This window comes from Drosophila grimshawi, unplaced genomic scaffold (genome assembly GCF_018153295.1).
Source record: "Drosophila grimshawi isolate 15287-2541.00 unplaced genomic scaffold, ASM1815329v1 contig_311, whole genome shotgun sequence".
Lineage (NCBI taxonomy): Eukaryota > Metazoa > Arthropoda > Insecta > Diptera > Drosophilidae > Drosophila > Drosophila grimshawi.
This window is the reverse complement of record NW_025063098.1, coordinates 1141215-1208473: the sequence shown is the minus strand read 5'-3', so window position 1 is coordinate 1208473 and position 67259 is coordinate 1141215. Positions and strand designations below refer to the sequence as shown.

The window sequence follows — 67259 nt, the reverse complement described above, 5'->3', positions numbered from 1 at the left end:
TCTTTGTTACTTGTTAATTACTTGTCTAATTTGAGCAGTTCTAATATTTTGGCAAAATACAATCTTTTAATTATGCAATGGAACAATTGTTTATCAAATTCAGTAGTTACGTGTCCTATTATGCTCCACAAGCACTTAATAACATTGAACTTCAATATGTTTTCGCTTCCTTATGTTTTCGCTTCCTTAGAAGCAGTAAATAAGTTGTATTTTTAATTAATAACTAGCTGGACTTAGTTCTCACTAAAAGGAATAGATTGATTAGATTTGCATTCATTTCGTACTGCCCACAAAGCCAAATAGATGAAAGAGAAAATTAAAAAAAAAAGAAAGAAAAGAAAATAAATAAATAATGGTAAAGGTGCTGCGAGTGTGGGATACTCCTTGTATTGGTTAAACACACGAATTGTATTCGAATCCATTTAATATTGTGTCAGTGTCAGTTAGGCGAATAGGGGAAAGTGTTCGGCAAACATCGCCCAATGGAGTGAGGCGGGTGAGGGAGGGGATTTAGTAGTGTGAGCTTTGGTTTTGATCTGGGCAGACAGCCAAGGAACTTAATGTGCCCTAAGTGCTTAAACAGTGCAAATGTCTGGATGCCAAAGTGTCTATCCTTGTCTTGCACTTTGCACTCGTATGTGTGAGTGTTTGTGTGTATTTGTGTGTGTGTTTGTTTGTGTCTCTGTCGAAGTGCAAAGTAAAGTAGAAATTAAATTAACCGATTTGCTGCAGTTTAAATTCGTTCTTGGCTTGTAAATGTGTCAGTGAAAAAAATGAAAATGAAAATATGTAACGGCAATCATAAATGCTGTCGAAAGAGTATATGCATATTATATGTGCGCCGGCAATTGAGTAAAGAGAAACAGGGAGTGAAAGAGAGAGAAAGAGAGAGAGAGCGTACCCGTCCAACAGGAAGTTCGAAAATTCAAAAGAGCGCATTGGAAGCGAACGCACACATGTTGACTAAGCCTTGCACCACTGTGCTGGCAATCAAATAGCGAAAGCTTTCTTTAACTCTCCGCCTCGCTCTTTCTCTCTCTCTCGTTAGAAAGCGCCTTGGCTTTGGCCGCTCTTCGGGTGTTAGCTCGTCGGCTCCGCTTGGGTCGCTTGGTCCACTCGTTTGTTGTGGCTTACTTCGAGTGCCTTGTTTCAGTATATTTAGTGCAGTCGTTCCGTTCGGTCGTTCTAACGGTGTAATCGCATTGCTTTGGCCTAGTCTAAAGACAGTTCACAATCCATATTCTACACCCACACAGCCAGCCAGCTCATACACACTCTCAGTGTGTGTGAGTGTGTTTGTGTGTGTGTGTGTGTTTGTGTGCGTGCTTCAGCTTCAGGTGCGGCAACGAGTTAAAAGTAAAAGTTGCTCAATGTGCATAATAATAGTAAATAAATAATAAAGCTAAAACAGCAGTCAACACATAAGAGAGCACATGAAAGAAGAAGAAGAAGAAGAAAAATGGAGAGCAATTAAATATGCAACACTAAAGTGCCACAAGAAAGCATAGTGCGTAAACAGTGTTTGAAAACATCAAGATAATGTTTATTTTGTGCCCCGATAAAAGTGATCAACATGTTAACCGAATGTTCCCGAAATGCTTTAAAATGTTAAACAACAGTTTTTTTTTTCGTATTATTTAAAAACAGTGGCCAGTGCCAGATCTCATCACATCTCTCAGCCCATTTTTCGTTTCGGTCAGCGAAGGACAACCATGAAAAAAAAATTACCCAACTTTTGTTTTGATTTTGTTGTTTATCCTGAAGGCCGCCCCAAAATAACTTTTGCAATTTTTCGTTGCCAGGTGTTGGGCAATGTGCCATACAAAAAGAAATAAATAAATAACTCGCCTTAAAAATCAATTCAGCAAGAGTTTCAATTGATTGCAAAATCCTTGATAACTATTAGTTTTTGACGTCTATAAAATGAATTGGAAAATTATGCAAATGAATTCAAAATAAATGAATAGTTGGCCGTGTACTCTGACAACTAAATTGAATAGCTGAATAAATATTCTTTGCGAAGAAAAAAAAAACACAACAAAATATAACAAAAAAACTTACTTCAATTACACAGTGAATAAACAGATTTTCGAGTAACTTTCTGGTCAGTTTGTTGGGTCGCCAGGGACCCAAAAAGCTGTCACATAAATTAATGGCAAAAACAATGCCATCACAATTTGCATTTCCAATAAAATTGCTTGGGCGTTGGGACAGGTGGCCGACAGGGCCGGAAACTGGGTTCAGGGCTGCCACACATACCTGCCCAGGAGAAAAAAAGGGATAAAAATGTAATTTTAACGCCGAACTTTATGCTGTGGGTTCTTTTTCTCGCTTCGGTTGCTGGCCTTCAAATTTCCGTGAAATTTTAGTCCTTATCCTTTGGTTGGTTTTCATCTAATTTTAAAGCATTTTGGTTGCAGTACACACAAGTTTCAACTCAATAACAATTTAACGTCAACGGACAACGTTGTTTAACAATCGGAGTAGCAAGTGCAGTTAACCCGTGACAATAACAACAATAACAACCACGACAACAACATATAAAATATCACCAACAGCAACAACTACAAAAGGTATATATTAATTATATAAGCCAATTAGTCATCATATATTTTATATTTTATTGCTTGGATAATACACTTGAATTAACGCTCACCTCGCAGAAAAGAAAGTAGGGCGACCACAAAAAGGGGTCCACAATGGGTTAAGGTGGTGGTGGACGGGGGTGGAGGAGGTTTATTGTTCGGCTCCAGGCAATTGGCTTATAATTTTGGTTTGCTTAACTTTGTTTGCGGTTTATTTGATGATGACACACAGCGGTTGGTCAACTACCCCAGCGGACGGGGTTGTCCCTCTTTTCCTCACCCCACTTTTGGGATCAACAAAATTGAGGCAACTTCTGAGGCGTTTCTGAGTTTTATTATGCGGCAAGGATGAGAACAAAAAGCAGTTGCCCTTGGAGTGCCGTAGATAAAACCTTTGCCGTAATATGCAGATATCCTTCAGACTATATAGAAACAATATTGAATTGATTGCGATCGTAAAATGGAGATGCAAACTACACCATATGGAAACTATATAGAATTGATTGCGATCGATAAGATTATTTTCTATTCATTAAGTGGCTCACTCAATATCAAAAATGTTGACTTAAGTTTGTCAAAGTTGCGTTTTTTAAATGATTTTTTATATTAACATTGATTTGACAGAAGGATATAAATATACAGAAAGATTAAAAAAAAACCCCAAATAATGATTTTTTTTAAACAACATATTTTTCACCAACCAACAATCATTTTTTATAGTCAAGAAAACCCATCCAAATCCAAGTTTCATTAAGATAAAACACAAAGGCCATGATTAATTTAAATAATTACACTGCTAACGCAAAGGGTATTACTATGTCGGTGTGTCTATTTCTTAGTCTCATCGTATCGAGTAAAACATAATGAAAGGTGTTAATATTGGAAATTAATTGGATACCAGCATATTTCTATTGCGGAAGGGGAGGTTAATCTGTTCACTAAAGTATGCATAAGCTATTTGAGAGCGGGAGGAGTAATGAAATTGTATATAATTATTGAATTATACATGCGCACATGCATATCATTATTATAAATGAATGGGAAAATAATGAAATAAATATGCAAATACAAAGTAAGCAAAACAGCGTGTTAACATAATATAATATTTAATAAACTTAGTTCTTTCTTTGTAATTGAGTACGTATTAAGTACAAAAGGATGCAGAAGAATATCATCTTTATATAATTCCACTACAGTTAACAATAAATAAAATTTATAATAATAAAGCAATAGCCAAACTGATCTGTTAACTTAACTTCGAATGAATAAAAGAGTTTTAATTTTCATGAAAATCGTGCGAAAAATCAATTCGATTGCATTCAATATTGAGATCGGAATAGGTTAAAAAGTTTGCAGAATTTCACAGCACTGTGCTTCATATAAGAAAATGCCGTTGCTGTGTTGACTAACGTCACCAGAGGGAATAAGTGTTAGAAAATGCAGATCTGCAGCACATAAAGCTCTGTCAACCAAAAAAGCCCCTATATAAATAGAAGATACGACTTTCAGTTGTCATAGTATGCGTGTGGTTTGTGTTTAAGTTTCACAAAAAATCTGTATGCTTTTTTATGGTTGTACAGATGACGCCCAAAAAGAGGTCAGGCAATGCCCTTGTCTGCTCCAAAGACCTGAATACATAATTGCGCACAGTATTCAAGGTAAGAAAGCCAGACAAAGGTTTCACTTATTCCCCAACAAAGGGAGAGAGAGAGAGAAGAGAGTCCCTGAAAAACCAATTTAACATTGTCACTTTAACCTTCGGAATTGTGCACGAAAATGAAATAAAATGTGGAATTTTGTCATTTTGTAAATTTTCATTTTGGCTTTTATCTTTGTGTAACAGAGATATGAATGCATATTTGTATTTGATTTGGATTGTGTTATTTTTCAATATTCATAGAGTGTTGATATCTTTATTATTATTATTTTTTGTATGGTTAAATCGGCTTAACCCATTTTCTGCAGAATACTTACGTTATGTGTAGTTAGTTGCAAATGGATTTCACATTGATTATTCATTAACTTCGTTCTGTTTTATTTGTTTTTTGGGTAACTTGACGATATAGAAAATCATATTACACAAAAAACTTTGGGTTCGTTGCCTTCTACGAGGCCATTATGCAATTGTGCAACAAAAAGACCGGACACGTTAAGCAAACAAAAGGCAAATGGCATTAAAAAATAACATTGTATTGTTGCGTCCAATAAAATTATGAATTATGAATATGAAATGTATCGAATATGTATTGCAACAAAAGAAATGGAAATGGCATAAATGACAACCAACAACAACAGATGGCGAAACATAATTAAAGTTCATTTATAGTTGGCCAAATGCATGTATTGTTTTTAATCAAATATAATTACACGGCATGCATATTTCATTAATTAACTGCAAGGAGATATACCGTAATTTATATATATACACATATATATATATATATATATATATCTTTCATATGTGTAATTTTTTTGCCATAAGGGAAGCGGATACAGGATACGAAAAGTGTTGCACAGTGCCTCGGACATTTTGCGGTTATTGCGGGGAGTTGACGACAGCCAGTTTTACAGCCAGTTTTTAATGGAAATTATAATGAGGCGCTGTGCTTTAATTATGCATTGCCAGTGGGTGGGTGCACAGTGACGCCGAGCCACTTACAACTTAATGCCTCATCAACGTGACGAGCTTACGCTGCTTAACCCACTGTTGCCCACGCAATTTCAACCTTGACACTAATTATGGCTAACAAAAAATAGTTAGCACGCGTTCACTCACCTTGCCCTCCCACACCACGCCCACTTCCAGCTCCCAGTTCACCCATCATCATGCATACAAATGCCTTATTGTTGTGGCCTGACATGAGGCTCGGGCATTCTAGCGTTGCACTTCAGTTGCCCATGTGGCATGCAACAGCTGCATCTCTGCTTTTGACAAATGTATTCCCAATTTTTTTTAGTTTGTGGATTTGCTTTAAGTCGCAGTTGATTTTCATTTATTATTTTTTTTACTTTTATACCTTGAAGCAATAAAAAATGGGAAAAACTATAATAAAGTTGTGCGAAAGTATTTTAGTTGCAGAAAGAAACATGTTTGACCCCATAAGGTATATATATATATTCCTGTTCACCATCAAAAGCCGAGTCGATTTAGTTCAAGTTTATTTCATTTTATAGATACAAATCGTTTTCCGATAGCAATAAAAGACACATTAATAAAGACATAGTCCAATTGAAATATAATATTGCTCTGCATGTTACTGATCAACTGACAAAGTTGCATTGCATCAGTTAAGTTATTGATAACTCCAAGTCAAGCACTTTCCACTAGAGTATTCTAATTTATTTATTTTTGTTTGATAAAATCACTTTTGTGGCTTTATTTCAGTTGCTGCTCGGATGTTTATTGGATTAACAATATTTTTGCCACTGCTTAAAAAGTCTCATTTGACCAGAAGTATTCGCTATTTTATATTTATATTTATTTATTTATGTTATATTAATATAATATTTTACAGTTAGTGTCAAAGGTTTATTGGATTATTAATTATTATACAGAATGTTTTGGAATTTGTAGACAAGTTTTTAAGTTAATTAATTGGAAACCTGTTGCTTTTTTGTTGGCAAATTTAATAAAGAAAATAATTTGTTGTTTTGAACATATAATTAAGATTGATTGATTGGTGTTTTTACTGATTGATGTTTTTATCGACTGTCAAAAATATGATTCCTCTGTTTCTACTTTATTTTTGTATGTTTTTGGTACAGGATGTATTTATAGCGGAAACTTTCGAAGTTCGCACAATTTGGCAAACTCTACTGGCTGAATTTTAATCCAGTGTTTTTTAAGCATTTTTTTATTATAGATCTATTGCAAGCTTGGTTTTCATCACTCATAAAAACATAAAAATATGACGCTAATCCGATTAAATATCAACTTATTTATTTTTTTAAGCTCGACAGCATTTTTTTTGGCTCATCGTAAAGCAGCAACAAATTGTTGGATTACTTTTGTAGTGTACTCAAAATATTAGATTATATATAACAATATTAATGATTATCTTTAGCTAGTGTACATTTTTGTCGAATAATCTGAACATCAACGAAAAACTTTCAAAGTGCTTCAGAATGAAAAAGTTTTAATTATTTGGTTTACGTTGATGTTCATTTTGATGTTCCAACTAACAGTTAAATATACAGCTTAAAAAGTTTTATGTATTTCACTTGTTGTTATTAAAAACTAAAATAATTTAATAATTATGAAAAACTTTATTTTATGCAAAAGCACTCAATTAACAAAAAGTTTCAAAAAACTGGCGAATAACTGTTTCAAGCACAAATACAAAAATCTGTCGTATAAATATTTGATATGACTGATATACTTATTATATAGCTGAGAACGCTTTCAAAATTGGGCATTCCACACAAGCTGTAAATATAATTATATATTGTGAAACAGGCACTTAAAAGAAAATCCCATAGATTTCCATTACAACACATTTTTGCGTATCTAAAACAGAATTCCTCCTTGCTGTTCATCAGCTGTGATTATAATTTTTGGGGCAACATTTCGCTCAGATGGAAACATTTGGCATTTCTTGTATATACTTATATATATGAATATATATTCGTCAGTTACAGAAAGACATTCATAAGGCAAACAAACAGAGGAGGCGAGCGCGTGGCAGCTATAATATAAAATATCCACATATTTATGTATATATATATATATGTGTATTTAATGTATACACACCCACATGGCAACAGCACGTGCCGGCAGACTCACGCACCCACACAAATTTACATTTATTTAGACTTTGACATTTGAATTTTTAATGAAATTCCAAACATTTTGAACGCTCACATCTCACAAAACTGTCTTTTTATTATGCTTTCTATCGCTGCAGCTGCTGTCGACTGTCGACTGGCGGGACGGACAAGGAGGAGAAGAAGAGCAACCGAGCAGCTGAGCTGAGAACGAAGGACACTCACAATCAGTACTCAGTGCCGGCCGCTAATGAAGATGAAGTGATACCCAGTGATATCGTGTTAAAGTGGAATTAAATAGAATATAAATCGCTGGAAAAATGACTGCGATTTCTCAGCACCAGCCGAGCAGAACAAATGCAAAGTAGTTTGCCAGCAGGCAGGGACCAGGCAGGCCAACAAGGACTAGGACTAGGCACGAACAGCGTAGGCCAAGTAAAGAATTGAAACTGGTTGTAGCTGGCTGTCCAAGCAGCGAGCAGGTCCCAACCAAGCCGAGCAATTTGTAAGACGGCTCGGCAATTTCACGCATCGCGGCAAGATGGCAGGCGCTAATAAGGCGGCCAGCCACGCCCCTAACTTATATTGCCCAACAAATGTGCCCATCCTCAACTAGGTTCAAGTGCGCAGACAAGCCAAGGGCGGGCGCTTGACTCACTCACTGACTGACTGACTGACTGGCTGACTGACTGACTGAGTGAAATATTATGGCAACTTTTCAAATGGAAACGCGCCAGCGAACGAATTTAAAACAACGAGCAAAGCCGCGTCAACGGCAACGTTTTACGTACTCGGGTACAGACTCGCAGCCGCAGCTGGAGGAGGAAAAGGAGGCGGTGGTGGACCAAATAGCAGCCACGAATTGCACACGACTATGGCCAACGTGCGCCTCCACAGCACACAGCAGCAGTAGGCGCAGCAGCAGCAGCACCACCACCACCACCACCACCAGCAGCACCACCACCATCAGCACAATCGTTGACTGCAGCAGCTGCCAGCGTGCACTGATTATGCTCAGCATGTTAGTCGTTGTCATCGCTGTGATATCCGGCAATGGAGGTAAGCCAAATTAAACATGACCCACAACTAAAAGAAAATAGGCAATGTCGTCTCAAAAGTTTCTTAAAATTTGGAATGCTCTAGTCGAGAGAGCTCGACTGTAAGCTGTGAAATATCTTGAATATTAGTCTGTGCAATATTCAATATGAAAGCACATTTCTTATCCGATCTTAATGAAGTGCTCACAGCTGATCAATATTTTGTTTATTATATATTGATTGCTTATTCTTGACAGTTATCGAGAGCAGTTATCTCTCAGAACATGGCTGTCAATGCTGATCCAGAATATATATACTCTATATGGTCGGACATATTTATTTCAGCTTTTCACAAACTTCTGCACAATATTGCATATTTAATGGGAAATCATTTTTATAACTTTGTTTCTCCGAACTAAATTGAAAATATTTCATTATTATTTAGAATTAATAGCCTTGGTAAACCTGTGGATTTTTAGGCTCAAACTATCATTTATAAGTTGGTTTCTTACTTAACGATCACAAAATTCGAAAATTAAAACTTAAGCGTCAAAACTGGCATCTATTTCTTCTTATAAAAACTTGATTTGTTTAGCTATTCGATTTTTATATTTTTATGAAGACATCAGAAACATTGGAATCTTAAAAGCTTTTTTGAAATTATTGTAAATCTTAAAATATCATTGGAAATGGTTGGAAACATTCTCTTGGAACTTTAGAAAAATATTAAAAATCGAAATGAAAACTGACAAAGCTGATAAGGTGTATTTCTAGTAAGTATTTTTTCCAAGTGTGCTGTGCTTATTCTCATTTTCATTTTCCTTCTCATTCTCATCCATATTTTCATTTTCATTTTCATTCACATTCTCGTTGTCTTTTTCAGTGGCATCCTCATCAGTTTTGACAGGGCCAGCTTTTAATCAAATTTCGTGCTCCAGTTTCGCTTCGAGCCTTTCGCTAGCAAATTGCAATTGTTGCCAAAATTGATTTGACCAATTTCACTTATTGATTACGATTTTCGATATCATTCACTTCGTTGTCATGCCCAATGAGTCAGCATGAATGAAATCGGGCACTGCCAACTTGGCATTTTTCAACATTTCGTTCGTTCTCACATAATGCCTACTACTGCCGTCAGAGTTCGTCCTGAGTTTTTAGGTTAGGTAATTAATTTTGTGTGCCTGTAAAGTCTTGGGAAATCAATGTTTCAGCCAGCCCAGGCCAGGCCAAGCCAGGCCAAAACCTGGCCCGGCCCCAGTAGTTGTTGCTGGGCGTATATCAAATTCCCCAGCGATTCTCATGCCCTGATTGAGTGAGGATTTTAGCCAGTCCTGCATGACTAACTGCACTCGACTATGTCCCCCTCTCTCTCTCTCTCTCTCTCTCTCTCTCTGTGTGTGTGTGTGTGTGTGTGTGTGTGTGTGTGTAAGCGTGTAGTATGGCTTTCATTTTTCATATGCCGTGTGCTTGCTTAATGACAAGGCTGCCATTTGGGCCTTTGGCCACCTGAGCAAAGCAGATATCATCATTAGTCTTTAATGAACTGTGTAGTTAAAAAAAAAAAGCAAAATATTTGATTTGATGCTGTTTCGGAGCATCTGCTGAAATTCGATTATTTTAATTGCCATTTGTTAAGTGTTGCTGAGTAACAGTAAAAGTGACTTTATTTATGTCAAATACTTTTCCACTTTAGCCTTAGCTTGGGTGAAATATTTCTACATTTTTCTGCATATTCAATCGCGAAATGGAGACTGGTCGAAAAAGTTTTTGATGCCGCACAGAAAATGCCACAAGGAAATTGTCTGCAGATTTGTCAACTGGCAAAAGTCGGGGACCCCAATCAAAAACGAAAGTTGAAAGAACAAATATTCAAATAACACGACAGCATACGACTTCCCTCATTTAATTTAGCGCATACTTTGCACAATTTCATGTGCCAAACAAAAAGACAACAGCAATAAAAGATCCGCATCAGCACAAGCGCAATATACCTTTAAATATTTAAAGAATTTCCTTGATTTTTTTTCACTTGTTTTCTGTTTTTTGTGGGGCGGTGGGGGAGGGGAACAAACAACAAGTATTTCTAATTTTTAAGTGAATTTAAAAATTTAAAAGTTTTCGAGACGTAATTTTAGCCAAGACACAAACACACTGGCACAAATAAACCCACACGCGCACACAGAGCATATAGCACATACAGAGACCAAAAAGTTTTGACATTTCAAATGTTTCTGACTACAACAACAGCAACAAGAACAAAGTCATGTTAATAACATACGTACATAACTACAACAATCTAAACAACAGCAAAAAGAAGAAGAAGAAGAGCAAGAACAAAAACAGCAAGGAGCAGCTAAGAAAGAAGAAGCGGCAACAGGAATATGGCCTGCGGTCGGCTCTTGTTTAACGCTGACGCTGACGTTGACGTTGTCGCTGACGCTGACGTTGACGTTGACGCTAACGTCGAGAAGTCGAAACGACCCGGCATATGACTTTTGATTTCTGCAGGGCGCTTTTTAAGCAAGTACCGTTATATTGAAGCTCTTAATTTATGTGGTTGCTGCTGTTGTTTTTCATCTTGTTGTTGTTGTTGTTCTTGTTATTGTTGTCTGCTGTTGGCATTGGCCGCATTACCGTTGCGGCTACCGCATCCCAAGCAGTCAATTTATTTTAATTTCTATCCTGCGGCTCTTTATTTATCATCATGTTGTTTTGCTCCGACAGAGACAGCCTGCGCATATATCTATACACACATATTTATATATATATAAATATATATATACACACAGAAACGCACGGACAGTTGGCATTTTAGCGTTGCAGCCAACTTAGTAGCCACATTGTGTTTGCCTTGGCAATTGAACAGCGCACATGGATAGCCAACGCATACGCAAAATGCTGTTCTGGCTGTCAATACTGACTACTGCCAGGACATGCGATGTGGCTGGCCAAAACATGGCCAGGGGGCGATGGGGCAATGGCTAACAACAAGCAAGCATGCTAGATAAATTGTCTGTGTGTGCGATGAGTACAGTGAGAGAAAAATGGTGGCTTTATTAAGAAAATAAATGAAGCGAGAATTGAAAATGTATTTAATTAAAAAAGGATTTACATAAAGTGTCCACTGCACAAGCAGACCTATCGTAAGCAAGTAATTAAGTAATTAAAATTGGTACGAATGAGTTACATTATGAATGTTCCCAACATAAATGTTATAAATTAAGAAAAAGTTCGATTTACTACATTTTTTTTTAATCAAAAACTAACTTGTAATTTAAAACTGGAAGTCTTTTATATTAACTCAATATTTATTTTTGTATTTTATAAGTTCTTTTATCATATTTACGATATTTGTCAATATAAATATTATACAAAAGTCACCAGACTTATTTATTTGTATTGTTCAAATTTATATATGAAATAGATAACAAATTTGTATCTAAGCTTTTTAGCACAAACTATTTTCGCCTTGTCTTGGCTTAAGCTGAAAATCATCTAGAAATCATTATTCATTTGTGTGTTTTTTCTGAGATAGTTTAATCCTCACTTGAAGTATGTTTCGTACTACATTTTTAAGTTGACAAATACTAAATTCAAAGTTGAAATGAGCTTAAAATACTCGACTATAGAAATAGCATCTTTACAAAAACTAAGTTGAAATTGTTTTTTTTTTTTTTTTAGTTTTGTGTGAGAAATATTTTATTTTTCTGTCTGTGTGTGTAAGGGTATAAATGTGTGTGCGTGTGTGTGTGTGTGTGTGACTGACAATCTTGAGCCAACGTGCACAACATGTTTAATCTAATAAAGTCGCTGGCTGCCAACTATAAAATGGTCGCCAGCTCACAGCTCGCCCTTGCGCTATAAAAACTCTCTCTCTCTCTCTCTCTGCCTGGGCGTAATAAGCGTATCAAGTGCTCAACACACACACACACACACACACTTAAGATATAAAAATAAACACTCACGGACACATATGAGTGTGTATTTGTGTTTGTATCTCAAGCAGACGAATCGGCGTCATCCGCATCGTCCTTGCTGCTGGCTGCTGGCTGTTGGCTGCTAAGTGATGGGATAAATGGCGGTGGATAAAAATTGGTCGTAACTACGACAACAACAGCAAGGATCCAAGTGCCTTTTACTGTGCTATAGTTGTGGCAAAAACATGAAAATTTGATAAACGTAAAGCAAACAGCAAAAAAAAAACAAAAAAAACCACACACAAAAAATAATAAAACACAAAAAGCGCAAAACAAAAGTTTATGCCCCACATACGATACGCGAATACCCAACGAGTTTTTCTGTGTGTGTGTGTGTGTGTGTGTGTGTGTGTGTATGCGTAATTTGCTAATTACCTAAATGGCTGAAAGGTATTCGAGCCAAAACTAGTTCTGCGTTTGTGTGCGTTATCGATGGAAAGCAAACAATGTGCTGGGGCTCGGGTTTAAATACACAAAAGTTTAACATGTGCTCTTTTGGTCGGGGCTAAAAAGTTGAAAGCCAGTCCGGGTCTGTTATGGCCAAAATGTGAACTAATTGAACAATTATGGTAACGATATTGCATATGATGGCATCAATTTAAGTTCGTAACTTGATCTTGTTGGTGTGTGTAAAGTCATTTGCATATTGCATTTTCTAGCCATTATAAAGCAATCACTTCAAGTTATCCACTTAACCGAAATATATATACATATATATATATACATTGTTAGCATCTTTGACAATTTTGCGGGCTATGAAATGCAGTTTATTGTGATTTGGCCATTTGCCAGCTTGCTTTAGCCAAGTTAGATCTTAATGACTTTTCGACTTGGGGATTATCCAATTTTTTCACTTGCGCATAAAACCAGTTTCACTTTAATGTTGTGCACATATTTCTAGAAAGTGGCAAAACTCTCCAAGCTTCTTGAACGGAATTTTAGGCAATCTTCCAATTGTCAAAAGTCAAATTTTTCGCGTTATTGTTGTTCATATTATTTTCAGTCCAAATTAGTTTTTCGCTGGGTTTTTTTGTTTACTCTGATATATTGTGACTCCCGTCGGGATTCGACTTCAGCTGTGGAGTTTGAAAGTTAAATATATATATAAGATATTATTTGGTACCAGAATTCCATTTCCGCTCTATATACTAGAATATTGCATGGCAACTGAAATGATTTCTGCATTACGAGTGGTGAAATCAATACGGAAATGAAACCCAGAACAATTCCAAATACGAAACGGATGCAATTACAATAATGATATCCTCAAACACACACGCAATAAACGGCTGTGTGTGTGTGTGTGTGTCTGTGTGTATGTGTGCGAGAGCCATAAAAAAGGTTGGAGACAATTGCTTGGCATTTAAAATGTGTGGCATACTTTCCGGGGCAATTTAATTGCATACCGTAATGCGAATATTTGGCAAACACTCAAAATTTATGTTTTGTGTTTTATGTATTCATTGCAGTGCTTGCCGCTCAGCGGGACTCGTATAAATCAAAGGATGTGAGCAGCAGTAATAATGCCATACCAAATGAGGGCGATGCGGCTGCAGCTGCTGCTGTGAATGGTGTTCCCGGAACCGGAAGTATGAGCAGCAATACTAACATCAACGGAAACTACACAACTAGCCATGTAACAGCCACCGGCTCAATGACAACTGACATCAGCTCCAGCTCCAGCTCTAGCACTAGCTCTATTCCGAACTCTGGCTCCGGTTCGGGGGTACCAGCAACAACAACAACAACCACAATAAGTGGCATTGCCAGCGGCAGTCTGCACAAAGGCAACTCAATAGCCTCACTTGCAGCCGCATCCGGCATTAATCGCAACAGCATCGATCTGATTGACGACTCACGCAATAGTGGACCCTATTTCGATAGGAACGCTTCGAAAAATGTCACCGCGCTGCTCGGCAAAACGGCCTATTTGAATTGTCGGGTCAAGAATCTGGGCAACAAAACGGTAAGTTCGCAAAAAAAAACAAAAAAAAACAAAAAACAATAATTTAACTTGTCAAGCTTTACCCCTATAACCCAACCAAGGCAACAGTTTGTGCAATTGTTATGTCATTATGTGCCATCAAAATGTGATTTGTAATGTGTGTGTGTGTGTGTGTGTGTATAGCTGTGTGTGTGTGTGTTACAGTTTCATGTTTTTTAGCTAATTAGCACGTAAACTGCGCCCACATGGTGGCTTCGGCTAATTGTTCCGCTGCCAAAACAAAATGATTAATTATAGCGAAACAGGAAACCGATTTTACTTTATTCAACTTTTAGCGCTTCGACTTCGTCGTCGTGCTGTGCGGAAGGAAATGCCGCAAACATTTCACAACACACACACACTAGCTCTCTCTCTCTCTCTCTCTCTTTCTGAGCCTACACTTCGGGCCTAGGCTGCCAAACCTGGCAAACTATTCAAATCGACTGCTGGGACGACGCTTCCCACACAAGAGCAAAACAAACCAAGCCAAGCCAAGCCAACGAAAAAATAATACAAATATGCAAAAGCTTTCATTTTGTTATTTTGTTCAGTTTGGGTTTTTTCTTCTTTTTTTTTTTGGGTTTTAGTTTTGCAACCTGCGCCGTAGTCATTTGGTTTCCGTTACTTCCTGTGCGGCCCGTGCTTATTTTCCGATAATAATATGTTACATGTCTGCCTCACATTACTTTACCCCGCACCCCGCACCCTGCACCCGGCACCCACACTCCCATCTGTCTGTGATTAGGTGGTTAGATGGTTAGATGGCAAGTCCGTAGATGGCATAGACTCGTCTGACTCTGTTGTTTGAGTTGCGGTTTCGAAAACTAATTTGCGTGATTATTAAATTCGAGCGGCCTTTGCAAGTCTTTGTATGCTTGTGAGTGTTTGGGGGGGGCAATGGGTGGTGAAAAGTTTTCGGTTGCTGTCTTAGATAGCTTTCAACACATGCAGATGTGGGTTAGGTAAAGGTCGGTTCAGGTTTTTGGGTCAGCCTGGTCTGGCCACCCAAGCGAATGGTTGGCAACTTCATTAGATGCGTATTAGTTGGATAACTTAATCGATCATCAACAGACAAGCGACGAGTTAATTAACGCTCTTTGGATACTTTTCACCTGATTATTTATAGATTCGCACCTAGCTTCATAAAATTGGGTCAAATAATATTTTATTCCTTTCACCAGTTCAACATTTTTTCAACGGCCATAAATTTGTAATATTATCTATAAGCAGGCTAAACTTGGCATTATTCTTTTTTCTACATTTGAATACATGTTTATTGTACAATTTAATGAGGTGCATAAGAGATTTATGTTTATCCAGGCACACAATGACATCAATTTAATTTTAATTTATTTACTTATCTGATTATGTTTTTGTGATTCAGGGAAAATCATAATTACGCATGGGTAGGGAAGAGATCAGAATAGAACATTTTAAATCGAAAACATTATGTTCGATTGTTATTAGTTTAAATTTTAATAAAATAATAATAATAATATATTGAAATGATTTCATTCTATTTTAATTATCTCAAAGTCACACAGTTTTGTCGATAATTTACCAATTTCTCATAATTTTCCACACCGTTTTCCAAAGTTTCTTGAAACCATTAAGGCAAAAATCATTTGTTCGGATTGTCAGCCGAGAGTCTAATTAGCTTTCACCTTGTGGCAAGCCACAGCAGCAACCAGACCCCCAACCCAAGTCCCAACCCCAAAATCGTGAACTTTTCAACTCCATTTCCGGCCTCCCCCCACCGGCAAAGCAGCCTAATGAAGTAATACATCATTGCAGCCAAGATTTGGCAAGCGACTCGGGACAACTTAAGCCAGCCGACAGATAAAAAATCGGAGGTGTTAGCCGCCTTCTGTTTTATGTGCGCCGTCGAGTAATGATAAACAGCGAACGGATGTTTATGTTTTCTACATTATTAATGGCGTTTTTCATTAGACTCGCAGTCGGAGTCGACATTTTACGGGTGCGGCTACTGCTACTGCTACTGCTACTGCTCCTGCTCCTGTTTCTACCTCTCCTGATAACAGCATGCGAGCGGTAATGAGTTTTAAGGGGCGGGGCTTCTTTTCTTAGCCCCCCGACGCAAAACAAAGCGCTTCTGAATAATTCAAAGCCAAAATAAAGTGCACAGCTAAAGTTTAAGCGTGTAATCATTTTCGATGATATTCAGCAGTGCGACTGTGAGATGCCCTGTAAAAATAATCGCATATTATAAATGGTTTTCGAATATATCAATGACTGAGGACATTACTTTGATGTTGTAGCTTTGTTAACATCAAAACAAATCACTTAATAAGGCCTGCCAAATCGGTTCTTTGTTGAAATTTGGTTCATGTCAAATTGGCTTCATATCAAATGAAATTGGAGATATTTTTAACGATGTCTATTGCTGATGAAAGGCATATTATGCTGCTTTAAATACACCACAGCGAACCACCACTGGGTATAAAATAACAAGCGTCTAAACAAATTTTAAAGCATACTTTTCAGCGCACTGCAAATTGAGCCATAAAAACGTCAAAGATTTCTCGCTGATGTTCTTCGCCCAGCAGCCAAAAAATATTTCTATATATATATGCAATCGATACACAAATTTTACGATACTGTAAACACGCATAATACGCATAAACTTGGCGAACAGCGAGAGGTCGTCGAGTGATTTTGCTGGTTTTGGCTGAAAGGAGTCGAGTCGCGTCGAGTCGACTCGAGTCGAGTGGAGTGGAGTGGGTGATGGGAAAAACTGAAAGTAAATGTTGGTGATTGGTGGCAGCCACGCAAAGATTGGTGGCAAGCAGTGCTGAATTCAACATGAATTTTGCGTGTGTTCTAGAACTGCTCGAGCATTTGGTGTTAATTACATTAAACTTTATTCAGGCAAAACTTTAGCCTAACATTGCGTCTGTTTGCAGCACCTGGCGAAGAACATTGTCAGAGTCTGCGAGGCGCAACCATGGAGCCATTGAATTTCCGTGCAACTTCTGAGTTTCTTGTCCATTAACTTTGCCGTCACTCTTTGTTGTCAGGCAGCAGCGGCAGCATGTTGCTAAGCTGGTGTCATTGAAATTGAAAACGAAAACGAAAATGAAAATGAAAATGCACACAGCTGACGTATGACACGCGACACTGTTGGGATGGGTATGGGATGGGTATGGGATGGGGGTGGGTGTCGCTTGTCCGCACCCCTAAATCACAGTCACTTAAAAAATGTTGAGCTTAGACACGTTAACAGCAGGTGGTTGCCAAACAGGTGTGCATTAGCATGGGCGTGGCCCACCACCACCACCACCACCACCACCATCCTGTTGCCATCAATTTTGCCTCGAGGCAACAGCAAAGTTGCCGGCAGTCAAATTGATAAGGGTAGGCTGTGTTTTGTGCTCGACCCTTCTTCAGCGAGGGCGTCACATGTGTGCTTCAAAGTTTTTGATTTTCTTTAGCATAAAAGAATAACATATCAAGCATTTCACAATAAATTTGCATTTTCCAAAGACAACAAAAAAAAAACGAAAACAAACAAAAAAAAAAAGGGGGGAGAAGAGAAAGCAACCCCCTTGTTATAAAAGAAGGCCCTCTAAAGATTGCGTGTGAAATAGACTTTTTAAACTGTTTGCGCAATAAATTAAACTTAACACGCAAATTTTGTCTTGACAAATGAAATCTCTTCGTATGACTCAACTTTTGATTCGATTTTTTTCCTTTTTTTTTATATTTTTATCCAGATGTTGCTGCAGGTTTCGTGGGTGCGACATCGGGACATCCATTTGCTCACAGTCGGTCGTTATACGTACACCTCCGATCAGCGCTTTCGGGCCATACATCAACCGCAAACGGAAGACTGGATGCTACAAATCAAATATCCGCAACACCGCGATTCCGGCATCTATGAGTGCCAAGTGTCGACAACACCCCACATGAGTCACTACATTCACTTGACTGTTGTTGGTAAGTATTACGCTACACTACGCCCAAGTTAGAAGGGCACTTTTGTGGCACTCCAGAAGAAGTCAGAGTCGTCTTGGTTACCAATTCACATTGTACCAATAAATGCTTTACCAAAACTACAAGTTAGTATCGAGAGAGCTCGACTAGGAGATACCCAAAAACTTGACTTTTAAATACATAGAAAGCTTTATGTTCTTTGTGAAATTTTTTAGTGATCATAAATATGTCTGTATATAATAAAAGTGAATTGCGAGGCGATTTCTTTATGCTTGGGTCTTTCAATATTTTTAAAAACGGGTGCAGTTATCGATAAAATTAAACAAACTTGATCAGATTGTGGTATTCGAGAGAGCATTATATTTCAAATTTGCAGTTCTTATAGTCCTTCAAATGGGCTCGTTGATAGAGACGAACAGCTGAACATGGTTCAAAAAAATATCCTTAACGGGGCTTCCTTGTTTAAGACCTTAAGCTTCCTTATCCCTTCTCACATTTTGAACGGGTTCATTGCATAAAAAATAAGTGTGAGAACAATTTAATTTGAAAATGTGCTGAGAATTTAATTTAATTAGTTTAATGTAGAATAAAACTTTCAAATATAAACAATAAATAAATTAATTACCAACTTAAAAGGAATATATATATATGAATATATTTACAAAAATGCGGACATGTTAATTGGGCACGTGAATATTTCAAATACAAATATCAAAAGACTAATTTGATTAACAAATTGATTATTTAGATGGCAAATTATCAATAACATTTGATGTGTGGCAAAGCGTGGTAATTCAATTAAAAACATCTGCTAATCAAACAGATCACATAATAAGTTTGTAATAAATTTGAAATATGTTGTGGATGACATTCCGAATTCCTAAAGTGCGTTTATCGATAGGTCAAGTTTAATAATTGATGGGGCCAATCTTAAGTTATTGTTAAAGATAATTCAATTGACCTGAGCAGGTTTGAAATAGTTTGAAATTAAATGGTGTCTGTTTAGAGTTTGTCTGATAATCGACCTGTGCCAAATTAGGTATCCAGTTAAGCTTTGTTGCTGTTAAAGTTTCGATATAAATTAAGAAAAACAATTTTCTGACCTAATATTTCAATGACGCTGATAAAGTTTACATAAAATTAATGTTTGAGTAAACTTTTTGCACTTGTTGCTATGGCAAGCGCTGGAGAGGTGCGCAAAAGATGGTGATAGGGGGAGGGGAGGAATTGGGGAAAACGAGCACTTCCATTTCATGGAAATTTCAATGAAAATCTTTTGAAAATGTTGCGCATTTAAATTACACTTGTATTTCTAATGAGGCGGCTCGAGCCAGCTCCAAAAATTTGTATTTACCTAATTGCCATTTCATTTGAGCTAAATCTACGTACCGAAGTGCCCTAGACGGGGTAGGTAATTTAATTGAAAGAGGCCTAAAAATATTTACAGCACAAGCTCAAATGAGCAGTTTGAGGGTTGTCTACAAAAATAGGCTATAATCGTTTTGTTGGACTAAGCTAAAAGATATTCAAGTAATTACAATGATGCAACTTGTTTGTTTGTTTGTTCGTTGTTTTATTTTTATCTTGCAGAGCCCTCAACGGAAATTATCGGCGCACCAGATTTGTATATAGAAAGCGGTTCGACTATAAATCTCACCTGTGTCATACTCAATTCACCGGAGCCGCCGGCCTATATCTTTTGGAATCACAACAACGCTGTAAGTGTAAGGTGCTTTTTTTTAAACGTAATTTTCCATTTTTTTTTTGGATTTTTTTATTGTTGTTTTTTTTGGGCTTTTGTCAATTTCGACAGGCAATTACTTTGGGGTATCATTATGGCGCTGGCTATAAATGATGAGGGATCTGAAGCGCTGCTTCAATTTAGTAACTTTTAAATTAGCTTTGCAATGGCAAAAACTGTGCAACTCTTTCGGTTTTTCTTTTTTTTCGGCACCCCTCTTTTATTTTGTGTTTCTATTTTGTTGACTGCAAGAAAATGCCATTTAAGCACTATGCCAGGGGAGGGAGCCCAAAAGGAAAGAAAAAAAAACCCGTTGAGGCAAGGGTTTTAAATGGATTTTGGTTTGGCTTCCAGTGCCGCTTCCGTTGCTCCCGCAGCTCCTCCAGTGCTCATCCAGCTGTTGTTGTTGTTGTTGTTGTTGTTGGTGTTGTCAGTGGCATCCCTGCGGCTGTTAAAGCCACGTTTTAGTTTTCCATTTTAGGTGTTTTACTTCAGTTCATGCTTTGGGACTTTAGTCACGGCCATGTTTTAGCTTATTGTATTGGGAATATGTAAGGGTTGCTGTTGCTCACAGCCCTTCTATTATTATGTATTTTCTATAGAGCATAGAATGCTTTTAAGAAGGGTTGAGTGGGAGTGGGAACGGAGGAGGGACAGTGGGCGTGAGAGTGGGTGTGGTCGCAAGTTGCCATTAGTGCCAGTTTTGCCATGAACAGATTTAATTTTATTGTTTTGCTTTTGTTCGCCTATCTTTCTTTCTTTCTCGCTTTTTCTTTTTTTTGTCCATGCATATATAAATTTGGCTGTTGTAGCACGCTCAAAAGTTTTTAATTTTCCAGTGGCGTGCAACAGTGCGTATGCGTAATCTGCGCACAAAACAATTTTATGGCTTAGAAAATGAATGTCGCATAAAAACTAATTTGATGCGACTACGTCCATGCGGCATTGTAAATGTTATTCGCATACAAATTGGCCATGTTTATTACTCGCGCTCCTCTCAGTCTCTCTCTCTCTCTCTCTCTCAGTCTCTCTCAGTCTGTCTCGTTGCTCCTCTTTTTTTTTATGTGTGTACATAAATGGTCAAGTACTTTGGCTTACTCTGCAATTGTCGGGGCTCGCGCTCGCTCTGCCTCTGTCTCTGTCTCTTTGCAGATAATCAACTATGATTCGCCACGGGGCGGCGTCTCGGTTGTTACCAACAAAGGTGACACGACGACATCGTTCCTGCTGATTAAATCAGCGCGTCCATCGGACTCCGGGCACTATCAATGTAATCCATCAAATGCAAAGCCCAAAAGCGTAACGGTACATGTGCTGAATGGTAAGTAAAATCAACGACAACACAACCAACACACACACACACACACACACAACCAACACTTCCACATAAATACCAAAAAAAAAAAAACTGTTAAAGCATTTATTGCCACACCGAAGTTGCGAATACCCTTAGCAGAGAAAGTGTTTAATATTAAGTGCTTTTATACCTTCAAAAACTATACGAAAATCTGCTCAATTTTAGAAAATTGCCACTTATCTTCTTATTCAGAAAGTATATTTCTTAAACGGTGGGTTGTGTTTTTCTAGTAACCTGGATGTTTCTAAATTTTTATTAGAAAATAATAGCAGAATTGCCATGGCGTTTTTTTATATACACACACAGAATTCTTATATTTATTTATTTGGAGCTTGTATTATTATTAGTCATTAGTATTTTAAAATTTCAACTGAAGCGAGATGGGTGACTTCCCACCGATCTAGTCAGCGATTAGTTAAACTATCTAAACTATATCTAAGCTATGAGTCGAGAAAGTAAATTTTATTATTAATTATAACATTTTAGAAATGATTTTTCGCTGAAAATTTGAGCTTAGAAATATTTTCTATTATTAAAATATATACTTCATTCAAATTATTCGAAATTTTCATTATTTTTAATTAGTTATTTCTAAAAATAAGAAAATATTTCTAGCTTTCGGGGCGATTTTCTAAAATTCAGAGCGCTTTTCTCAAAATTGAAATTGTTCCTTAACAAATTTTGAATATTTTTTTTTTGTAAGTGCAATAATATCGATGTATAAAATTAATTATATAATCATTTTAGTTTGTAAAACAAAATATGTTAATAGCAAAGTAGTTTATTAAGTTCTTCAACCGAAAAAAAGGTTCGAGTTTGCATGCAGATTAAAGATTAAAGATTAAAGATAACCTATGCATTTGCTACGCAAAAGTTGTGATAAAGTTTAAATACCCTGATAATAATTTTGAATGCTCAAAAAGTAAACGCAGAGTACAATGGACCAAGGCGAAAGTTTGCCGTGATGGACAGAAATATATACATAAATGGCCAGAGACTGTCTGACTGACTACATTGTGGGTAGATGAATGAGAAGATGCAGAAGAAGAAAAAGTGGAAGAAGTGGTTGAAGAATGCATGAAAAGTGTTGAAGTAAAGCATGCTAATGAAGAAGACAAAAGGGTTGGGCCAACAGAGGCAGAGCATTGTGGCTAATGCGGGTTTATGAATGCTTTGTGGCTGGCAACTGAATGCCAGAATTGCGTGGAATGATGAATGGAATCAAGAGTTGCTTGGCGGGAATTTAAAGAGATGCTCAGTCGGTTGAAGAGTACTGCAAAAGATTAGTCAGAACTTCAGTTAATAATTGTATGAGAAATGCACTGAACTGAAAATGCTTTGCCAAGGAATCCCTTTGAGCCAACTCGGAATAGTTGTTAAGAAGTGTGCCGTAAGAATTGAGTTGGGCGCACAACTTGTGCTCAGTTTAAACACGTTTATGTTCTTCTATAATAAATGATGATTTTTAAATGCTCACTCAAAGTGTAGTCTGCCGTCCAGCGAGAAATGAATGATAAATACAAAGCTGGACACATACAATGTGTAGCTTAATTCCAAAAGAATTGAAAACCGTTAATGGCTTCCGACCGATCTGAGAGCTCAAGTCGTATTTGGGCAGCCATAGAAATGCAGCTACAGGTAACACAAGCACTGACACCAAATAAACCAGGCCAAAAAGGTGCTGAGTGGAAGCACTAAAGCGTGCCACTTGAGGTGGAAGTAACTCGACTAAAGACACGCATTTGAAGCGACTGCTGAAAATAGCCAGCGAGTGAAGTTCATGTTGGCAAAGTGTTTAAGAAAATAGTATGAATCAATAAATAGAAAAAGTGTGAAAAACCCAGCGCAAATATCGATTAGAAAGTAGCTGTTAACTGTGGGGTGTGTTGCCAAGACAGCAAATGGTGTGGAAATATGCTAATTGGGCGCTGCTATAGATGGCTGCAGAAGAGGGGAGGGGGGGCGACAAACTTATAATATCTGCTATATATATTCAATATACTTTGTGCTAACTGCAAAAAGCGTTGCATGAAAATTAAAAATACAGTTTTCCCCCGCACTTACCTCAAAAATGGTGTGCACAGCAGTAATCATTATAACAAACAAAGCAACTTACAGCACTCTAAACCCCCTCCAACCCCCTCCATACTACCACACGAACCCCCTGCAGAAGTTTTCTTTTTTGTTTTCGCTGTTGGAAATGCTGCGACATTTTCCGCGCACGTGTTTGGGCACGGAATGGTGGCTTGCACTTGGTAAAGGAGCGCGCGTGGCCCATGAAAATTATGTTTATGTTACGCTTGGTCTACAGCAGCCCCACCTCAACCACATACCCCATCTACCCCGCCACTACCCCCATCCTACTTTACCATTTTGCCTAGCTTGACTTTATGCTGCATGCCACTTCCTTTGCGACTTTCACTAATGTCAAGTTGTCGTCGTCGTCGTCGTCGTCGTCGTTGTCATTGTCGCAACGGTGTCTGCTAGATAATGTCACAACGTTGGCACCACACACACACACACACACACACACACACACATTGCGATGAGGGTGTACTCATCCTTGTTACCATATTGTGCATGCAATGCGCGTTGTTTCCGTTAACTGCTTTGGCACACTTGTTTCTGATTATTATTATGTTTTGTCCGTTTTGTGTTGCTACTTTGCATTGTTGTTGACGCAACATTTTGTTTTGTTGTTATTTTTATTATTATATGCCAACAGCAGTCAACATTGTGTTGATTTTCTAGTAGTTCGGCTTTTGTTTTCGCCGTGTTTCACTCTCAATGACAGGCGGCTTCTGTTTGCCTCTCGTTCTTCTCTCTCTCATTTCTTTTTCTTTACTGATTTTTTCTTCTTTTTTTTTCATTATTTGGCTTTTATTGTTTATTGCTCGAGCGACATGCAAGCCCGGGGAAAAAGAGAATCCGAGACGCCCAAATACAATATAAATTCCTGGACGTGTTTGTCTGTTCATTCGTTTGTTTGTGTATTTATTTGTTTGTTTGGCTTGCCGCATCAACATCAGCTGCGTCGGGCTCATGGACTCGCCACCACTTTCCACTTTCCATCACACACAGTGGAATACTTTTGAGCCACGTTTTAAAATTGTTTAATCAGTTAACCAATCAGTTGTATATATTAAAAGAAGTACTGAGTAGTTAGAAAACCAACATTTTTTATATACACATTTTCTAAAATAGATTTTTACTTAGCTATTTTGGATATACTAAAACATGTATAGTAAATATTTAAATATATATTTAATCAATAACTATTCATCATTTTTGGATTTATATATAATTGTTATGATGCATAAATAAGTTATATCTACTTAAGTCATACACAAGCCAGTTGTCAGTTTGCCCCACTGTACTCACTTGATGCCGCAGCTGCAGTTGTTGCCGTTGCAGCTTCGTCATGGATGCCACTTGTCTCTGGTAACAAGTTCCGTGTTTTCCTGTATTTATGCGATGTTTTTCTTCCCCCCAACAACTGTGCATTTTCCTTTGTATACCATGAATATATACACACATATATAGTATACATTTGTGTCTCATGTGCCTGTTTGACTTTTGCAACCCATTTTATGACATTTTTCGAGTATTTTCCGTTTGAAGTTGTTATGTTATTTGATGTTTGTTGGTTTTTGTGGGTTGCAGAACAACTTTCACTTTGTAGTTGCACTTTTGTTCGAGCTGGTAATACAGTTAGTATTTTAGTCGGATTAAATACGAATTGTGACTCAATGTCTATGATAATCAGCTCCGCATTGACTTATTAACACATATATTAACAAGCTTCTAAGTAAATGGAACTCAACACAAACAAGCATCTACTTCAAGTGAAATATATCACAAGGACACGCACTGAATACACACACACACACACACACAGACACAATATATATATACATAAATATACATATTTTAACTGTTTTCGTTTCAACCAATATCTGAGTATGAGAACAGCAATAAAGATGTAAATTAAACAGGTGTTTCTCATTCCGTTTCCAGGGGAGTTCCCAGCAGCAATGCAGCACGCGGCACCAGCCCATCCTCCCATGTCTCCGCATCGCTATCTCTTAGTGTACCTGTTTGTGTGCTTCTCCAGTTTGGCATTTGTCAGGCACTCCATGCGGCCCTCAGCGGTGCAGCCGCGGCAGCGACGTCGACGCTGCAGTTTCGACTTGCCACAACCAGAGGGGGCAGCAGCAACAGCAACAGCAGCAGCAGCAGCAGCAGCAGTAGCAGTTGCAGATACATCCTCGAATGTATTTTAAGTCTGCTGTCCTCGCTGCTCAGTGTCGCATGGCATTGGCGAGGGCGTGGCCCACATCAACAACAGCAACAACAACTTGAGCAATCAGCAACAGCAGCTGCAACAGCAAACCCAACAACAACAACAACAACTGCAGCAGTGACGTTTAGGCAAGTATATGAGGCGGACATAAGGTGAGCATCCCCTCAAAAAATAAATCGAAAATAGACAACACAAACAAAAAGAAAAAAAAAAGAATAAGAAAAAAGAAAAAAGAAACCCACTCTTAGAATCTAGACTAATATAAATACACTTAAATGATAAATGATCTTAGAGTAACTTTCTCACACTCACACTCACAAACACACACACACACACATACACACACACACACAGAAGAAACACGACTACATACATAAGCTGTAACTATTTAATAGTAACTAATATGTATAATCTATTGGCTATTGTGTTTTTCTATGAATCCGTGACGTATACGTAATAATTAGCCCAATAAAAAAAGATAAAAATACGAGAGAACAGAGCCAAGTTGTCGCCTTTTTTAAGTACAACTTTGTATGATATCGTTTGATCTGTTCTGTTGCACTACGTTTAAGTTTCGAATCCTGTAAATAGGCAGCATCGCATAATCTCACGCGCTTGTTGAGTGCTCCTCTTCTTCTTTGATTTCTCCTTCAAGGAATTTCCCAAAAAAGCGAACTTCACAACTTTTTCAAAACAATCCAAAATTAAAGGAGAATTAACAAAAAGCAACTTTCGCTTGCATTTTGTGTAGAGACTTTTCCCGAAACGAACACTGCTCAAGCCTACTACAACATTTTCAAAACAAAATTAAATAGGAGAAAAAAAAAATATGAAAACAATGGAAGCAAGCTAAATGTTAAAATAAATGCTACAAGTGTTTAGCGTATTCTAGATGCCATACTGTGACTATTCCCAAGGCAAACAACTTGTTTTGTAAATTCAAATAGGCGTAAAAATAAATGTTTAACGAAATGGAACTCAAGACACATTAAGCAAACAACAAGAAAAAAGCAAATATAACAAAAAATTACAACTGAAAATTTTTCTAAATGTTAAACTTCAACTGCGCAGCAAATTTCAAGTACTGATTAAAGCATATACAGCATCATAAGTATATATGTATATACACATACATACTTATGTAAAAAAAAAATAATGAAAACACTGTAAAAATGATTTCACACCGGAAAAAGCAAAACTCAAACATAAACCTAGGCGAAAAGTTGATCGAGAACTTTAAGCCAGCGACGAGAACCGAAAATGTAAAACCGGCAAAATCGGTTAAAATAAAAGTTTTCCTGAACATCATAGGCATTAATTCATAGAGAGCAAATATTAAGATGAAGTATTTAAATAATCCTATCATAAGTTGTAATAATTTTGAACATGTTTCTTAAATGTGTGTACAAATTGCATAACTAAATTAAAGTTAAGCTTAATTAATGTGCGATTGGGATTGGGAGGGTGCGCTGAAGAACTGAAGGGTAAATACAATTTGAACGAGATCATGTTGCACATTTCAAAATTTATATGTTGTTATTAAATGAAAAATATATAAAAATCAATAAGACATGAATTAGACAATTACAAAAACAAAAACATAAACAAAATTAATCCAAAAAATAGTTATAACAATACATATACAACAATTTGCAGAAATTCAAAACGAGATTCAGTTAAGTTTTTAAAACTTAATAGTGGACAATCTGTTGAACAAATTAAGATATTCAATCTGCCCTTTTAACGTTCTACTTTCAGTTTCATTCCAAATATGAATATATGTTTATTGTCAGTCGATTTTGTATTCTGTAAATACTAATTCATATTTTTTTTTTTATTCTACACCGAGTTGCAAGGTTACATTTTAAAGCCGATTCTCATTCATTAATAATTGACTATTTTTGATTATTTGTGAAGCTTCAATTATTTTTGTGCCAAGTACTATGTAAATAATTCAGCATTCACTATTTAAAATATTTAATTGTTTACATATTACGGGTTGAAAGGACAATTTACTGATGTTTTAAAATCGATAATCTCACATTTCTCATTGTTTCATTCGAACAACAACAAAGGTTTCCTTGGCCAGATTTTTTCTCAACAAATTAGTTTTTTTTTTCTGTGAAAATAATGACAATACGTTCGATAAATTCAAAGGCAGTTGCAATTTGCGTAAATACTTCAACTAACTTTTTTCGCTTAGTGGAATGACCATTTTATTTCACAATATTGTTTAATTTTTCGATAATCACTTCACCCTTATCATTATAAGTATATAGAAAACAAAAAACGCATACACAAATGTGCAAAAGTACAAGTAAAAAAAACCAATTTATTCAGTGTTTATATAACAGTATTCGCAATAAAACAAAAATAATGAAAATAATAAGCATTGAAAAAGTTTAAAATACAATCGATGGAAATACAAAAACCACAAAAACCACAAAAACAAAAAAATAAAAAAATAAATAAAATATATATATATAAATGAAAAACTGAAAAAGTTTCATCAAGTATGCTTCACAGCATCAACAGCAAAAACTATTCAACCCCAACTGCAACTCATGCTCAGAAACACTTTTCATTGGCTTTTCAACAACTACAACAAAGTACAACAACAAAACGTCATCAGATACAAATACTCAGCTATTAATGTGTCCAGCATTTGCATTGCATACAAAATATGTTTATTTTTGTGGGTTTTTTTTAAATACTTTTATAGACCAGCATATTTCTTTTTGCAATATGCAGTTCAGTTAATAATGAATTTTTTATGCGCAAAAGATGTTTAATATGTGAAACTGACAAATTAAAATTAATATTGGTATTTTTGCATGATAATTATTTAAAATTTCATATTGGTATGTGTTTTTTTTTGTCTATCGTGTAATTTAAATGTTTTTATTGTTGTTTATAACATTTATGAAATACTTTGCGTTACTTTCAAGCTTCCTACAACTTCGAACTAAAACACTTTCACAGACTTTTCACTACGAGTAAGCCGCAGCGTTAAGTACAGAAAACTAGCTAAAAACAAAGTGACAAATTCATAAAGTATTTAAGATTTAAGCTAATTAAAATGATACAGAAAAGAAACTGCAGAAATCTGACGTAAATATTGTATATGTAAATGTGTATTTATAATTATATTATTACATTAAAAAAAAAAAAACCGCTATATATATATGTATACATACAGTATAGTCTATTTATTACAGAAAACCCAAGGAAAAAAAATATTGAATTAATGATGTTATTAAAGCTAAACCAACTTTGAAAGTAACTTTCAATTAAATGCGAGAAAACCAGAGAAAAAACAAAGCAAAGTACGATAAAAAAGGAAAACTAAATCTTTTAAAAATGTAAGAATTTAAAATCCAATAACTTGTGAAACTTGTGAAAATGCGAAAGAGTAAGCGAGAAATAAAAGAAAAATCTGAGAAACATAAAAGAACAAAAAAATAACTAAAGCATATTATGTCAACTGTTAATTAAGTTGTTTTAATGGCAATGGGTTAGCACAAATGGGTCGTAAATTACTGTGTGTGTTTGTTGGTTTGTTTGTTTGTTGGTTTGCTTGTTTGTTTATGTGCAAAGTAATTGTGAAAGAGCTTGTGATTTCAGCAACGAGGTAGTAAATACTAAGCAAAACAAAAGCAAATCATTTTTCATGGCTGGACAGCCGAACAAAAGCCGCACAGCTGTGGGCGAGCCAAAGATGTGGCATAGACGATAACATAATGAAATGAGATTAATCATACGCCCTGTGAAAAGCATAATGAATGCGCAGCAAAGCAATCGCTTACATTACGTTATGTTAACAACATGTTTTACTCACTTGCTCTGGCCCGTATCCTGTCAGGCTCATAATTTAGAGATTTAGATAGAGACAGGCGTCGAGAGAGTGAGCGGCAGAGAGAGAGGGATATAGAGAGTGCCATAGCTCTGTGTGCTGTTACGTAACGTATCTTAACGGTTTTTAATAAATATTAGCACATAGTTAAACACTTGAACGAGCGCTGATGGAAAATCAATAAATATATATTCGAAGCGACCGTTTAACGATGAGATGCGATGCGATGCGATGCGATGTGGAGCAACGCCTAATGGACGCTCCAAAGTGTGCTACATAATATATACTTTTATGTATAATTTTACATATATATAGATATACATGTGTGTGTGTGTGCGTGTATATATTTTATTGGCGAAATATTGAGCGTCCGTTAGCGAAATGCAAGCAGATACAACAGCAACAGCAACAGCAACACCAACAGCACCATCATCATCATCATCAATGACAGTTGTGGGGTCGACCTGGTAACTTCATGCAAAACCACTCAAGGACAAGTGGGCAATAAGCGAAAAACTTTTATTGTTTTATGTCGAAAAGTTTTCTCTATATATGTATGGGATATGTCAGTGTGTTGGTCGCCGCTGTTGTTATTGTTTTGTGTCAAGTGCTGCCCAACATCAGCAGTAATACTCATCGTCGTCGGAATCGCCATCATCGTCGCATAATGTGCCATATATATTATGGCCAGAGGCCATATAATGCGCCATCCTATATGCATGAGATAACAATCTCGCCATGCTTCGGTCATTTACCGTTTTCAAGTACTGCACAAAATGCAATAAGGATTGTTGTGGCACTGGAATGGGGGATGGAGATGGTGCACTTCACTGCCATAAAACTTAATGGCAGCTGCAGTTGTGCATGTGTGTGTGTGTGTGTGTGTAATGTAGGTGTAAGTGATGGCCTGATTATGGTGTTGGATGTTGTGCAATGTGTAAATTGGCAAAGGATTGGGTCACGCTGACCACACTTGTCCAAAATCAGTGCACCATGACTCGCTTTCTTGGCCAGCACAGCAGATTCATCATCATTGTGACTATTGATTTTGGATGGCATTTAATCAACCTGTTGTATTCTTGCTTACATCATCTGCACTCAATACATTATTATTTATTATCAGCTATTGCATTATATGTGCGGCACTGCGGAATTTGAGTCCATGCAAAGCTTTTGGGCATTGTCAATGAAATATCGGATTAATTTGGCAAAGGTATTGATTTTGAAAATAGGTTTTGTGGAAGGTCCGATCCGATCAATCTCGATAAGGGTAAATTAAAAAATAAAAATCCAAATTCAAAAATTTTTAAAAGAAAAAATCATCTTACAGCAAGTAACATATTTAACCATAAAAAAAACATTAAAACATTCTTAATCGGTTACCATAATTAGACAAAGTTCAAAATAAGTTCTCAATCCCAGTTTTTCAGCTAAGCTACTCAGATTGTAATAATTTTCTAATTAATTGCTTTTTAATCCTTTTTCATACTCACATTTGATATGTGTAAGCCACATATCCTGTGCAACATGAATGGCATCTGTTTCGAGCCAGTTGAGTAGTATGAATAGTGCACGGAATTCAGTTCATGGTCAGCAAACCTGCCCATCAGTCAGCCAGTCAGACAGTCATTCAGTCAGTCGTTTACTCAGTCAGTGGTAGAGAGAGAGAGAGAGAGAGAGAGAGATAGAGGGAGAGAGAGTCGAAAAACAGTTGATTGTATGAATATGTCAAAGTTGTAGTTGGTTGCGCCACTTGATGTTTGAGGGTGTGCTGCAGTTTATGACTGTAATACATTTTTGCGTATTGCCCTTTCAGGGCCGCACCAGTTGCCCCTTGCTGGCGAGCACAGCGGTTATTTGCGGCTTTTTGGCAGCTTGACGGTCCCTGGCTAAAGTTATTGAATTGTTATAGCAGCCACTTGTGATAAATCAATGACAAGCCACCATGCGAAATCTACATTGACAAATAGTGCGGGGAGCAAGTGGTGGAAGAAATCCGTTTCTGTGTGTGCCAGAGTGGTTTATTTAATTTATCATAAATAAATAAGAATTTATTATAATGCATATTGCTCTGTGGATATTGATTCAAATGGCCAATGCTTAATTAAGGCCAGGCTCTGGGCTTTGTCTCAGATTCCAATCTAAAAACTGAATTCAGCAAGCATGAAACATGAGGTCTGAACTGACATTCATTTTAACACAATCTGCCCACACCAATTTTGCTATTAGGCCAACATGTTTTATTAGATTCTCAAGTGTTACAGAGAGTTGGAGAGAGAGAGAGAGAGAGAGAGAGAGAGGGAGAAAGAGTGAGAGGAAATGGGTAAGATATCCGGGCGGCCGGCCGGATAATCAGTATTAAAAAGTTAGTTGGACTTTGCTGAGTCCGGCACGGTTCGGTTCGTTTCATACTCGAATTATTTTTGCGTAGAGAAAAGTGCAATATGCCAGTCTTGTTATTTTAAATGCAAGCGTGTGTGTGTGTGTGTGTGTGTGTGTGTGAGTGTGTGTGAGTGTACATGCCAGCATGCATGTGTGTGTGTTTGTTAAATACAAAGGCGTGTTCAACACTTCTGCTTACGTTTCTACAGACATTTATTATGGACATAATCCGCAAGTGTTATGCCTGCCTGTCTGTATGCTGTACACATACCATGGCCACAAATGGAGCTATAATTAAATTAAAACTCTTGCCAGCGCTGTGCGAACAACTAAAATACATTTCTACCCACAGTTTATTCAAATGAACTCTTTGAGAACGGGCAAAGATAGTGCAACGCGAACGACAACAGCTCCGGGCGTATACTTGATATGGCACAAACCTCTTTTTCAGATTAAGCTTAATGTGGTTTAAGTGGCTGGCAATGCATGCAAATGTTTGAAGGAATTAGTGAATTCAAAAATGTAAATTTTAAAGTGAGAGAATGAGAAAGTCGGCTTCGCACACTGGTTAAATATGAGCTGCAGCTGGCACAGCTCGCAACTTTATTGAACTTAACCAAGTTTGAACTAACTTAAGTGAACTTATTAATAACTTTGAAACAAGTTATATTTTTATGGAGAATCTTTGAACAATTTTAAATTCATTTTAATTGAATCCTATAAATTACTGGCACTTTACAATTTGAATCTGTGCTAAATTAAATTCAACTCTTTTTACTTCTGCAATTGTATATCGACAAGGTAGATTTTGCAATTAATTGATTTAATTTTGTCAGCATAGAGTTTTGTAAATGTAATTATCACCGATTTTAAGCATAAATTAAAATGTATCTTTTTTGTATTTATTTCTAAGAATGTTTCACAACAATTTGTGTCTGAAATTGTCTATTGGGATTTCTATAACCACTGAGTTTCTATTGATTTTCACATATGTATAAAACTGAACACGGCATAAGTGTGAAGCACTTGGAGACTCGTACTCAATGGTTAGCCGCAAAACCACAACACTTGAAGGGTTTTTGTCTCTGTATTCGTTTTTATTTGTATTTTTTGTTTTATATCTCTATCCGACTATCTCTTGGTGCAAATTAATTTCCATTTGAAAATCCACAAGCAGTAATTTTACAAGCACTTAGCTCGGAGCAGACAGCAGCTGCTGTTGGCGGACAAGCGGCTGGGCAAGCGTTTCATTGCCGGCTCTGCCTCTGGGTGCGTCTCCGGCTGCAGTTGCAGCTTGGCCGGTTGGACGTGGCTAAGCGGATTACGGCAAGGGTTTGGTAGTGCTCCTACACTGGGCAACATCAGCCAGCTAACCAAAGACTTGAACACGAACGCCAACACTTGGCCAACACTTGCGGCTTCAGCTGCCCGGTCGAAGTGCAAGCGTTTTTTGGCGTACAAAAAACTTTTCAATGCAGAGATACAAAAGTTGAACGTAAAGCGAATCAAATCGAGAAAGAACCATAAAAATGCTTATAATACACACTCACAACACACATAAACGCAGATACACACAGATGTGGATGTGGAGCACAGATGCATATCTGTTGTTATTGCATGAAGGTTGCTTGCTAAATGGGGGTCAGCTATAAGCTTGGGGCCAACTTGGTTGTGGCTTGCACTTGTCGTTGTTGTTGCTGCTGCTGTTTTTGCTGTTAGTTACAAAACACGATGTGCATGTGTTGGCTATAAATACATATGTTTTAATTTCCGCACTTTTGGGTCAGAGCATAGACAGCCCAAACGCCCACAAAAATTGGTGGGGTGCGGGCAAGATTAAAGTCAAACAGCGGATGGGATGTTGGCGTTGAACTTCCGCTTCCATCGGACTTGTGCTTAAATTTATCTGAATGTGTTTGTGTTTCGTACGCATACAGATTTCTGCTCATTTTCATCGTGCCTGATGCCTGATCCAAGTGAAAAGGCACAAAGAAGATACCGGCCGTCCAGAAGTGGCAAATGCTGCCAGTTTCTATTTTTATTTTTCTTTATTTCAATTTTTTTTCTCTCATCTTTCGATTTGGTGTTTATGTTTTGCTGCGCACTCCAACAATATGAATGTCCAACGGCAAACACACAAACACAAACATACTTACATCTGTATGCTGTCAGAGTTTCATAAGCATAGTCATGTGCTATGCACAACAACAACAGCAACAACAACAACATCAAGCACAAACACCCACAATCACACACACACACACACACACACACACACACACACATAAGCACATTTACGCAGCATTCATCGATCTTTTTTCTGCTGCTCACACAACTCGGTTAAATGACTCATGAAATTGCTGCTGTTGCTGCTGCTGCGACCCATTTGTTTGTATAGTGTGTGTGTGTCTGTGTGTGTGTGTGTGTGTGTCTGTGTGTGTGTGTGTGTATTAGTTTCAAGTGCTCACAGTACACGCTTATGGCATAGCAATAATGTATGTGCGCTTGTCGCTGCTATTCGGTTAATAATTTAGGCTTAAATACAAACGAGCTTAACCAACATTGCGTATACGTCATGCTGGACAAGTGAAGTGGGTAACGGAGAGAGAGAGAGAGAGAGAGGGAACGGAATTGTTGACACATGTGTACATCGAGTACAGTATTATACACAGTCCGTGGCAGGCCCAAAGTAGCCGCAAAGCCAATTGTAGATAGCTTTGCCAGCTCGTTGACGGGCCGAGGAAGGGATATCGTGTGTCAAATAAATCTAAGCGAAGCCAAAGTCCGAGTGCGGCCGTGTTAAGTGGGCTCAAGACAAGGTTGATTGGGCGCGAACTTTGCACAGGACTGCAAGGTGCCCAGGGAACGGGGACGGGGACGGGGCCGATTCCAACTTAATAGATGAATCTTCGATTCGAAGCAGCAGCAGAGTGGAGAAGTAGAGAAAACTTTGTTTGGGTATAGGCCAAATTTGCAGTTATGAAAAATGGAAATATCACGATAATCAAAGGAAAATCTAGATAAGCACAATATTCTGGCGACAGTCAGAAAAGTTCACAAGTTAGTTTTGCAAAAGGAAGGAGAGCAATTTTGATATGCATAAAGTTGCTGAAGAAAGATTTGATTGAATTGATATAAATGTAAGTATTGGTGTATCCGAATTACTGGACAACTTAAACTTTCATTGTGAACCCTGTTGCTGAACGAGCAAATACTGTGGACACAACTTTTTCATACTATTTTTACTTTAGAAAAATGTGTTTTAGCTCCAATTTAAAGAAAATAAAAGGACAAAAGAAGTATTGACTTACCTTAAATAAATACAATTACTTTCTTTGGATTTTACGTAATACTACCTGCAAGTAGAGACCATATCTATTTTGTTGCTAAAACTATGCATCGTAAAAACTAAAAAAGGCAAATGCCTGCAACATTTTTGCATTTTCCAAGTCAGAATTCCAACAGCTCACACATGCCATATGATATTAGAGTGTGCTTCATTTTCAGCGTGGACCGCAGGCTGGCTATTTTTGGTTACAATGTGGTGCCATCAAATTACCGGTCTCATTTTCTATGCAGAGTCTATTATGGGCCGAAACGTAGTCAGGGCAAAAATGCGACAAAAACGGGCGTTAAATTTCACACTACTAAGCAACCAAAAAAAAAAAACAAAAAAGAAAACGTAACAAAAATATTCTGGGTCCCACATGCGATGGTCATGCAGCGTCAAGAAAACCGCAAATATGCAAATTCTTGACAGGAAGGCAACAGCCGGATTGCCCGAACACTGACTGAGATGGAATGCTGAACTTTGACCCGGCTACAAACTTAGCCGCTAATGCGTTGGCTTCCTTAAGAGCTCCTGACATCGGCAAAAAACACAAACAAAAGACAAAAACTTGATATACACATTTTTCCTTTTTTTTTTTGGTGGTTGTCTTCTGTGGACTTCGCTTTTAAATTATGACCGAGTTGCGTCTGTTGAAAACTGAATTTTTTTGTGATTTCCGTTTTGCTGTTTTTGCTGATTATGATCAAGACGCGAGTGAACATATGGGAAGGGAAACGAGAGCAAGACTGAGGACAGTGCTCAACTCCGAGATACCCTAAGATCCCATTTCGAACTCATTAAATCGATATATTTTTTTTGCTACAAGAAGTATCGAGTAATTGAATATATATATATGTATAATATATTAATAATTGTTTCTAAGCAGGGAAGAATTTTAAATGAGATAAATATACATCTTTCTTATTTGCAAAAAGTAAGTGATGAAATTCAAAAACGAATCCTTTTCCAAAATAAAATGCCTCACATTAGTTTACTCGCATTAGTTTACTTGTGCATTTTGGCACTCTTAAGAACTCTTATATAGTATTTAGAATATCGTGTCAATCAAAGGACATATTCTAATCGTAGATGTGCAGGGAATGCGTAACTTTTTTTTGTGATGCGTGCCAAATTGGCTGAGAAGAGGATTGGCTATTGGACGCCAAATGAGACGGCCTTTTTGTGTTGTGTTTTTGTGTTTTTTTTATTTTTTGTTTTTATGTTGGGTGTCAGCAACTGATGCCAGACGGCTGCAGCATCGTGTCCTTGCCCAGCTGTGCTTCACGTCGGTAGTTAAAGGAAGCTGTCAGTGAGTGCAATGTCCAAACAGTGGAGAAACTTAAATTAGTTTATTTATGCTTTTTTTTGCTGTAGACTTTTGGGGCACAGTTTAGGGCGGTGGAGGAGAGTTTTTGGTAATTTATTTTAATAATTTGGACTGGCTAATAACTTTGGCGAAAGTTTCCGTAAGCTATTTCCGCACAATGCATAGCTGTGGCTGGCTTTACATTAAGTTTTGCTGATTGAGTTGCCTTTCCGCGACTTTGGCTTTAAGTTGTCAGCGGCGATCTTTGCAAGTGGCTTAGACCAAACATAAAAGACAAGCAAACAGTGCGTAAAATGTTTGCGAAACCCAAAAAGGAATTAATTACAGTCAACGGGCATGCAAAGACGAAACCCGAACCCTTTTTTTATACCGGCACCACCACCCCCCCATCCCTTAACCGTTGACTTGCATCTTGTTGTAGGAGTTGAGCATTTTTTTTTTTTTTTTGTTGAATTTTTTGCCGTTTATCTGAATTCTGGCAACGCGCAAAAAGTTGCCTAGAATATTTACTTAAGAAATTTTCATATAGCGCACTGTTAACTTTTATTCTTTGTTATACCCTTAAAAAGGCATGTGGGAACTTTGACATGATGCTTGCAGCAAGAAAATAAAGAAAATAAGTATTTCATACTGTCATGATGATATAATATTTACCAACTCACTTCCCACGCGCACGAGACATGCTGTGAATATAATAATGTATAATACATGTGGTAGATTAAAGTTCACAATATATTTTAAAATTGTTGCCTGCACGCATTTTCTCAGAAACTCATTTTTGTGTCTAGTTCAAGATGGATTGTTATAATTCTGGCTGACCTTCTATATTGGGAACTGTATCTATCAAAGAGACAACTGATCAGGAAGCTTCCTTTGGAAAATCATTGCATCTTCGATGCATTAAACAACTCAAAACTTTTGTACATTTGTATTGAAGTCGTAATAAAATATGCATAAAATATTAATTATTAAAGGGTGTGCAGTCTTTGACTTCCATCAATAAAATTGGTTGACTTGCGCCCACTTTATTTTAATATTTTCAGTTGCTGTGTAATTTGGCGCATGCGATTAATTCTATTATTATTTTTTTGTTCTCTTCGGGGGAAGTTTGTGTGGCGCGTGCTGCGGCTTTAAATCAAAATTTCATCGGGCGAAACAAATTTGTGTGCCGCCTACTTGCCGGGGGTAGACGCAGGCAGACATAGTTGACATGCCTCTGATATATCACTCAAGGGGGCAGGGCCACCTGTAAAAGTGACTGAGATGTGGCCATGGCCAGTGACAAATTAGCCACATCAATTACATAAATTTATTTTGCTGCCATGTTTGTATTGCAAGCGTCTCAAAACCCGCAAACGTCCAAAAGCCGCCTACAATCTCATTTGTTGTACTTAATTTGGGTTCTCGGCAAGGCATTCGCTCTCTCTCGCTCTCTCTCTCTCTCTCTATGTTATTCTCTGCCTCTCTCTTTCTCTCTCTCTCTCTGTGTAGCTGTGCAATAGTGTGTTTTAGTCATGGAACGGAAACAGTTGAAAAAGGGCAACGAAATGCGCATTTCGCATTGTTTTTCGTCTCGGTCAAGTGCGGAGCACCCCTCACCCCTGATCCTGTGGAAATCCGGGGGGATGGGTTGGGGTGGGGTGCTGAACCAAATGAGTTTTATGATGAGCTGCTGCGGCTCGTCGTTTGCTTTTGCTGCTGCTGCTGCTGGTGTTGTTGATTTACGTTTGTTTTGTTTGCATGCCAAAATGCTTAGAAAGCAACATCAACCAACAGTTTTACATACAAACATACAACACACTTACACAGACACACACACACACTTGTATATATATGTGTATATATGAAGCAGCTACGGTTGCATGTGACTATACGTAGTGTCTGCTTGGCGTGCGATAAAAACTCGAATATTCGTACTGAAAACAAAAGTTTTGCATTTGATTTATGTGCATTTCGGCTTAACTTTGTCTATAGCGTAAAATAGTTGAGGCTAACGGGGGAACTTTCAAGAGGGCGGGGAGGGGGCGATGCTTGGAGCTAAGTTGGTTAGTTGGCCAGTTCATAAATTCTAATCATTATAAATGCTAAGCCAAAAACGGTTGGCTGAATGGAAGCAGCATGAAAAGTAGTGTGCTATAATTATATAGATGATTAGGGGTCTAGGTTGTGGGGGGGGGAGTGGATGGCGCTTATGGGATTGACATTAAAGCGTAAAAAGCCGATTATACTGCGGCATTGCGGTCTATAAAAAACTGTGAGATCATAAATAATTAAGCTGAAGGCCATTAATTTATGTTCAAATTGATCGAGGACTGACACATGCGACTAATAACTTCATGGGGCAATAGAATTATAATGAGTCGTAGGCATTACTTCAATAAATTGGTTGCATGTACTTAAAGCCATGGGAATTTGTAATAACATAAATTATACGACCAGCTGTCAACTTAACAAATGTGAGATAGTTGTCATTGTTTAGCCTTGTTTTAGGTTCCATGTATATTCATTTAAACTATTTACAATTTCGAATGAATATTTGAGTTTATAATTTGATTCCAAGTTATGCTAAAGAGGACTGCAGTCCTTTGAATGGCAACAGTCTTTTGATTATGGAAGGAGCAATTGAAATTTACTTAAGAAATGCGGCTGCTGAATCATAATTAATTTTCTACAATTTATGTGTAAATTTAGAGATTTTAAAATATGAAGAGAAAGAAGAAAAGTAGAGAGTTGAAGATAAAAAGAAATTCAGATATATAATACAGAGAGGAGAATCCTTTTTGATTAAGTTCTTCTTTAAATAAACATACTTTTTTCTGCTAGCTTGCAACTTGATGTTGGTCATCTTCGTATACTTTTGCCTCATTAACTTGCCACTTGATCCCCACCCCCTAATTCCCATGTCGTTCATATTTATCATGTTGCTACGCACACAAGTGGCACAGACACACACTCGCACACTCGCACACTCGCACACACTCGCACACATCAGCACACACTCGCACACATCAGCACACACTCACATGCATGGGGAGTGTTTCAATTTCATTTGATTTTTACCCCTGGCAACTGACAGCATAATAATATGTGGTGGTAACCAATCAAACAGCAAACGACATTCAATCATTGTCGCTGGTAATGATGACACAACATCCTTACTTTATTAGGGGAGTTCCAGCTGCAACATTTTCATGTCGTTTACTAGCTTCATCTCGAAGATTTGATGCGATTTTTCACATTTGCATTTGCCTTTGCCTTTGCCTTTGCCTGAACGACAATTCGATGATACACCCAAAAGCTGTACCAATTTTGAAGTTATCATCATGGTAACAGCACTTATTCATGTGAGATGCCTGCATGCCTGAGAATGATAAGAATGTGATACCAATCGATGCGACTAATATCTATGAATATGTGTGAGTTGGTGTGGAATCGTTGTGAATATTTAAACAGCTGAATTTGTCAAATAAAGTCATCACATGTCATTTGTGCTCGACTTGCGGATTATTTATAGTTATTTTGACGATGAGTGCAGCTAAGCAACATCAATTTACGGTCCATGAACTCAGTTGAGTTCGATTTAATCGACTGCATTCGCATCCACATCCGCATTCAAGTCGCATTTGTGCTATGAGCATAAAACTCGTTCTGTTTTTCGATTTGCAATACTATTTGTATGGCGCTTACTGGCCAAGTTTGCTGATGCGATTTTGGGCGATTGGCCGATCGGTCGATTGTCCGATTGCCAATTGCCAATTGGCGATTAAAGTGAGCTGAAATTGTTTGCGTGCACACTATTGGGTCACATCCATCAGATACAAATGCAGAGAATCGGGCAGAGAGAGAGAGAGAGAGAGGGGCATGGTTAACTGCATTATGTGTGCACGCGTGTGACTCTGATTGCATTTGCGTGTGTGTGTTTTTATGGCCACTCACTCAACAAGCTGCTGGCTATTTGCCTTAACGCAGATCAACGCAACTCTCCACTTATCTATTGAAATCATACATTTAAATTGGAATCGATTTGTGTGGAGCAGCAGCAGCAGCAGCAGCAGCCAAGCTAAATCCAATTCCGACTGTAGCCGGATTTGACGACCACCATCAACAAGTCTCAGCAGTGTTCGAATCGCTGTTGTCTGTTGGTCTGTCTGTCTGCCAGTCTGCCAGTCTGTCTGTCTGTCAGTCTGTCTCTATGTCTGGCTGTCTGGTTGTCCGTCTCTCTGTTTACCCTTGCCTTGGGGTAAGCTCTTGAACCGCAAATCCTTTCGTTTGGGTTCCGTTGCTCACTCACTTGGAATGGGAGAGTGAGACATCGAGACATCGAGACATTGTCATCGTCATTGTGTTATGCAAATATTGCGCACATGGCATTTCTCGTTATTCAGCATTTCATTTTAAATAAGACAGAAAAATATGATGAGAAAAATATGATAATTTCTGCACCGAAGCTTATATGCCCTTAAGCAACTCCATTCGATGCATGTTTTAAATACTTGCCAAAAGCTCGAATGTAAACAGATAGAAACAATTAAATTCAATTGATGAATATTAGATGGTATTCATTAATAATCTGATTTTTATTCGACAAATTAGTTAATGTTAATCATATATTCCTAAAATCCGTCCAAAATATAATTTAAGCTTTTTTAAGCCCTCCATAAATGTATTATATAACATATAAACTGATTGTTATTTATTTATTTAACTTTTAAGTACTTTTTCATTCGTTTGATGTTTTTGTTATCAATAAGGGAGTAGAGATTGCTGTCGAGAGCCCAAAGCAAATGCTTGACATTAAAATGCTCTATATTATTTTTTTGTTTTGCATTGTTTTGATTTGTTTTTTTTTTTCTGTTGAGTGCACTCGAAGTGTGATGGAAATATTTCTTGGTAATTTCCATGCGTCTGTAAGCTGTCGATCTAATGATGTATAAATGATTTGCTCTTGTCCTGCACAGGGTTGAATTTCTATGAGTAATTTAAGAAAAATGTATTTTTGATTACACGTTTCCCAATGCTGCCGCTGTTGTTGTTGTTGTTGTTGTTGTCATTGTTGCATTGTTGGTTGTAATTGCCTTTGCATTTAGGTTTACGCCTCAATTACCACTACATGTGGGCAAACAACCAAACCAAAATATAGAAATATCGCTGAGCAAGTAATAATTTATTATAAACGTCTCGCTGGGCCTAAACAAATATTGTGGAATGTAGTTGGCGACTTAAATAAATTAGCTTTGATTGTGGCCAAGGCCACTTGGCTGCCGGCAGACCTCTTGCCTCTGCTTCCAAGGCTTCCTTCCCCTTCGCCATCTAGCCACTTTATACAGAAGATTGAAATACTCGCATAGAGCAAATGCTTAATTATATTGTTGGTCGTCGATGACGCAGTAGGAAGTAAAAAGAAATGAAAAAGAAAGCAAAAGGAAAGCACGCAATAAGCAGTGCAAAAGCTAAGCATATAAATTAGATTCTTTTCTCCTTTTCTTTTTTTCTTCTTTTTTTGGGTCAGAAAGGAATGTGCGAGTACGAGACTTACATACATAGTCTTAAACAATTTGATATATGTGATGCTTACAAAATTGATCCGTTAAGTGATTAAGAAAGCTAATGTGTTTTAATCAACATTTGAACCAGCATCAACTGTTGTAAATATAACATATATACATATATATATAATAAGATACCAAGGCTCAGATAAAATAGACTATATTAATTTGTACCCCGTTTGGTTTTAAAGTGCTTTTATATATGATATCCTTTTTAGATTTTTAGATATTTTTTCCTCTTTTTTGGACTAAGTTTTCTCTTTGTTTATCATTTTCATCGGCGAGTATTTCCTTATTTTCGTTTGCATTTTTTGTTTATCTTTGCAACTCCCTGTTGCCAGGCCCCCTTGACACTTTGATTTGTTGTTGACTTTGCTTTATATTTCACTCGCCACTTTCGATTTCCACATTTTTAGCAAGCAGCAACATTTTTTGCTGGCTGCTCGTGTGTTTCGTTTCCCTATTTGTCCAGTGTCCCATTAGTGCCTGCAAGCGTTCTATAAAACCAAAGTAGCCCACTCAAAAACCCATACACCTTACACACACATAAAACTCTGTTTGCTAGCATCTCGAAAAAAAGGCAGCAACCTAACAAGCTCATTCGAAGAATGGACACTGCTCTGGTTCAACACAGCTCCGATGAAATCTTTGACCAGCCAAAACAAGAAACAAAATAAAAAAGAAAACAAAGAAAAATAGAGGAAGTCCATCCACTCCTTGGCTCCAATCCTCCAACTTCCCTTATTTTTTTTGGGGCACGAGTTTTAGTTTGTTGTACGGATGGTTGGGCAACTTTTTCGTTTTTGTTTTCACGGCTTGTTTATTTTTGCTTACACTTATCAAAATATTGACGATACACATATTGTTCTGCGTTGTCTTCATGGGGCATAAAGATATCGGGGTCCCCTCCGAAAACAGAGCCAAAACAAAGAAAGCAACAAAAATTATCTTGCACGCGGCCACATGCTCTTGAATATTTCACCATGTTTCTGTGCGTGTGTGTAGCTAGCTCTATATATTTATATTTCTTCCTGAATATGCCGTAACTTTCACTTTGTTGTCGAGGTCTGTCTGCAATTCCTCTTTCTATCCCAATAGATATCCCATCCGCACTTTATTTGCCCCATTGCTGCTTAAGTTACTTTTCTCTTACGCTTGAATTTCCTTGCCTTATTCGAGCTGGGTTTGCTTTTGCCCTTTGCCTTTCGCTTGCTGCTTTTCGCTTTCTGCTCTTTAAGCGATTTTTTTGTCGTTTATTTTTTTTTATTTTTTTGCTTTTACCCTCTGTTGAAGCATTGCTGAGCTAAGCAGCTCATTTTCAATCGAGCATGTGCGTTGGCTCTGTGATTTCTCGCATCTATGTATCACAGTTTCTTTGGGTTCTCCAACCATTTGTTGTTTGTTTTTTTGTTTTTTTGTTTTTCGCATTTTATTTTCATAAATAAATTTGCATGTCGAATGACATTGTTTATGGCATTCCTGTATGAAAATCGCACACTCATATATCTCTCGACCCGTCCACCGTCTTTATGTCACACGATGTTGACATCTTTGTTAAAATATGTTTACATGCTCAAATTAGTCTCCAGCTCAGTGTTTTGCTTTGTTTTGTTTTTTGCCATTCGATTGCCTTGCTCTGTTTGTTTGTCTGTCAAAGGACGACAGCCGAAATGAATTCGTAATTGAGTTTTGTTCTCTGTTTCTCTGTTTCTCGGTTCTCTGTTCTCTGTCTCATTGCATTCATTTCCAAGGCCACATTTCATTCTACTGCTCATCACATTCCAATTTTAATTCGAGTTTAATATGATGAACGTAATTTACATATTTGTTTAATACATGTATATACAGCATGTTGTTACATCTTTTGCATATATGCATATTAGAATGAACCTTTCCCTTTCCCTTTCCCTCTTCATCTTCATCTTCATCTTCATCCACCCAGTTAGCGAGGCGCCTGCTAGTCTGGTCATTTGTCCCAGAATTACATATGCCCTGCAGTGCTCTGTTATACCCTGTTTCGCTGTAATCATTTCGACATTCTCCTCACATTTTGGATAAAAAGGAGGCTATAATTATTGAAAATAAGTCATGCGCAGCACATTTGTTGCCTAGCTCTCTCTCTGTGTCTTGGTCTTATGTAGCAATCCCACTCAATGCCAATTAAATCATTTCCTGAGTAGAGTGTTCTGAGTAACACACTTCTCATCGCCAGGCAACTGCTGCCACTTTCGTGAAGTCTGCTTATCAGCACAAAACAACTAATTTATAATATGCCTTTATTCTAGTCGGTTAACGAGGATTGCTCATACGCCATCTAAGCCATCTGAAGCTTTGGGCAGAAAGAAAAAGGGAAAAATTATGTCATTGCTTTGCACTTGTATCCCTTGTAGCTGTTTCTGTTGTTTCTGTTTTGCTGAGCGTTGTGATAACGGCTTTGCTGGAAACTTTTACCAAGATTGGATGTAGCTTCTCCACGACCTGCTAATGTACTCAAACGAGGAGAGTCAAGTTTTTTTTTGCTTTGTGAGGAATATCTAAAGCGAATTGGATAATACAATAAATATTTTTGGGTAAGCTATCGTAAATTAAAAGTTTTCAGAAATTTTCATGAATAAAGACTTTTGTGTTTCTTGTTCTTATCAGTTGTGTTCTAAATACGCTTCTTTTTCTCCCACAAATTTATTAATTAATAAATATTATTCTACAAAAATCGTTGGAATGTTTTCATTTCTTTCGATACATTTTTTTAATGCTGCTACGAGTACATGTAACATGACAAAAGACAAAAAAAATGATTTGAAAAATATATTTAATTAATGTGGAATTTAATTAAAAACAAAAGAAAACAAAAAATACTTTAAATATTTTCCACAGTTTTTGGCCTTTGACTTAATACATTTTTATAAAAAATTGCAATTATTGACTACATTGTAAATTTAAATATTAGAATTAAGATCTCAAGCTTTGAGCTTGTAAGCATTTTGTGCTTAAATTGGTTTAATATACCGTTTAAAATTGTTATTAGTTTGAGAATTTTACGTTGCGCTTAAGTTTTACATTCCTCTTTTTTTCTGAATTGTGTAATTCTATAGTCGAGACAAGAGATTGCTTCGTTCCGTAATTTTTTAAATCAGATTTTCTTAACGTTCCGTTCAGTGGCTTAAATGCAGTCATCTTGTCTTACTGCTATTATGCTGTATCCCTCTCTCTCTCTCTCTCTCTCACTCTCCCTCGGTCTCTGTCTCTTTCTCCACTGCTGTTCAATAGAAATGAGTCGGCAGTCGCATTGTCTACGCGATACCATCAGCATCTTGATTGTCAGTCAGCAGCCGGTAAGTGTGGCCAGCAGTAGATGGCCCCAAAAAATGCCGCCCAAGCGGCTCAACATAAAGTAATCTAATGGCAGTCAGTCTGTAAGTACTGCCAAGCACTTACAAATCCGGCGCAGTGGAGCCGTAGAGGCTTGCGAGCTGCCACCTTCGAACTGCTGCCGTTAGCGAGCTGCGAGCTGCGAGTTGCGAGCTGTCGTTATTCCCAGGACGCAAATTATGCATTAAGCTGTAGAAAAATGCCGCATAATGTTATCAGGCGAGCAGGCGATGAGATGGAGCAAGTCAGGCAGCGGCAAAACAGCAACAGACCAACACACAGCAGCTAAGGTGATTTCCTGCGTCTCTCGATGACTCGGCGGAACAGTTGGCAATGCAAAAGCCGCAATCAAAATGTGTAAATTAGCACTTGATGCAACTGGGCTTCCTTACTCATTCTGTTCCGGTAACGGTTACATGACTGACTGACATTCTCTTGTGGTTTCAGCCTGTCAACTGTCGACGGTCGACTGCCAACGTTCTTCTCTTGTATTCATATATTTTACGGCAAATTGCAATTTCCACTTTAATCTCCGCTGTACAGAACCAGGCCACGCACATGGCATCATGAGCACCCACACGGGTTGTCAGCAGCCGCAGCTTATAATTTCGTTTATAATTACATTGACAGTAAGAGCAAACTCAAGTTGTAGCCGCAGCTGCCACTGTTGTTGCTGTTGCTGCTGTTGGTGCTGTTGCAGCTGCCATTGCATTTGCAGTAAGTCCAGCAAAAAGGGCCCACCTGCAGGCGACACTTACCTAATTAGCTCAAAGCACCCTGACAGCAACCATTTCCATGTAGATGTGTCTAAGTGTTTGCCTGTGCTTGCGTGTGTCGACGCGATCACGCCCCGTCATGGGGCACGTGGCAATTTGTAATTTCTGTCTGTCAGTGGTTAATTTCAGATAGTTCAAGTATCCATTAGCTATACGAATGCAAGTACATTTGAATGCACACTGGACTGAATTCGCAGCGCATTTCATTTGGAATATCCATTTCCATTTTACCATTTCAAAAGGGAAACTATATATAGAGGAAAGTATATTTATGTGAGCAAAGAAATTGTATTTACGGAAATTTTGAATTGTATTCAGCTGTTTAAAAAATCAATTCCTCAATCGATGCATCTATTTTGTTCGAATTTTGACAGAAATCAAAAGGTTTCCATTCAAGTGCACATGTTTTGTATATTTTGTGTGTCTCTCGTGTGTAAAATAAAAGTGGCTTATAATTTAGGTAAGTCTCTTAGAGTATTATTATTGACCTTTTTATTGTTATTAATATTATTTATATCATTATTATCGTTGCAAGGTAGAAACCAAATTTATAATAAAAATGGTCGTTAGATTCGGCAAAGACATTATGAGTCCCATTCCTTAAGTCTGGGATTCGTAGCTAATTTACGTTAATGTCTTGTTCCCTTGGAGTGCTCGTCCAGCAGGAATGGCTGGTCAGTGTAATATCTGGAAGCTCATTCTAAGGACAAGGGTAACTCAATCGATAACAGTTGAGTCAACGAACTTCTTACACACATTTTCGTAACAGGCAACACTGAATATAATCAGAGTACACAGACTCGCTTCACTCTTAGTGTCATTTGTGTATCACCTCCGAATCCTCAAGGACTTGTAAAAAAACGTATCAGTTTTTATTTTTTGATACATTATGCATTCATTTTTAATGGCTGTGATTTGCAGCAGCAGCAATTTTTGGCATCGTTGGCATTTTTGGATTAGTTATCAATATTTAAGATCTCTCGGAATTTGGGAACGAAATTTGTTCAACGATTCACACTATATTAATATTCCCAATCACAATCCTGCTCTGGTAGTATTTGTGAATGTAATTGCATTTCATTTATGTATTTCTTTACATTCATTTGGCAATAGTGTATAATATCACTTACACAAATTATTAAAAACAAGTGCGTGAAATCAAAAACTAATGTCAGTTACCCTCTAAGGACCCTGGAAAAGTGTCTGCAATAAATTTCGTATATCGCCAAGAATTTTAAACTTATATCAGTATTACTAATCCAGAATTTAAATTGCAATTTTTGATTTGTTATTAAATTGGCTTCAAGTCGTCAATGGATTTTTAATGACAATTTCTAGTTTCTTTGCCAAAAGTAAATTCAATTTTAAGCTGAGATCCGCTGGAGCATGATACATATCCGGCATTCCCACGCAGCTGAAAGTACTTGATAAACTATTGAATGGCATTCACTGCTCTCATTTGGTTTTGTGAATGGCCTTGTGATATGCGTTCAATTGACATTTGAATGTCCGACAGCAAATGATAGAGCAAGTACGCCCCCAACTGCTTCGATTTGGTTTGTGATATCAGCAGTTCCATTTCTGCTTCCCTATCAATTTTTCTATTTGTTTTGCTAAAATGCCAGTTCGTGCTGTTGCTCATATTAAATGTATATCAATGGTGTAGGCCATTTGCAGGCATATCTGCATTTGCCAAACCTTTTCCTAATAACACATGCCAATTTATCTGTATGGGACTGTAGTCAAGGCAAAAAAGTAATAAGCAAATACTTGGCATAATTTGGCTAAGGACCAGTTCCAGAAAACCAGAAGCAGCAGGAGCAGAAGGCCATTGGCCGGCAGGATTCGGCGACAAGCGCCCAGACAATTTCAACTTCCTTGCCAGGGGACATTGACCACTGACGTAATCAAATCGACAATCAGTAAAAGATATGTGTGCGCATCAATGTGCCCGAAGGGTTGCTCCACAAAATGGTATAGTATAGCACAGCAGCTCAAATATTTGCCAAGCCTGTTCACAAAAAAAAAGTTAAACTAAAAAAAAGGGATGCGGTTGGCGTGTTGCTGCCTTGCCTGAAGCATATTTGGCCTGCCCCAAACAGTGCGTAAATTGCCATTTTCAAATACATTTCAATACATTTTTTCTTTTTTTTTTTGGGGAGGATCCGCAAAGTTAGTTCGGCACTGTGGCATAAATTGTTGCCCATTGCGAAGTCGAGGCCCTCACAAATTTTATTGCTTTTGCAGTTTGTCAGTGTGCCCTGATGACTGGCGACTTTTTGCCAATCGTTTATCGAGTTTCGCCTTTTGTTGCTGTCCTCTAGAATTTAAAATTGCGCATACGCCGCGTGTGATGTGAATGCCTGGCGAACACTTCACTTTTCAACCGCCAGTTGTTGCTGCTGCTGCTGATGCTGATGCTCAGTTATTGCGCTGTCATTTTATTGTTAGTCGCCACGGACACAACGGACAGACAGTCAGATACGGCGACAAATGTGGAGACAGACAGACAAACAGGCTTTGATCTTGGTCCGTGCCTAGCAGCTTGCAAGGCATTTTACAGCATTTAGAATTGTGCTTTGTGTAAATTGCGCACATAAGCGAAACGCACGTGCATAAAATGGTATCACATCCTTTTTACACCCATATTGTCTGCCTTACATACACTTACACACACACACACACACATACACACATACTTTTGCATGCCAGCGCGAAGGCGTCGCATATTTGTTGGCCACTTAAATGCCACACAGCTGGCAAGGTAATGCTGAAATTTTAGCAAATTTTTATGTTTTTGGCACTCCTACACAACCAAAAAAGCAAAAAAAAATTGCTTAATTTTGTAAAGATGAGCAACATTAACGTGAATGCTCAGAGCGGGGGTTGATCAACTAGTTTTGTAAGGCCTCAAAGAATTTATATACTAAAGAATATATATAATAAAGAATATATTACGAAATATTTTGTAATTTAATAATTATAAATAAATATTATATTCTCATATTAAATTTTTCTATACTACTATTCAATCCCATTTATTAAATAAGTTTTGGTCGAATTTAGATCTGCTGAAAATTTATTATTGTGTTTTTGCTCGATTGAAATCAAAAAACCAAAAACAAATAAATTGAATGTAGCTCACAATTTATCTTTGATTTTGCTTATCGATGTTTTAACAAACGATAATTGCTAAACATATAATTAAATATTGCGCACAACTTTTTATGTGGTTTTAATTATGCTGTACATAAATTTGATATTTAGTGAAATGGAAATAATTATTTATTATTCGTATGGGTTTAATATTGCTGGTATATATATCAATAAAATTAAAAAACAATTAATATGTATTTTGTATTTAATGGATGAGTTTGACAATCGCACAACTTGACATTTCCAGCTTTCACCTTTATCATTGTCGGTACTAAAACACTTGAAACTCTATTCGCCACTTATGTGCAAAGTATAAAAATGGTTTCAATGTTTTTCTAATTGTTTTACTGCAAATACTTAGCGCCAAATCCGCGTTACATTATCTACGGTATCTGTTGTGTTAGTTTACAACAATAGCTTCATTGCAGGCGCTCGAATGCTCCGCTTACATTATATTTTATAATCATTTTACAACCGGTATGATATTTAGAATGCTAACAACAGTTGCTTCATTTCGCGTTGGTAAAGTTTGTGTTGCCATGTTGCCCGCCGTGGCAAACATTTAAGCTGCGCTCCTCAATGTTGCTGTTGCTGTTGTTGCTGCTGTTGTTGCTGCTGTTGTTGCTGCTGTTGTTGTTGTTGTTATTGTTGCTGTTGTTTTAGTTGCTGGCGGGCAAAAAGTTGATGCCGCCACATGGTAGCTGTTTTGGCAGTTTTATAGTGCTGCCCATAAAGTACTTAAAAGTTTCATTTTACGCCTATTTTGTAGCCAGTGGCCCATTATCAGAACCACGATGCTAGCCAGAGAGAGAGAGAGAGAGAGAGAGAGAGGCAGTGTGTGAGAGAGAGAGAGAGATGTTGACCTGTGAAAAGTGGCTGGAAAGAGCCGCATAACCTGTGCAGCTGCTTGTAGAATCCAATTTGCTAACAATTTAACAATCATTGCTTTTGGCCAGCTAGAAGTCAACTTGCACACACACACACAGACACAAACACGAAAAGCATGTATTGTGGTGGCCATTTTAATTGCCTGCCTAAACAAATAACATTCGAGTAGCACACTTTTGGGAGCTACTGTCTGCCGACACTTGTGTCTTTAATGTGGTCCATCATGATGGTTTCTCGTCTCCAGCTGCCAATTAATGCCAAATGTGGCAAGTAAAAAGCGGATTTCTGTAGAAGGTCAATCCAAAGTATTGCCCACGTTGGAATGGCTGATGGGAGTCAAAGTTGGGTAAAAGCAATTGCCTGGTTATTGCTCTGGAACTCGACCCCAAAACTTGTGCTTATCAATACGCCAAGCTGTTCAATGGCAACGTCATCGTCTGTTATTCCCTTTTGGCTGCTTGTTGCGCGATTTCATAAAAATAAAATGTAATACAAATATTTTCAAAGCATTCGAGACGCGCCATTCAACACTCTGAACAGCAGCCTGTTTATTCCTTTACTGCTCAGATAAAGTTATTTTTGCATATACCATATATACCCCTTACGTAGGTAGTTGAGAAAGGAGTATTTTGAACTAAAATTCCAACTACGCTTCAGATCATTTAGATATTAATTGTGTTTACCCTTTAAATTGTTCGCATCTTAATCTCTGCTATTATTGTATTTATATTAAATTAATGGTTTTATCTGAATATGCATTTAAAGGATTATGTGGAAGTTACAGCCAGGTTACATGGTATCTGCTTGTCGAGCACTCTGCCTGCAGTAAGACAGCTTGTTCGCAATTTATGTTTTCCGCCTTTATGTGAGGCTGCCATTGCTGCTGCCTGTGGTCTTAATGGGTTTTATGATGTTGTAGGGGCCCCTTCACTCTTCACTACTATTTGAAGAGCTCGAAACTTGAGAAAATGATAGCTGCGCGGCATTTCGATTCGAGCGCAGGCTCTTCAGCCTGCGATGCAAATTTATCGTGGTCTATCAGAGAGCCTGAGGAATTGTTGGCAAGACGGTAATTGGTCATTGCCATTGAGTAAACGAGTAAACTTAAAAGTGGTGCAACTACTGTGTAGCATTTCAGCGAATGATTGCAAACTTCAGTCAATGAGCTTATGCCAAGAATACTGAAAATTCTGTCTTTGGTCAATTAAAATCGCCAGAATCGTTAACAAATGTTACATTTTTAAAATCTAATTCCATACTTTTCTACAGTATATTGCTTACACAGATCAATAACTAAATAACTAAATAACTAAATAACTAAATAACGGCAAACCAAATAATTCAATATATTTATATTTTTGGGTTTTTATTAAAATGTGCTATAAAATGTTGCAAAATGGTTGACCATAGTTTTACTGCTGGCCAATTTTAAGCCGGCTTAAGTCAATTTTTTGGGAACGGATTATTTGTTCATTTTCTGTTGATTTTTTGAGGCTGTCATAAATTGTTAACATTTAATATAACCATTGTAGTTTACAGCTAACAGCAACGTGTGCCCAACTCAAGCGTACGTAATTTGACACTGATCGACTTGAAGCTATCCTGTATCCAGCACTGGATTACCAATAACAACGACCGTCGTTATTATTTGCTAAGCACTACACAAATATGGGTTTATAATTCGCTTATGCCACAAATGAAGTGTGATATATTGAAAAATAATATTGTTAGGAACAATTGAACTATTACCCTAAAACTAAATCCAAGAATATAAATGCATTATGTGGACGGAGAGATCTCCCTTTGCCTGTTATAAAGGAATATGGTATATTAAAAAAAAAATCAGAAAAAATGAGTACTGTTGGAAATAATTCTATTAGCCTATGTAGAGGTGATCTGATTCGGCTACTTCGGTCGGTTGGCTTGCTTTATACAATCCTCATAAAGCTGGTATATTTTCATGTATATTCACCTCTAATAATAAGAATAATTGAACATTTCTAGCAATTCACGTTCAAATTCAAACTGCTATTTTTTCGCGAAAAGTTATTCGATTTCCGAATTATTTCAAAGTTATGCAGGCCTTTTAAATATATTTAAAAAATGCAATATTCCCCCTGAATAACTTAACCAAACTAAGCCACTCAGCTTGCTATTCGATTGTTGTTCTGAAATTATTTTGGTTTGTGGTAAAATTTGCAATTTTCTTTGTAACGGGATTTTCTTCCGGCCATCTGACATTTTCACACAATTGCTTATCGAGCCAAAACATTTCCACATTAACATAAAATTGGTTTTTATGTCTGAGCATAGTTTTCAATGGCATCTCATAGTTGGGCTGGGCAATTAAGGACTTTTCGCTTATTGTTGTGGACACATTCTTAGAATGTTGCCAACATTTGTTGCAAGCCACAAACAACAGTTGACGGTGCTGACCCTGCCTTCGCTTCTCGAGCATCTCGCGTTGCTGTTAAAATGCACGCCAAACATGAATTGCATGAAATACAAATTAAATGCATGCTGCCCCATTCTGCTGCAGCCCCATTGTGTCGCCGCTTCAGGCACCCCCCATCCGTTTGATGTGTTTTGTGATCCCCAGAGCGACTTTTCTCGTTAGTAATTGTACGCGATTCGCGTTGATTTGCCCAACTCAGCCGGGGTTGAGTATTGTGGGTGTTGCCGTTGGCATTCTCCGGATTGCTTCCTTGCTTGCTTGCTTGCTTATCCGTGCCACCATTCGCTGCACATTCTGAACACCCTGATCAACCACCGTTCAGCTGTAGCTGGCATATTTTTGCATGCAAATGTTTTCATATTCGAGACTTTGGACTCCGACTCGGACTCGGACTCGGACTCGGACTCGAACTCAACTCGCTTCGTTGGTTCAGTGGCTGTGGTTCATTTTTTCTGCTTTTATGTTTGCACAAGTGTCCGTTGTGGTTGAAAGGTGAACATTGCTCTGGCACATTGCAATCGTGCCCGTCTCCTACCCATCTCCATCTCCATCTCCATCCCCAGTTCCATCACCATATCCATTCGCCAGCCAATTCCCTACTCAGCCAGCACTAGATGAAAAATAAACAGTATGCAACCTGTCCATATTTCACTCCTTGTTCGCGCTGCTTTGCTTTGCTTTGCTTTCGCTTGCCATTCAAGATGATTTACAGGGCTCTGTGGCCCCATGCAGCAGGGAGCAGGGAGCAGCGCAGACCACCTGACCATTTAGGTTGTCCGGCACTCGGACTAGTCCTGCTAGTTGTAATGGGCGAACGCATCCTTTGCTCATTTGCCTTCTGCATTTGTCGCATAATGATCGTTTTAAAGGGTTGCGCCATCAGTTTAATATGCATACGGGACTGACTGTTGCTGCTGTTGCTGTTGTTGCCGTTGTTGTTGTGGTTGGTCCTCGTGTTATTCAAGCTCAGTTTTATTTGCTGTCTGGCGCTGGCTCTTTGTGCTGCACAACTTTGCCATAAAAAGCAAACGGCACAATGAAAATACAACAACCAACAATAAGAGGCAAACAAACAGAAAAGAAGAAAAACAAAAAAAAAAACAATAATAAAGCACTTGAAACAAACGTTTTCAGTAAATTTAACATTAGCTGCTTTGTGAAAATAATCAGCGAAAGGTTCGCTGCGCGCCGGAACCAAAACGGGCGCCTTCGCATTATACGGCGACTGCAAGGCAACGACGCAGCCAGCGGAGGGTGGGTGTTGCCGAGGGGGTGTTGGAATTGGGCGGAGGGGTCTGTGCAAAAAACTTTTCTTGTTCGCCTCATGCGCCTGCAAGTAGGCAACATTCTTTGTTGTTTGCTATTATTATACTTACTTGCCACGCGAGCGAGCGCATATATGCGTCGCTCTGTGTGTGTTTGCGTGTGCGTGTGTGTGTGTTTGCGTGCGTGTGTGTGTGTGTGTGTGTGTGTGTGTGTGCTTTGGTATATTTACAAACTCTGTAGCACACTCTTCAGCTTGCGCGGCTGTTGTGTGTGTTAAGGTTAAGAGTTGGCAAGTCCTTTCGGCTGCATAGGACTTCCACTTCCAGGCAGCGACGCTGTCAACCTTGCCGTATATTTCTGATTTATGTGGCGGCACTGCTCAGCCACACCGACCGAGCGAACGACCGAGACGGATAGAAATGGCAGCAATAATTAGAAGGAGATGGTGTACATTGTGCAATGCATAGTTTTTGATATCCCTGCTAGCTGCCAAAGTGGGCGAATTATTTCAATTTCTATTATCGCATTTTATGATTGCCGGTCTGCGGCTTTTTATACAACACATTTTCCAGGAAAACTCACTGGCATTTTTCCGTGGCTTTTGGCTGTTTTGCTTTGTTTTGTTTATTTTGCGTGGCTCTCAACCATATTGCTGTCGAGTTCATGGCGCCTCATAGTTTATTAGCCCAGTTTCAATTTCTTAATGGGCAGTTGCAGCTACCTGTATTTCTAACTGTTTCCCTCAAGCTCAAGTATTTTTAGCTCTTGTATAAAATCAATTCGCATGGAGTATAATTAATTGATTGCTATATAATATATAAATTGACTTATCACTTAATACAATACCAAGCTGTGACAATAACTCAAATTCAATAATTGATCTTAACAGCGGCGTGGAATTATGTCAAGCGCAGCCGGAAAATGAATTGGGTAGCATTTTTATAAGCTTCGCTCGAGTTGACAAATTAGAGGAAATCTGCATTTTTAATGCCGGTAAAAGCCAGGAAAGACGCTAGGATTTCTGCAAGTTTGAGATGATTAGCGTTCTTATTTTATTCACACCATTTATAAAATATATACAATGATCTAAGAAAATATAGACATGTGAGGAATAATATGTGTTGGCAGCAGCAGCAAAGAACTTTAATTGATTATGAGTTGTTAACATATTTGAATTTGCTCTAGCTTATGGATCGTTTTTAGTTATTCTCGTTGTGAGAAGGTTTAGCGGTGGCTTCAAACCTTAATAAATAAAGTATTGATCGAAAAGGCTCAGCGTTTATCTTCTATTCTAAGTATATTTGAATAAACTTTATAACGCGAAAATAGCTTCTTGTTTTTAAATGGAAAATAAAGCTATCAAAAAGCTGATAGCGCAAACAATATGTACATAATACAAAATAATACAACATAATTAACAGATGTATACATAGGTATATAGATACTTAATAAAGTTTTCTTTTTTATTTGGTTGCATTTTAAGTTGTAAATTATAAAAATCGATTTATTCTGTTGTATACAAAAAATCGTCTCTGGCGTGTGATAAAAACAATATCAATTAGGAGTCATACGTAATTTTGAATTCCAGTGCTTATTGCCAAGTCATAATTTGGTAAAATAAAGAGAAAATGAACGGAAAATTCACATTCACGGTGAATGAGATTTTATTTAAATGTGGAAAACTATTTTGACGACAACTTTTGTGCTTCAAAATTTGATTACATCTGACAGTTTGATCGAATTAAATAATTCAAAATATACATTATGTATTCACTTAGACCATCGTAGGACAATTGGATAAATTGTATGTGAATTCAATATATGTTTGAAAGGTGCTAGGAAAAAATTTATAAAGCAGATTAAAACTTTATATTATTTAGTTTAATTAAAATTATCAAGCATTCTTATTTTATTCTGAATAGTAAAAAGGCGTAAAAAGTTACTCAATGGAGTAAAAAGGCGTAAAAAGTTACTCAATGGAGTAAAATTGCATCCGTAAACAGTTGCGATAGAATTTGAAGGATTATTATAGAATATTTCATTTTTCCTTGTCACTTTATGCAACGCAGAAAAATATAATTCATTTAAATAAATGTTAAAAAGTTAAAGAGTTTGAGTCTGACATTCAAACTCAGTATTTTACGGTAATTGCTTGATGACTTGCATTCTTTCTGCTCTATTACACATTATTTTCCGTTTAAAATTCTACGTGAATTTGCAGTCAAATGCTAGGCATGCTGCAAAGTTGGTTGCATTTCTCACACAGCTGCACACTGGCCACAAAGTGTTTATATTGTAACAATTCACTTACTCCACTCGTACTATCGACTCACACCAAAACACACACACACACACACACGCACACAAACGTATACTGACATATGAGCATCCGGTTAGCTGGGGACTATTTGGCGTTTCCTGCCTTGACTTTTATGTCTGCGTTTCCTAACTGAGCGCTTCAACGCTGTTTTATGCGTCTTGCTCTAATATTTAAAGCCAATAGTTGTCCAATCAATTTCAAGTGCTAACCACTAACTTGAATCTACATAAAAAAAACCAGTGTGATGATTCCGACGCACACACACATGCACACACGCGCAGTAACTCACACAGTATCCTGGCAGGCAGTCCTGTCATTAAATTCAGTGTTGACGCAAGGCGATGACGTGGTCGTCGACGGACGATGGTGGCGTCTAGCGGAACTCATATGTATAAATTTTGTTCAGCCGCCGACAACGGCTACAACAACAACAACAACAACAACAGCAGCAGCAGCAGCAGCAGCAACTACAACAGCAAGCAAATTGCAACAAGAGGAAATGCAGAAGAATGGTTGCCAAAAAAACCGACAGCGAAGTGAGCAAAAAACTGCAGACAAACTGAGTACAATGAACGAGTGCTGTGAGTGTGTGTGTGTGTGTGTGTGTGAGAGAGCTTTTAAAATAAATACCCTGTACTCTGAACACGTAAGTGGTTAGTCGGTTTGTCTGAGATTATTATGCGAGTTATGAGTTATGCCTTTCTGAAGTGAAAATTCCCTAACTTTTACTTATAAATAAAATAAAAATAATATTATAGGCGATATTCTTCTGATGCAGTTATTTTATAATTAAATATGCGACTCGTTTTTCAATCAAAAATATTATAAATGTTATTAAAATACTTAATTTTACTGCAATTAAACAATGTCGCTTGTCACAATGTATAATTAAAATAATAAAATCACTTGGAAATAATTTTTTCATTGTTAATAACTAGTTTGTAGCTTAAAGGTGGATATCCTTCGAGTTGTTATACTTCAACAATTTCTACAAAATTCCATATAAAGTCAAATAAAAGTTGCAATATATAGACTAAGTTTGTGTGTAGGATATCCATGGGGAACGGTCGCATGATGTGTGGCACAGATGGAATCTTGTAGCATATTAAACGTGCAAAAGAATATATGTATATATTCTTTTTTGGCAATGAAAATGGCTGGCACGGCAACGGACGAGTCGAGGCTGTGCTCTGATTGTGCTGCCAAAGCGAAGAGCTGTTGTAAAAATTGAAAAACAAATTGCTGACATGGAAAACAATGTATGAAATATTGAATAGATACTGTCAGGCTGCCATTCAGTCAGTCAGCCAGTCAGGCAGTCAGCCAGTCAGTCAGCATGCCGACTGCCTATTTTGCAATTAATGAAAAAATCTAGCCAAATTATTTTTTTAAGCCATCAGTTGCGAGCCCCTACCAGAGGAGACAGTGGGTCGAATGAGGAACTGGCAGTGAGTGGGCTGCCAAAAATGTGGGTCATGTTTGCCATGGTGTAATGTGTACAATGATTGCAACTTTAAAAAGCAAACAAATATCAAACTGCAGATGGGAACACGCCAACTGCCCCGCCTCGCCCCGCCCCGCACCAAAAGGGGGTGAACGAACCAACAATGCAAACAGTAAATTGCCGGCTCAGGCTCCGGCTCCGGCTCCGGCTCCGGCTCCGGCTGAGGCTCACTCTGAGGCTGTGCTGGCAGCCAAGCAACCAAGCAAACAAACAAACAACGCAACGTCCATACAAATGCCGTAGTCTGATGCCTGAAACTGGGCCTGTCGTCGCTGGGGCAAATGTATCATGCATGCAACCAGTCAGCTGCCGCTGAGCGACAGCCACCACTCGGAGTCGAAGGCCCAGTTAAGTTGAGTTGAGTTGAGGTACCGACTGTGGCAGCAGCGGCAAGTTTCATCTACATCTGCACTTGCATACCTCATTGCAGCGTGCCACATGCAGTAGAGCAGTCTCTGAGCCTTTTTATATACTCTGGTCGTTGTCGTTTTTGTTGTTGTTGTTGTTGTTGCTGCAGTTACAATTGCCGCTGATTGCGAAAGTATCTGAGAGTAAATGTGAACTGCAACGCAGGGTTGCAGCAAAGTGTCCGTTGTGTGCCATAAGTACTCAATTAATTTTAATGCTAAGCAATCGAAACTTGTAATGTGTTTGGTCAGTTCGCTTGTCAACAGACAGTAAAACATTTAGCAGATTTAAAACCAGGTATTTTTCAAAATACAACAAATATGAACTTACTTGCCCATTTCAGGTTTAAAAAGAGATTTTTCTCACGCAGTCAATACTTGAGTGAAGAACTCCTTTCTTAGCGCTCTTAGCGAAAGAATAGAAAATGCAAGTAGCTGTAGCCCTGGTGGGATAACAACTGCTCTCGATTGCTGATTACAAAAGTATCTATAGGAAAAGGGGCACAAGAAGATTATCATTGACATGCAACGGAGAAGCATCCACCTGGAGGCAGGTACACCCACAAGCCCACTCAAGCAGTCAACACTCCGGGCTGCGTCTGAAGCCGTGAGCAGCAATAAAAGCCGTAGGAGTAAGCCTCTTTCACGGCTTCAGCCTTCAGCTGAAGGAGCCGAGTGAATTGGGGTGGGCTTTTCGACTGGCAGGCAGCGACAGCGACAGGCAGCGCTTGAATACAGTTGATTTAGTTAATAGGAAACAAATACACCTGTATTGCAACAGTTTCAGCAGTTTCAGCAGTTACGGCAGTTACGGTAGTTACGGCAGTTTCAGAGAGTTCCGTACAAGTGCTTTCCATTTAAGACTCGCCGAGTGGAGTCATTGACTGCGCGAATTGAGATTTAACGTGAGCGCCTGCAAGGAGCGAATGTGCACCGTAATTAAATGTTGGCCGTTAAGCGGGCTATAAGTGGCTGGCAAATGAATTGCAAATGATTTGTAAAAGCGAATAGCGTACAATTTACAATTACATAAAAGACAAAGCCACTCGCTGACTGACTCACTCACCCACTCACTGCCTGACTGACTGACTGACTGCCTGATAGAGTGACTGCCTTGCTGCTCCTTTGATCCTTGCTTACTACTCAAAGCGTTTGTCTGATTAAAATTGCCAAAGGCAGCAAACAGCATCAGCCAGCCACATGAGCAGCATTCGCTGAATAAAGTGAGAAACCCTTTTAACCCAGATTGAAAAACTCGAAATTAGTTTTCATTTACGTTGGCTGCCTGTTGCTGAATGCGGCTAGGTGCTTGCATCTGAGTTTTTACAGCGATTGCAGTTAATTTTTAATCCCTTGCATCTAAAAACTTTTACTGGCCATGTTATTATGCGTGTTATGTTTACTGCCGTCATGCCATTAACAGCAACACCAACAGCAACTGCAACAGCATCAACCTCAATAGCAGCAATGGCCAAGACTAACAGCTAACCAACAATGTTTAGCTCCACACTAGCCAGGCTAAAAATAGCATCAGTTGAGCACACGATGCAGCTGTTCAATGCATGCCAATTCCAAAGGACCCAAACAACTCGAATTCTCTTCTTTTATGTTATGAGCTTAAAACTTTGCTTATTCTTTTGAATATATTATTAATTGCTTCAATAGACCATAACTATTTTCAAATGGAGTTCAGATCTTCAGTTGCTCTACACTTTTGTTTTAAGAATCATTGAATTGTCAGTTCCGATAACTTATCTGTACGAGTTGAGTTCTTCCATAGTTGTTCAAAATTCACTTCTCACTTCCTGACGCCGGTCAAGTTTTCTATTCTACACACTTAATCCGTGTGTATGCACTATGCACAAACAACGACAGAACTTTGCTAAATAAAAATAAAGACTACAACTCCTGGAACACAGACACTCATATATATATATATATGTATATACATATATATTTATTTATTTATATATATAAATATATATATTGTGCTGAAGTGCAAGTCCAGTTGGCTCGCTTCGATCGATTTCCGTTTGGCAAACGAGCGAACCACTAAAAAAGTTGCCTGCCAATGGCAGTTTCTAGTTTTTCTTATGCCCCGTTGTGTGTTTAGTGTGTTCAAAGTGTGTGCTTCTGTGTGTGTGTGTGTGTGTGCCTGTGTGTGTGTGTTGCTGTTGTTATTATTGTTGTGAGTTGTTTCTGCACTTTCACTTTATCGCTGGCACGTTTGTGTAGTTACCGTTACTGTTCCACTGTGGTGCAAATTATTACACTGACCCAGTAAAATAGAAACAATAAAAACCAGCCTTGTAAGCAGCGCTTGGAAAGGAAATCTACATAAACCCCTCAAAAGTTTGCGAAAAAATTGAGTTAAATTTAAGTAGAGATCTACCCGAAACGGAAAGCAGGCAAAATTAATTGCCCAAAGCGGAGGCAAGTAGTAAAAGCAATTAACTTTCAAGAATATATACAAACAGTAGCCCACCTTGTGTTTTGCTTTTGTCGTTTTGTATAAATTAAAGAACGATTCTTTTTTGGTTCACTGCCATAAATCAGAGGCAAGCGCTATAAGTGAAATTCAAATGTTGGCCATATGGCTTGCCAAACTTGTTCTCGGCACTTCCCGTTCGATGGTTTTTGCGGGGCAACTGTTTGTCTTGCTCTCCTGAGCAAGGACATCTCGGCTGCCGGCGCCTGCGATCTCTACACACATGCAGGCAACATGCCACATGGCACTTGGCACATGTGGCAGTTGCTGTTGCTGTTGTTCGTTCGACTCGGCTTGTTGTAAATAATTCATTTTTTATTTGCTACCAGAATGAACTTCACCTGGGTAATCAAGGGCGGGCGAAGTATCACAAATTATTATTATTTTTTGATTTATGATTAAGTTTATATTGCTGCTGGCTTCCAGTATTTTTATGGCCGGCAGCATCGTTAAAAAATTAATGGCTTCGCTTCAACAATTTTCCTATAGTGAACACACCTAATACTTGCAATTGTATATGCAAAATATGTTGTACATTTTGTACATGAATAATAAAATGTTTTCTGAAAATTGAACTTTTGCTTGAACTTGACCTGCTGCACTCTGAAATAAAATTGCCATGAAATGTGGAAAAATGTCTGCTGGTTACTTGACTGATACATGGAATCATCTCGTTTCGTTCAAAGTACTTTTAGTATATCTGGAAAACTCTTTTTTATTTACTAAATAGATTTTATAAGTATTTCTATTCCGTTTTCGTTTTGATAAAATTGATTCGATTTCAAGAACTTTCAAGAGAAATGTTTCCCAGTTTTTTAAAGGAAAACTTTGAGATTATGTAATCACATGAAGTGGTCCCTTTGAGCTGAAATAAATAATTAACATTACATCCAATTTGTACTTCCTCTCTTCTTAATAGACACCAATTCAATAATGGATGTTCAACCAAAAGCAGAACACGCAAAACAACAACAGGCAAGCAAAAAAAAATAAAAAAAATGATAGGAGAAATTGGCAACAATTTAAAGCTTAACCGCAGGCGTTGACCATTTTTTTTTTGCCGTGGTCAGCGGTTAGGAGGAAAGTGCTTCTATGGACAACACAGTGAATAAAACACAAAAAATGCATTGCACAACAAAAAACTAAAATGGCAAACAATTTCGGTTGAGGCGTTGCAATTAATAAAGGCCACATACGACGATGCAAGAGCAGGACATTGACACGGCAACGGCAACGGCAACAGAAATAGCAACAGCAACAGCAATAGCAACAGCAACAATATACAACACCACTCGAGAGGCAACCACAAAAAAAGGGCGTAACAATTGGTCGCTTGCAAGTGAAGGCACATAAATTAGGGGCGTGCCCCACGAAACAACACACAAACTCAAACACACAATGCTCTTTGGCATGGTTTCTTTTTTGTTTTGTTGTTTTTTGTTGTTGTTGTTGTTGTTGTTGTTACCTGCTGCCTGACGCCGCTTGTGTGGTAGGCCAAGTAAATCTTCAATGTTGTTGCACGAGCGATAAGGCAAGATAAATGAGGCTTTAATGTAAAATAAATTAAGCACTTGTCGTGTGTATTATGTGGCACCAGTGGGCGACCGTCTTGACTCAGCCGCCGCACTGGCCCGCACTGGTATGCCAGGAATGACATTTGATTATCACGCGGCTCGAGCGCGTCTTTGCCAGCGCGCAAAACGCGTCGCATTACATAAATCAACGCCAGTGCTGACATCGACGTTGAGGTCGACATTTGTGTCGTGTATGGCATAACAATGCCAGCTGGGCTTTAATTAAACTGCACTTAGTAGTAGTAGTCTATTGCCAGTAGCAGCCGTCAGACCACAATACACAATGGAAGCGTGTCCCGAAAAGTGTGCTATAAATTTCTTCAAATTCACGCTTCATGTGCAAGGTGTCAACTGGCAGAAGAGACAGAGAGAGGACGAAAGCTAATGCAATCAGATATACAAAGATTTCCTTTCTTTTACCATCTCGCGTTCGTATATCATACACATCACTTTAAAGAATTGAAAACATTTTTTAGTGCACTTAATAAATTACAAATAAAGGAATATAAATTGCAAAAGCCAGTCAACATGCCACATAGAGGATTGCTAAGACTGCATATAAATAATATCATTAATATACAAGAAGAGTTCATGCTAAAAATGTGTCTCATATTTTATTGGCCCACTTAACAATTAATTGACACTGCACAGTTTATACATTTATAACAATCGGAGAAAAAAATAATAAAAGACACATTTTTGAACTGCAAATGGAAAGTATTTTGTTTTCAATCGATTTATTGTTGCGCTTATTTGTTCATTCCAATTATGATGGGAATTTTGATCGCCTGTTACTCGATATTTGTTTTTGGTTTAACATTTCCAATTTCGCATTTATCCAACGCACACAAACACATACAAATACAAAACGTTTGCTTTTCATTATAATCAATTAGTTGTTAAAACCGCTGCTTGCCTCAATTGATTTTTTGTGCATACATATTTAATGCTGACATTGTCATTATGGTTGTCCGGCTCTGCTGTGGAATATATTCAATATACCATGTGTGGCAGAGCTCGCGTGTTGCATGCGATTAAGAGAAAAATAAGAGCAGCTTCAACATTTTTCAGGTGTGATATCCAAATGACAATTAAGCAAAATGAACGCTGTTGGAATATTATCTAGAAAGTCAAGTGATGGATCGGAAAACAAGTCAGGCTCATAATCTGCTCAAGCATATTATTAAAATATATTCTTAGAGAGCAGTAATTAATTAACACATGAACTGAAGAGCAAATTACATTATTATGCTATAGACTGCTTCTCATATGCTATAAATTAATTGAATTGTTCATATCCGTTGTCTAATTAATTAAACGACCAAAAAAAGCACGCTGGAAGCCGCGTAATTTCCCATCAATATTCAATTTAAATAACAAAAAAGCAATACACAAAATACATATTTATGTTTTTTAGCAAGCTATACAAACATATTTTTTAATTTGCTAAAAATGTACAGTGAAGCCTTCTTATAGCTGTTTACTGAGAGTGTCATCGTTTTTGTTTAGACTAATTTACTTTTTTTTTATATTAAAATGCACTTTAAATTAATATAACCTTACTCTAATTTGGATTTCGGAAACTCGCAATTTTATTATTCTTCAAGAGCGTCTTAGCTCTAAGATTTCAAAATCGTCAACCGTCTATGTGTATTGTACTTATACACATAATCATATAAAAATACAAATAAATATGGTTGAGTAGAGCATTAAATCGCCTCCACAAAAATAATTTATTTCATGATAGTAATTAGTTTACTTTGTTAGACTGAAATATTCATTACTGAAACTCATTTGGGCATGACTTCAGAACATATATCAGCGTTAATATTTACCCGGCAAGTTATACATTAATTGTACCAACTACAGCCACATCAAGTATATAATCGAGATAAGCCATCAGTTTTCTACTTTGCAGCTTTTATTGTGAACATATCTGACTACCTGTCTTTTTTTAGTAGGTAGAATCGTTCATATTTAAAAACCCTTAAAATTATTTACTTTAATTTAATAACTAATTTTGCGCATTTGGCAATGCAAACGGGATGCAAACCATTGTTCTGACGAGCATTCTGCCGAATTGATTTGAGGCTTTTGACAGGCGATTGGTTGCATTTTGATGCACAAAATTAATTGAATGTCAACACGAAATTAATTTACACATGTCCTCGTCGTATTTCTGAATGTGTGCCTTGACGGCTCTGTCGGAATGCGACGCTTTTGACCAAGACAAGTGATATGCGGTTATTTGTTATGAGAGAAGTTCTCGAAGGCATATTGGATACCCGAACACCAAATTGAAATGTGTCTGGTCTAGTTACTGTCCCATTCCAGGATTACAACTGTACGCACTTAGTGGGGCGATTCGATGACATTCACCGCATAGTGGAAGTGGCAACCACAGACTCCATATCAATAGTAGTGGATACTTAATGTGCCCCACCTGCCTTTCTGGTGGTTTTCTGGGAGAGCGTATACGTATGAATGTGTGCTTGTGATTGAGTGTGTGTGTGTGTGTGTGTGTATGTCTGGCTTGTTGCTTACGACCTCAATTACATGCGCAAATAAACTGCAACAAACATTTGCTAAGGACTCACCGCTCCCGCCCTTACAACAGGAGCCTGCCACACACGCGTCCTCAGCGCTGGGCTTTGCTTTTGTATTACAGCACCAACCAAATGTTGTTACCCTACCAGTAAATACACCTATACCATCTACACCTATGCACACACACGCATACACATATCGCTCTATACATGAATGTGCTTGCGTGTTGTGGTATTAGAATTTCAATGCAAATGTCCTTGTCACATTTGGGAATATATTTGTGGATTTCCCTATGCACATAGCCCCCCACACTCACTCACACACGCAAGTGCTTTTCACGTGCGTGTGTGTGAGTGTGTGGCTGCCACCGAACCCCTTCAGAAACACAAATAATAAGCAGCCAAAAATAAAGGCTGCTAACATGAATGTTCATGTTTCTAAAATAGATTTCTCCTCAATTCAGCTAAGTTCTAATCTTTTATGTCTATAATACTGTATATAAATATATATATGGATATAATTATATTGCAATGGAAATATATAATATATATTTAATTCATTTATTAAATTAAAAATTCTGAACATTGTGATTATAATTAGTTGTGCTATTGAATATTAATTTGTAAATTTGAAGACTTTTCATCATAAAGCTGCCCATAAATATTTTTATTAAATCATACTTTCAATATAAAGTCCAAATGTAGAGTACTTCGCATTTTCAATAACATTTTGACGCAGTTGTAAAATAACTATTTAGATGTGCCCATACTTTCCTTATGAGATTTGATTACGGTTCGTGTTAAACTAAACCTGACCGTATTTATGAGGATGTGTGCGGCTAAATAGTGGAATTTATTTCTGAAACATCATAAATATTTGAATATTTGGGTGTGAATATTGTGTGAATGCCGTCATAACCTTGTTAAGCACCACAAAAAATAAAAAAAAGAATTGGGCTTGCATAGGAGCAAACATTTCTTGTTATGACTATTTGGCACACACAAAATCCGCGGTGAAATTTTACACTGCATTGAGCTGTTTATTTTTATAGTGCTCTGGCTTTGCATAATTTGATGTTGTTGTTGGTGCCTAATTGCAGTCATGCAACTGGGTATCGATTGCATGCCTCGTAAATCTACATAAGTCGTCGGGTAACACAAACTAGCGGCGCATTAATTTCAACTATTATCAGCTGCCCAGGGGCTATAAAACGCTATCAAAAGCTGGCCACAACTAACGGCTTGTGCTTGTTGTGCAGCTGCAGCAGCAGCAACAGCAACCGCAGCATCAGTAACAACAGCAGCAGCAGCAACAACAGCAGGAGAAGCAACAGCATCAGCAGCAGTTACAGAGCATTCTATTGGGGTTTCATTTTAATGGCATTGCGAAGGCGAAGCTGCACTCCTAGGCAATAGACCGACTGACTGCCTTTCGCCTGACCTAACCTGACCCACTCGTAGTCTGAGAAAGTTTTACTAGCGTGCATCCAGAATGAGCTCACGTGCTTTGTGAGTCGGAGCAACGCCAACGCCAACGCCAACGCCATCGCCATTGCCATTTTCTTATGCGGACACAATTTCACAGCGAAATGATTTTGTAAAGGGGTCCCAGGTCTCCCAACTTTCCACTGACCCAGGCAGCGGCCCATCTGTGTATTTGAACGTTGAAAGATGTAAATTTACTAGACTCCAAAATGGTCCGACAGTTGAAATAAATATTAAAGTGAAAAACTTTGCTCCTCTCCTCTCTTCTTTGTCACTCTATGTGTGTGTGTGTGTGTGTGTGTGTGTGTGTGTGTGCAAGCCCTAGGCAAATGGATGTTAATGTAGGCGTGGGGGCGTGGCTACCTTTCCCTCTGTCTCACTGCATAGCCCGTGGTCTTGCATTTTTAGTCCGTGTACGGTTTTCTTTGCTGTGCCAAAATTAACATTTGCACAAGGTTTTGTAGATAGAGGTACAGGACTTCGGCTCGGAGCCATAAAACTTGTTCATTCATAAATCATGCACAAAATTATTATCATTATGAAAGTTGCCTTTCGGTATCATCAAAGCGGGTGCCAACATGGCTGCCGCCTGCCAAAACCCAGAAGGGTTAAGCGCGTCAGCCAAAGATTTTACTTCGTTATTCGTTTCATTTTTTCTTTTCTTTTCTTTTCATTTCTTTTCTTTTCTTTTGCCTCAACGTTGTCGTTCATTTTTTCAATTTCTCATCATCAGAAGCAGGCAGGAAGGCAGCAGTGATGGAGGCAACAAAAGAAAAATGAACGTTGCATAGATTTAGAAACGCACAGATTTTCTTAACTTGCCCTTTCAAATTTTGATCTTTTTGTTCCAACAGATTTTCTTATATTTATTTTTTTTTTTGTTA

The 67259-nt window shown here is 37.8% G+C and overlaps 1 protein-coding gene across 1 annotated transcript; it reads left to right on the top strand.

Moving 5' to 3' along the window:
• Window positions 1-8330: 8330 nt before the first annotated feature.
• Window positions 8331-25745, top strand: LOC6563053. Its single transcript, XM_032737578.2, has 6 exons — window positions 8331-8408; window positions 13833-14329; window positions 18082-18304; window positions 19892-20019; window positions 21195-21363; window positions 25417-25745. Exons 1-6 carry the CDS (start codon window positions 8360-8362, stop codon window positions 25680-25682), a joined length of 1332 nt encoding a protein of 443 aa, XP_032593469.1. The 5' UTR covers window positions 8331-8359; the 3' UTR covers window positions 25683-25745.
• The last annotated feature ends 41514 nt before the right edge of the window (window positions 25746-67259 follow it).

What these genes read in the sequence shown, in the direction of transcription:
- LOC6563053 (XM_032737578.2), top strand. Translation starts at nt 8,360, where the DNA reads ATGCTCAGCATGTTAGTCGTTGTCATCGCTGTGATATCCGGCAATGGA. An exon ending in TGTGATATCCGGCAATGGAG is followed by an intron (nt 8,409 to 13,832) that starts GTAAGCCAAATT and finishes TATTCATTGCAG; the next exon opens with TGCTTGCCGCTCAGCGGGAC. An exon ending in AACGGTACATGTGCTGAATG is followed by an intron (nt 21,364 to 25,416) that starts GTAAGTAAAATC and finishes TTCCGTTTCCAG; the next exon opens with GGGAGTTCCCAGCAGCAATG.